The following is a 72,089-nucleotide window of genomic DNA, read 5'->3' as shown; positions in this document are numbered from 1 at the left end:
TACATTGTAAAATATCATCTGCGAGTCACAATATGAAGCTTTTTGTCGAGTGAGCGCAGTTTACAAACGACAAGAAAAATTGTAATTTACAACATTTTGGAAGCCCAGCGACGATAGGCTTTCATTGTTATAAGAAAATAAGCATCCCTTGTAAAGCGACAGATGAGCAACAAGGTTAAACTTACAATTTATATTTAAAAACAATATTGTTAGGTTCAATATTTTTCAGCTTTCGTATTCTTCTGCCGCCGAATCTGAAGGGAACCTGGTTGTTGTACAAGTTCTTCTGTCAAATACTTCAACAGAGCACTGATAATCTGCAAAAAAAACCATATTAAGTCCCGAACTGGATTGTTGTATCGTTGTCACAATCGGCAACTTGGTGTTCAATCGGATAGCCCTTTTTGAAACTAGTAATGTCGTCCTGTTGGTCTGCAAATATATTATGTAGACGAAACGCCCGTCTGGTGTACTAAATAAGAATCCTGATACCTTTGATAACTATATCAAGGCCTTCAAATGCAGAGTCTAGTTTGTAGTGAACCTGCTGTTTGTAGTTATCAGGGGTCTTTCCAGGTTTCGCTGTCTTCTTTTCGTTGCTAAACATGGTCCTCTACCATTATACTGTGTTGATGTTTTGTGGTGTTGTTGTGCCCAACAATTGTAAAACGCTCTGGCACAATCTAGAGAGTGGCTGACGGTAGGAGGTCGGAACCAGCAACGAGAAAGAAAACCAAACTAGAATATCAATATAATTTCAAAGTACACATTTTGAAGTCAAAGTAAGTTAAAAACAATGATAAAATAATACAACAATTCAGGTTTCATATTAAATTATAGCAATGATAATTACTGTTTAAATAAGCCTCTGAATTAAAATATTAGTTACTTAAAAACTTTATTTTTTTTTCAAAAATCAGTACAACAAGAAACATTACTATTGTTGGCAAGGAAAAACCAATAGTATTTACATTCTCAAAGGAATGTATATGATGTACGTCATAACAAACACATTTAATAATGATAGAATTGCTCCTATACAGATCGCGTCAACATTATTTTATGATTATGAGCACTTTGTAATGGGATGTGTGATGAAATCAACAGACAACAATGAATATATTGACACGAAAAATAACACGAACATGTGATATTGCAGGCATTATTAAATTAGTCGTATTATTCCAAATGAGAAAAAGTTGAATACGATGTTAATAAGAACGGAATCATTGATTTAGTTATGTTCGTCATCACATCTCCTTATATGGACATTCGCTAGCTAGTCATCTAGAAGGTTCTTGTCATCTCCAATTGTTGAGACCGAATTATTATAGTTGCTGTGTATTTCTCATGGGTATCAGTTGTTATGTTGGTACTTTGGATGTCTTTGATGATATTTTATATTGATAAACATTATGGTTATTTCCATCCTCTAGTTCGTTAAGTTCTCTTACGGTTCTTGTAGGCAGAAATATGTCTTGACATCTTGGAACTACATGTCGTTGTTATGGATTGGATTGGCAGCGAGAGTGGGACTTGCGCCCTGCAAAACCCTTATAATGACATAAATAAGAAACTAAATTTGCTGGTAGAATCAAGTATTGTGCTGCTGTTTTGTGGTGTTTTTGTGTCCCAACAACTGTAAAGCGCTATGGCACAATCTATGAGGAGGCTCACGGTAGGAGGCCGGAACCAGCAACGAGACAGAAAACCAAACTAGAATATCAATAAACTCGCTTTTAATTTAACAATGAAAACATTAAGATAAATACAATATAATTTCAAAGTACACATTTTGAAGTCAAAGTTAGTTAAAAACAATGATAAAATAGTACAACAATTCAGGTTTCATATTGAAAAATAACAATATTAAATACTGATTAAATAAACCTCTGAATTACAGTAAAAGTTGCTTAAAAACATATTTTTTTTCAAAATAAATAGTGCTAGGTTGGAATCTACCTAATGACCTTTGTAAAGGAATAAACAACGAGAACTCAGTTTTGCTGGGAGGAAAATGATGTTTTAATTTTTCTTTCTTTTCTTTTCTTTATCAAAATAATTTACAATACATTAATTATACACAACAACAACAAATAACATGATCTCTTGACATATTACAAGTATTCCTGTTTCGTAAACTGCAGTTGTTGTAACTGACGATGTGGTAGTTAAGGCTTTTGTTTCAGCAGTAGCGATAGCTGTTGTTGCAGTTGTTGTCAAACTAGGATATAACGCATCAAAATGCTGTGGTGACTGTATCCGTGAATTTCTTGCAACAGATGCGTTATTTTGGAAAGCATGGAAGGAATTATTGGCGGGTGTATGATAGATGGTCGTACCGGCGTGATACTTGATGGAAGAGTTGGCGGTCCTGTCCACGATGAAAAGAAAGGATTGTGAAAAAGTTGGGGTCTCCTGATATATGCAACATTTCACAATGGCTTTGTGCATACACTATCTAGCGGCGTTTGAACATTTACACGTATACTTATTTAAGGTTGAATCATAAGACACTATGGTTCGATACGTTATTGACCAGTATTTTGGTGATCCTGTACTGACGCAAACATATCGTTAACGCGACGAAGCGTTTTCCATAGGCGGTATCTCAACAGCTAAGGGGGATCCTGATCTTGCCAAAGTTTCTTTCAGTTGCAGAAGTTCCGCTGATCTCGCTTCAGTAATAAAACTTGGGGATTTCAGAGCCATTAATGTTGTGTCTTGCAAAATAATGTCTTTTTCCTCTTACAGCGTATGGCACAGATCTAATATGTGCACACTCATATGCAATATTGCCACCTCTTTTTGCAGTCTTTGCAATCGATACACTGTTGGTTTTCACAAAAACTGTCCTGATTTGCTCCACTGGTCATCTTAATTGCGTGTACAGGACACAAAGGTCCGTTCAGATTGGTCGCTGAACAATGAATCCCTGAGTTGCTGTCTATGAGAGCAGTGTAGTGATGGTAGTGCTGATTTATCTCATTTTTGTCATTATTCTCTTTCTTATGGATTTTCATGTGTCTTCTCATCCAACGCTTACTCACCAATTTGTCATAAATTTGACAATCCTTTTTACTTTTGGACTTATTAGGTGACTTTGGTACCGATTTCGAAACACGACTTGTGTACATGTAACTGTAGTCATGTTCATAATTAAATGACTTGTCTAAATGTGGTATGCTATTATCGGTAACCCAGTTTGTTGTTCCTTTCGCAGAATTATCCCCTGTGTGTTCATTGTTGATGATTTGGCATTTTCTAAGATGTGAACCATATTTTCTTTTTTCTTAATGATTTTTCCACAGCGTGTGCAGTGCAAATGTCTTGTAGATATATCCCCATGTTGAAGAGAGGGACGAAATATACCAAAGGGACAGTCAAACTCGTAAATCTAAAACAAACTGACAACGCCATGGTTGAAGATGACTAACAACAGAATAGGAATCTGAAAAAAAACAATAAATTAATATAAATAATTTTTGAATTGTGTATTTCAAATGTAAAACCTTTCAATTATCTACTTCTAATCAAGTGTATGGTGCCGGATGTATACAATATTAAAGTATTAGTCTGTATATACCTCGGGTATGGTGTAAATGTAGATTATAGACCAGTATTATTCTTTATATACTACGGCTATGGTGATGGATATAGATTATAGACCAGTATTAGTCTTTTATGTACTACGGATATGGTGGTGGATGTAGATTATAGGCTTGTTTTAGTCTTTATATACCACGAGTATGGTGGTGGATGTAGATTATAGACCAGTATTAGTCTTTATATACTGATGAAATAGAAACAGGGAAACCCACTGATAAAAAAACAAACACTGTATCAAAGTTAAAAAAAGGAAGAAAGGCTACCTGGAAAATGAAAAGAATAACGAATACCACTAAGATTGTCCCAAAAGTCAGAACATATATATACGTCATCGGATCGCCTAATGTGGACGTTAATAGTTATGTATCAATTCAGCTTCCCTCAGCAACTACGCCCTTGAAATCAACATTGTATTAATATTTCGTAGTTTTCTGATAAATGTGTTTTGGATGAACTTTCGATCCGTTAGAAAAAGGTATGTAATATACACTAAGTGACAAAATTATTAAAACGTTATGACATATACATTATTTGACAAACATATTAAAGAACTGATGGAATTGTTACTGTACTGATCACGTCAAATATATTATACGATATGCAGTTCTTTGATTGAAGCATCAGAATGAATGAATAAATCAATGCACCGGAAGTGATTCTGGAACCAGTTCATGTCTTAATACCATACATATCAAAATATTTTAATTTAATTTTAATCCTGTTAATTGTAACTTTACATGGAAATTGTAATGGGTGGCTTGTTTGCTGGATTATTTACTTTTTAAATGTTTGAATATCAATGTATTTTAAAACTTTTGAAGGCCATGTGAAATAAAAACTACTAGAACACAACCGCGAAATCGCGGGTATTCAGAGCTTAGTTTAAGTATGTAAAGGGTTGTTGGTAGAAGTTTGTAAATATTGAAAGACTGGTGAATTTCAGCAAAAGTACCTTAAATCATAGGTTATGGGGACAGGAAAATGCTTTTTTTTACCTTCCCCCTTTATATCCAATATTCCCATTTTTTGGTTTTCTATCAATTTAATATGAACATACATTTAGTATGTTATGAAAATTCAAGAAAGGAGCCTGTAATTCAGTGGTTGTTGTTTGTTTGGTGTGTTACATATTTGTTTTTCGTTATTTTTTTTTTGTACATAAATAAGGCCGCTTGTTTTCTGGTTTGAATTATTTTACATTGTCAGTTCTGGGCCTTTTAAAGCTGAGTATGCGGTATGGGTTTTGCTCGTTGTTGAAGGTCGTACGGTAACCTATAGTTGTTAATATCTGTGTCATATTATTGGTCTCTTGTGGAGAGTTGTCTCAACATGGCAATCATACCACATCTTCTTTTTTTGGTAATCAATGAATTTTGTAAAAGATTTAATGACTGGAGAATTTCGGAAAAAGTATCACATGAATAATTTTTAGCGCTTATCTGTATATTATGAACATTCATTACTATATAAATATCGTGTATTTACTTTCAATTCTAAGTTTACTAATCGATCCATAGTGGTCAATGATATAGTATGCAGACCCTCTTTATTTGATAAAGTCTGTGACTGCCGTGGATAGTAAACTTGAAAATGATAGCAGATAGAATTCTGAAAATTCACTTTATTCTTTGTATATGTATGTTCAAAGTATACAGAAAAACGCAAACCAGAAGTCTAATCTGACTTAAAATTTCGTCCAATGACGGGACAATATCCGGATGACTTTTTTCTCGTTTTTCTCCAAAAATAACTCAATCTGAATAATCATATGAATGGATGACAAATGGCACTATGCACTGTACCTATAGGACACAGAGGCGTGTTGATCAATTAATTGTGGAAAGAAGAGAAGCGACACCCAAAATGAGGTATTCTCGTTTAATAGTATAGATGGTCAATATCACGAATCTAATACACACTTAAAATCACAATAAAAGACATTAACAAACAGGTCATTCACAAACACAGTAAACAATTAAAACAATTAATAATGTCATTCAATTCATTTTGAGGGCTCTTGCTCTTTTTCACTCTCTTGGATTTGAAAGATTGTGTTCTTCCAATCTCTTACTTCCCTCTTTGTTAGAAACATGATCCCTTCATACCCCAGAAAAAAATCACCTTTATTAAAAGATTTTTCAGCTAGCACCCCTTTTCCTGTTGCCATATAATTGAAAGGTGTTAAGAAAAGGAAATCCAAAAGGTTCCTTCATGATTAAGCATAAGAGGTATACATGAACACATAGAAAATATACGGACTCTAATAATTGTCCAAGCTTGATAAATATCTGAATATGGTTACACAGCCTAGTTTTTGACACAGGATACACAAGATAAAGGTGGTAATAGGACTAAATGGTGACAAGTGCTTAACACACAATATATAATATCTCAGCCGTTACCAACCATACAGTAAAAAGAAAACAAGAGGCTCTCAAGAGCCTGACTTGCTCACATCTAATTTTCTTTACTTATACTCAATCATGTTTTTTTTTTAAGAAAACATGTCTTAAAGAGGCTCGCGGGTGCAAACATTGCAGCAATGTTTTTTTTTTTTATATAAGTCCAATAGAAGTTATGTTTTTGATTTAACAAATCTATTATTTTTATCCCCAGCTTGATAAAAACATGAAAAAAAACTTTTATTTTTCATTACAAATTTTATGTATTACACTATTATATATTACTTTATGAGATGGTACATATATCAACCAAAAGTCCTGATGATAGTTTGCTGCTACTCTTTGACTGTAGGGTATACTTTCCTTAAGGGGTAAATTCAGAAAATAATATACGTCATCATGGACCGCCCATTTAGGGGAGAGCTTTCAGTATAGAATTGAATATGTGCTGCAATGATTGGTAGATAACGTTTTCAATAATATTTTTTTTCATTAGATGGATAAAATCTGAGGTTAAAAAAAAATGATTAAATAATGCTGAATGCATTTTTCTTTAAACATGATTGACAAGTGATGGGGTCATTGTAGGAATTAAGTGCGAAACTACCGTGTTTATAAACAAAGCCATGTGGAAGGCCCGAAAATGCCGCATGACCCTATGTTTTGATGGTTGCAAAATATGGGGCTATATTTTATATACTTTAATGAATGAAATATGACAGCTTTTAATTTGTAAAGGTAAAAATGGTATGAATTTAATTGAACATTGGAGTTAATGGGAGATGTTTTACTGAATTTACCCCTATAGGGAGAATTTGTACCCTGTCACTGTATTTTTTCAAGGACACCTGAGATTCAAGGACACCTGCGAATCACCAAAGTTCTTTTCTTGTAAATAGTAATGCAATGGAAGCCTTTTGGAATCAAATAGCACTATCTTTAATGCAAAAGTCTATTTTTAATTGCGGTCGGCATGGGTACTGAGTGGACTGGTGGTAAAGAGCATGGGGTCTATGGGAAGAAGTCAGTTGTGTGGCCTAAAGGAAAGAAAAAAATAGAAAGGGTTCACAGGCTCTCCTACATGCATGCACATCATATATTGAGGGATGAAAAGCCAAATAAAAATTTATTGGGAGAGCGGTTAGATGTCTCGCACATATGACATAACCCCATCTGTCTTAAGCCGGAACATTTAATTCTTGAGCCACACTCTCTCAATATGGATAGAATGGGGTATAGAATGAGAAATTTATGTAGTAAGGATCACCATCCACATTGTTTATTATAGATTAAGGTGAATATTATTTATTTGAAAGCCTAGTAGACTTGCGGAGTCTGCCATATGAGTGGTCTTTTGGGTACATAGGACTGTTTTTAGTGACCGGTAAAAGTTTATTTTTCGTATAATCTTTTTCCTCCTGATGCCATGCATGTATATTATACAGAGCATGCTTTCTTGCACTTCTGTGACTTATACTGTTTTCTGAGTATTTAAAAGTTCTCATTTGATTACTATGGTCCTCTATTTTTTTTTAGAGATTTTGCCACTTTTGTACCTGATTGTATTGGACTACCAGCAGCCTCACACAAGTTGCGATATAATTGCCTGTACCATGATTGACTTTGTGACATGCCGTATGTACCCGGCCGGTAAAGGTTCTAGCATAGGTAACATTAACTGGTACAGTGCTATGCATGGATCGATTTAGGGCTTCAACTTTTTGTGTATTTGCACTTTTAGCTGTTTTAGCCTGCATGCCTGGACCCAGATGGTAATTGACACATTTGGGCAGAATATTTTCCCTTTTTTCATTTAGCTCAATTTCAAAATTATATCTCTTTAAATATGCTCTTTTGTTAATCCATGATTGAGATTTTCTAGATATAGAACAAACAAATAAATATAGGGAACAATCTGTGTTATCTCCACAGTAACAGCCCACTATGGCATCTGAAACATATGAAGGTTTGGATTTCATTACATCAGGGGATTATCTAATATTAGCCTGTACGAATTCTGCCTGACAGCGGGTTGCCATATCGGATTCTTTGCACCTTTTACCGAGCTGGCATGATGTCACAAACTGTGAATAAATTATTTACAAATTTTCTATGGTTAGATGCTACATGTCTAGTGTCAAGAAAATGGATGGACGTTGTTGATGTTAGTCCCTCCTGATATAAACACTCTGCCGCCCTGTACGCACTGCTGTCTGGGTCAGTTGTAACTTCATTTATTTCTAATCCATCCTCTTTTAGCTCCTCGAAACACCATCTTGTCCACCGCTCTTCATTTCCTATATTGTCTTGCATTTTTAGGTTTGCCGTGCACGGACCAGTAAGTTCGCCTACATTTGTACTAACTGTATGCTTTCTCTTGGAACTAAGTTTAGACTTTGGTAATGTATTTATGATGCTATGTTTATAAGTTCCAATTTCAGCAACTGTATACGCACACTGGGTTGCTGGTTTAAAAGGGGTCTTTCCAATTCCAGAATAAAAGCTGTTGCTGGTTGAAAAGGGGTCTTTCCAATTCCAGAATAAATAGCATTATTGTATACACAGTCAGATTCAATGTCAACAACATCAGGACCCCCCCCCCCCCCCGTATCTTTTTTATCCTTTTAATTGTTTAATAATGTTTTTAAATGTTTAACTAAATTAATTAAACAAGAATTTTCCCACTATAATATTTATTACACCAATAACATCAGTAAATTGCATATAAATTCAACAATAGTAAAATAACAATAAATACAACAGATAACTGTTCTGACCAATAGCCTTTCTTAAAAAGGAGCTATTATATATATGTTAAACTTTATTTATTCACAAATTCACTTTTTGAATATAATTCCACCCAACTTATCCTTAAATTAATAGTAACCACCTGTTTTATATGTTTTAGGTGTAATACCACCTAATCATGGTACGTCACATCCGGTTGCATACGAAAGTAGGTCTAAAATAATGTTCCCTTGAATTTGACCGTTGTAGGTAATTAGTCCTACATTTTATTGCAGTAGAACTATTTCTGTGTCATAAAAATATGTCTTGGGTATTTCAAAACACCATTATCTTTTATTTGTGATTTCTATAGAAAATTTTGTAATCTTGAGGTTACATGGTGACTAAACCTTGTACGCAGATAGAATAAGGGGAGAAATTTGATTGGTTAACTTCCAATGATGGTTATTTTCTTATATGAAATGAAATGTTATATGAAACTTTTTCTATAGAACTGGACAGGATAAATCTTTACTCATGCCAAGTATTTCTTTATTTGAAACAAAGATAAATTCTGCACAATTTTTTGAAAAGTGCAAATTTAACAAATACTAATAGGGGAAATCAATGGTGGTATTACACCTAAACGGACTTTATTTAAAGTTAGCGCCAGAAAAGCATACCTATGTCTGCGGATACGGTCCCTCACATTTAACTACAATAATTACATACCTTAAAGGTCAAGGACACTGGAGTGTTTGTACTCAAAAACGTGTTCGGCCAAAGTAGACTGATACAGTTTGGAGGGTTTGAGGGTGGCTTGATGCAAGCCGGCTCAATGCAGCAACTCCTAGATGTAGCAAACACTCCAGTATTTACACTTTTTAAAACAATGGAATCAAACACCGTGAAAAACAACAAGTTTATTACGTAAGTGATGAGATAAACACCGAGATCTTCGAATTAACTTTGAACCCAAGGACAGCATTGGCTTAAGTTGACCACTAGATTTAATGAATATAAAATGCCGTATGTCCATCTACTTCCGGTCAACGTGCTCCAGAAGTAGGGAAGAAATTTAATTAAATATACTTGAAGACAAGAAGCAATAGTCTAAAAGGTAAGTTTCCTAAATCAAATCATCCCTTTTATACATGTATATAAATTTGTAGCAAATTCCTATCTGGGGAAATACTAGTTTTATTCTATAAAAGTGCCTGGTCACTACAATATTTTACGATCATAAGTTCTTTGTTTTTAAGCAGCAGATTTAATAAATCATTGAATTGTGGAACAGGGCATCTCTTAATAAAGGTGTTCCTGATTGCATTTAAAAAGAACAAGAACAATTTAAATGTCATGCAATAGTCAAATGTTATATATCTAGAGAAGAATAAGTTTGAAACGACGTTAATATGATATGAATCGGTGATTTAGTTAGGTTCGTTATCAATTCGCCTTTTATAGACGTTTGCTATGCTAGTTATGTATCATTTGAGCCTTCCTTGACTTTCTTAATGTAGGGTGTAGTTAGCCTTTTAAGTCAAATTTACTTCAATTTACATATTATAAACATTTCTAGTGTCTGATAATTTGTTTTGTTTTAAAAATGGTCGTTCCCAGACAGGAAAGTATGCAATATACACTGAAGGACATATACATTTAAAGCTTTATAATTTTTTACTGTACTGATCACTGCAAAAACATTTAACATAGGTTCTTTATTTGAAGCAGCAGAATAAATGGATCTGAGAACAGTGGATCTATCAATATATGCGTTTCTGAATAGAAATAACATATACCTGCATGCATTAATCAGTTAATATATTTCTACAGCAGAATAAGTCGGTAAGGAATCATTGAATGATTTTTATGTTTGTCTTATATGGACATTTATAATGGTGTATCGATTTGAGTTTCCCTTGACTATCTCAATGTATGGTTGCGTTTACAATTTAAATCAATTGTTTACTTTAATTAACATTGTAATAGCATTTAGTAGTGTTCTGCTTTTTGGGTTTTGGGGGAAATGGTATATCCCGTGGAGGAATGTATGTGATAAACATAAAATGTCCAAAAATTGGAAACTGACGGACTACAGATTACGTCAAATACATTTTACGATCTGAAGTTCTCTGTTTGAAGCAGCAGAATAAATACATTATGGATCTTGGAACGGTATAACCATATATATATGTGTTCATGATTGCATTTATAAACGTTTTTTTTCCAAATGACCCCTCCATTGCAGTTGATAACATTTCCAGGTCTAGGGCGTGTTGATGGTGACCCAGTTTTCGTTTGTTGACCTCGCGTTTTCCTTGTTGGCTTAGTGTGGTCTTTTGCCCAACTTCCAATGCACGTAGGCAATTGGTGTATTCTTAAGACCGCCAGGTATGCGGTCGGACGATAAATGATGATTCATCATCGATGGCATCTTCTTCTGATGACATTTGTGTGAAGAACCTTTTTAGGATTTTTAGCTTTAAAGCATTCAATTTCATTCTTTAGAAATGGATACAACATGTAAGAGGCATGTACGTTTGCAACTTTGGTTATGAAATTTTATAAATATATATACTAATTCTTAAGTTATGCTGTGTTAGTTCTTCAGATGTAGAAGCACAAGAAATGTCCCCCTCTTGTTCCTTAATGGCTGTTGTGTTTAATTGAGAACTTCTCAATGATCTTCTATAGCCAATTCTATAGTTAATGTCTGTCTTATATCATTGCTTGCATCATGATGGTCTATTTATCTTTGTGTATCGAAAGCAAAGTTGACATCTTTGTCCTTGTGTGCTGTTGAAAACAAGGATTGACCCCTTATGTTTAGTATAATTTAGTTATTTGAACCAACATTTATATTGAAGTTCGTTGACGTTCCACACTTTATTTTATAAATTAATTGTACTAGAACAAAAAACTTATTTTCATTGTCTAAATTTCAAAACAAATATAAAGCCATGTTCTTCAATCGTGACATATCTTAAGACTTTATGGCGATCTTGATACCTTAACGAAGCATCTACATGTTAGTTTACTAACATGAACTATCTAGATGGAACAACAAGTGAGTTTTGAGGTTTATATCCCTTCCATGTGCTCGATTGCTCTACTGCGCGTCTGTGATACACGCCGCGAGACTTTCTTGAATGATTTTTATGTTTGTCTTATATGGACATTTATAATGGTGTATCGATTTGAGTTTCCCTTGACTATCTCAATGTATGGTTGCGTTTACAATTTAAATCAACTGTTTACTTTAATTAACATTGTAATAGCATTTAGTAGTGTTCTGCTTTTTGGGTTTTGGGGGAAATGGTATATCCCGTGGAGGAATGTATGTGATAAACATAAAATGTCCAAAAATTGGAAACTGACGGACTACAGATTACGTCAAATACATTTTACGATCTGAAGTTCTCTGTTTGAAGCAGCAGAATAAATACATTATGGATCTTGGAACGGTATAACCATATATATATGTGTTCATGATTGCATTTATAAACGTTTTTTTTCCAAATGACCCCTCCATTGCAGTTGATAACATTTCCAGGTCTAGGGCGTGTTGATGGTGACCCAGTTTTCGTTTGTTGACCTCGCGTTTTCCTTGTTGGCTAAGTGTGGTCTTTTGCCCAACTTCCAATGCACGTAGGCAATTGGTGTATTCTTAAGACCGCCAGGTATGCGGTCGGACGATAAATGATGATTCATCATCGATGGCATCTTCTTCTGATGACATTTGTGTGAAGAACCTTTTTAGGATTTTTAGCTTTAAAGCATTCAATTTCATTCTTTAGAAATGGATACAACATGTAAGAGGCATGTACGTTTGCAACTTTGGTAATGAAATTTTATAAATATATATACTAATTCTTAAGTTATGCTGTGTTAGTTCTTCAGATGTAGAAGCACAAGAAATGTCCCCCTCTTGTTCCTTAATGGCTGTTGTGTTTAATTGAGAACTTCTCAATGATCTTCTATAGCCAATTCTATAGTTAATGTCTGTCTTATATCATTGCTTGCATCATGATGGTCTATTTATCTTTGTGTATCGAAAGCAAAGTTGACATCTTTGTCCTTGTGTGCTGTTGAAAACAAGGATTGACCCCTTATGTTTAGTATAATTCAGTTATTTGAACCAACATTTATATTTAAGTTCGTTGACGTTCCACACTTTATTTTATAAATTAATTGTACTAGAACAAAAAACTTATTTTCATTGTCTAAATTTCAAAACAAATATAAAGCCATGTTCATCAATCGTGACATATCTTAAGACTTTATGGCGATCTTGATACCCTAACGAAGCATCTACATGTTAGTTTACTAACATGAACTATCTAGATGGAACAACAAGTGAGTTTTGAGGTTTATATCCCTTCCATGTGCTCGATTGCTCTATTGCGCGTCTGTGATACACGCCGCGAGACTTTCTTAGACTAGAACGGTAAACATTTGTTAAAATACTAGCGGAAATTATGTTATCTATGACACGATTATTTCTGCCTTTAAAATTAACCACAAAAGTGAAAATCTTAAATCTAAATTATTATTTAATCGTTATTTTGCTTGACCATACTTTTGTTTATTTTATCAATTTTGGGATCAAATATTATTTAAGATCCATACCACTTCCTTCAGAAGTCTCTCCCACGAGAATTGAATACGATGTACATGAACTAACAAAAATATTAAAAAGTGATGGAATATCTGTCAATCTACAGATCATATCAAAAATATTTTATGATTATAATTTCTTTGTTTGCGGGTTGAAGTGAAAGCCGTAGAAAAATATTGATAAATATATTCTAGAAATTCAAGAATACATATCAACTTAAAATGCAGACAAAAATCATTTATTCTGCTCGAAAATAAGAACAAATCGGTAATTACGTTATGGACCTGGCTGAATGTTTGCATCTTGTAGTGTCTCCATCTGCTCTCTGCAATATTTCGGGACACTCCTGGACCACACGACAATTTTGTAGGTGTTGAGTACTGGTTTCCCTTAAATTTTCTTCAGGCGGAAAATACGTTTCCGTCAACCCATCCCTCTGTTTTTTCTTTGTATGTCCCTTTTATCTACAATAGGTGTACCATTTAGCAAATTATCATTATAGGCTCCTTAACCATCTCTCTTTATAGTTTGGCGTTGTAGTGTCTAATCTAAGCACACGAACTCATACTCTTTGGCCGGAAACCTATTGTTTGTTGCTTTTTTAATGCCCCTACAAAGAATTAAACAAAAAGATGATATATATTATTTATTTCATCAGGTATAATAATAATGTTGAACAGACACCAGTTGAATATTCTTTTCAATATTTGAATTATTTGATAGTTATTCTTTATATTACATTGGCAATTACACAAATATTCAATTTATCTGTTTTTACTATTTAGTAACATAAGTATCATATAAATGATACTTAAAAGAAAGGCCGAAGATTAAGGCTAAAGGTATATGTTTCAATTTTTAAATTCAAAGTACCGATGAAATTAATTTGTAATTAAACTTACTCAATATGACCTTGCAGGTTCTGGTCCCTTTGAACGCAAATTTGCCTCTCTGCCCTGTTAAGCTAAGTTTAGACATTAACTTAGCCAAAAAGACCTCATTACAATTAGTGTAATCACTAGGAGGTCTCCTCCTTCTTTTAGCTTGGATAATACAACGATCTGAAAAAAATGTTTTCATTATTCTCATAGTTATTTAAGATATTCCTGTTGTTCGTTGTTATTTAATATCAGTCTAGTTCAGAGATGAAATTTCATAAAATGCTTTATAGAAAAGGTTTACTTTTGAATACAAATAAAATGTATTAATTTCAAAAATTTTGCAATAATATAGGTGTAGCAATCTGACATGAAATGTGCACTATTAGTATTGGCATCAATTAAGATCTTATTGATTAAGGTAAACTTCTAAACTTTCCAAACACTGATTTCCTGAAATTCTCGAGTACTGGAGGTTGTAATATGTACTCAAGTCCTTTGTTGGTTCCAAAAAAGTTTGGATCATCATGTTCTCTTGATGCAACCATCACGTACTTAAAACCTATACATCTTCAGATAGTAAACTGCTTTGAAAACAAAGTGTATGCAGATGGTCTCCTTACAGCTGCCTTCTTCTTACTGTAGGCTGGTGCCACTCCGCCCTTCCTACCCTTTGCTTTTCTATTTCCAATCTACACCTAAAGAAAAAAAAATCAATACAGTTAATCATCTGTAACCCATGCTGCTCATTTAAGGAATGAAGGAACATTTTACACGAGAACATATATTCATGCAGCAAAATGTGATGAGTTGATGCTGAGTATACAGACATCTATACTATTAAACGAGAAGACCTCAATTTGTGTGTCGCTTCTCTGCCTTCCATATCAAATAAATCATCCTGCCTCTGTGTCCTATATGAACAGTGCATAGTCGCATTTGTCATCCATTCTTATAATTATTCAGATAAGGCTATTTTGGGAGAAAAACGAGAAAAAAGGCTTCCGGATTTGTTTCCTTCATTGGACAAAATTTTAAGTTAGACTAGACTTCCGGTTGGTGTTTTACTGTAAACATTTTTAAACATATATATATAACACGAATAAAGTGTATATATGACACATTGTATCTGCTAATATTTCCAAGTTAACTATCCACGGGGTCCGCGGTTACAGAGTTTATTAAATAGAGAGGGTCTGTATGATATACCCAATGACCGCCGTGGATCGATCAGTAAACTGTCACTGAAAAAAAATAGTATAAAGCAAATATTTTTTTTTATTTATCATCGGACTGAACAAGGATTTGTATAGTAAGACAAGTCTTACTATAACTATCCTTGGACTGAATGAACAAAATATACAGATAGGCGCTAAAAAAAATTCTGTGTTATTAAAATTAAAAGAAAACCAAATAAAATGGGAACATTGGAAAAAAGGGACTAGAAAAACAATTGTCCTGTCCCAAAGTACTTATGACTTTTGAGACCTTTTCTGAAATTCTCTAGTCATAAATGATATTTTACAAAAGTTCATTGATTGCTGATAAAATGAAAATTGACAGCAACTTTGACAGAGCAAATATCCTTTATTTATAGTAATGAATGTTCATTATATACTAAATGTGTGTCATGTCATATCGAAATTAAAAGACAAAATTTTGGAGAAAAAAAAAGAGGAGGGAAAAAAATATTGTACTGTCCCCAAGTACCTTTTACTTTTAATACCTTTCCCGAAATTGTCCAGTCATTAAATCTTGTACATACATTTGTACTGTATTACGAGACTATATAGACTTTTGTAAAGTGAGTAAATTGGAGATTGTAGGTGGCTGTTTATTTCGACCATTGGTGCCATCTTTCTGATGTACCGTTCACATCTGCTGCTGCTAATGCTCGTTTAAAATCTCATCTTACAGATTTGAATATATGGGAAGGTGAAACGCCACAAAGTACAAGAAGTGGGTTTGCATTGACATTAACATGGCTAGGTTTAAATTCTGAGTGCATAAAATCGAATGTTGGCTGGGAATTGGATAAAATGCTAAAACACTATACAGTAACTAATGAAATCAATGGAAAATCAGTGTCTGCAAGGTCTTTGTCAAAACTGAGTGATTCTGAAATTTCTCACTTAACTGGGAAACCAAAGATACAATAACTTTCAAACATTTTAAAAAGGTAACTGATTAATTAGTTTATTTGATCACATAGTAGACAACCCAGTTAAAAGCAGAAATTGAACTTCTGAAAAAGGGATAAATGTAGATGTAATAGAACAAGCTCTGAGGGAGGTCAAAGAATATGCAGCTAGGTCAAGAGAAATTAATGTTGATACCTTACAATTAAAACTTATGCACCTGGACGAGGTAGCTAGAAGGGTTGGTCATCAAGATAGAGAACTTTATTCAATGGTGTTACAGAGATTTCTGTGCCATAAAAATCATGAAAGAGCGGGATTTTTAGTCACTTCACTTTTGTCATCACCTGCTGAGACTAAATTATTTGAAAAAGAACAGAAATTTTTAAAGATACATGGAAATGAACTTTTAAGTACAAAACAACCAAAAGAAGAGGTTGAAACATAAAACTTTGTAAAATGAGTATCAGTTTCAACAATTTGCAACAATGATGCAATGTATGCAGTCTGTATTAAACCGTATGGTCATTCTCCTGGCCAGATGGTTGACTGGGAAAGAGGATGTTACTGCTACTGATTTTGTATTATGGCTCCAGCGATATGCCTGTATCCCAGAAGGAGTGAATATCAAAGGAGTTGATATGCCCCCGCTCAGGGTTGTCTGTTCCGCCATGAAATGGCCACAGCATAGGGTGTATACAATCCACCCATTCAACAGTCCAGTGTTTGTTCTGTATTCGAGGGTGATGTTATCCCTTCTTAGACACCCCAGCCAGGCCAACCGAATTACCATTGCCTTGGATGAATATACAGGAAACAACAGTCCCACGTACGACCTAGTATGCCAGATGAACTGGAAGTTTATGGCAGCAACAGTTGTGGTTGACCCCGTCGTGGCGAAGAAAGAAGCATCTGTGCCAGTGGTAAAGGAAGTGGGTGCCATAGCCTCATCAGTTGTAGAAGAGCCTGTCGTGGCTAAGGCATCTGAGCCAGCTGTAGAGAAAGGGGTTAAGACACCAGAATCAGTGAAGGAGCCCAAGGCAACCGGGAGTTTGAAGAAGTGGCAGAGGCATCTACCCCTGTTGAGGAGTCTCTTGTGGTTCTTTTGTACCACAACACAAGAAAAATGGTAACTGTAACCTCAGTCCAGAGTGCCGTCCAGGAAGCTAAAAACCTTTTTGATCTGGAGGAAGAGGAAGTTGTACTAACTTATCTAGGGGCATATATTACCTTGGGTGTGCAGCTGGAACCGCTACCGGCTGTTGCAGAGCTTCGTGTTGTTGTCCAATGAGGAATTGGTAACTGACTCTTGACACCAGTAGATTTGAAGTATGACAAAGAGGACTTATGTGATATAGCCTCCGCTTCCTGGCTGGAAGCTGTTTGCTAATTTGGAAACCAAGCCGGTGTATAAATGTAGATAGTAGCGTAGAATTTGACATTCAGTATTGGCGCCATGTTGAGGAACAGTAATGGTGTTCCTGTGATTTTACGGTTGGTTTTCCTTTATGTGTTCCAGGCTGGAACTGGTCCTTCTATGCTGAAAGACAATTGTATAGAATATATATGTTGCCTTTTTTGTTCTTGTAGTTTAGATTACTTGGAAATTCGAGGGGAGATAAATGAACTGGCAGAAATAGAGATCTTTGTAAATTTTGATTATTTGAAGTAGATTTAGTTTTTTGTGTTTTTAAGAGATATGCGATCAAGAATTCGGACAATTCTGAGTTGTAGCTCTGAGTAACAGACATTGAGAAAAAAATGTTTTTCAGTGATTTATTTTGTATATGCCATATTTTTAGGAAAACGGTAAAATTTGAATAGAGACCCAATAGCCAGGGAACAGGGGGGGGGGGGGTAGAAATAACCCATTCGTTGGTTAGGTCAATTAACTAGTAGTTTGAATTAAATGGATAAGGGGCGTCTTCAGTTGTCTAGGCCTTTGTCGGAACTTATAGTTCCTCCTTTTCAGGAAGGAGGGGGGGGGGGGTTGTATCTTTACCCTAAGCCCCGGGTTTTCCCTGTTAGGAGTAGACAACTGATACCATTATCCCTAGCAGGAGTAGACGATGGACACCAATGGGCCTCTGGTTGGATACAGCGGATGTCGGTGCCTGCGCTCGCCCTCTTCTTCTTCTTTATGTAGCTAGCTGTGTACTCTTAACGGATTAGTTTTTAAAATATTAACATATTCACAGGTTATTCCAGATTGTAATGAAATCCTCCACCATAACGTTACACATGCACAAAATATATTTACAGAAATGTACATATTATATACACGGATTATCCATTCATTATCCAGGATGTAGATACGGCGATAAAAGCAATGTCTAGTTAAAAAAGATCAATTAACTATTTTGGCTGTTGAATTCACTGGATAGAGTTAATGAATTAAAAGGTCTTCATTCATATGGGAGCCAAGTAGAGCAAGCAAAAATATTATGCATATAAAAGCTGCTACAGATTGTTATTTTGTATCTTATGTTGATATCTCTGTTAATAAGCAACGATATATTTTTTGCGTTATATAAGAGTTAGTTCTACATTGTAATCAAATTTAAAGTCTTGCAGTACACACGTTCAGGCTAGTATATATAATGTATATTATAGTTATGCAAGCAGATATTAACGTTCTAAATAGTTATGCATAAACATCACACTAAGTATTTTAACGGCAACTATTTTACTGTTGATGATATAAATCAGATATAGACACATGGTGGTAAATATTGTCAATAGTGTCTTTATGGGGAGCTGTGATACCTAGGGAAGTGTTATATCTCGGCTGATAGTCTCTTTTAGTGACATCTAATGGTCAACGAAGGTAGACGTACACCACAGCATTACAACGCCCAAGTTATTGGTAATTACAGAACTTAAGCCTAAGTCCTTCTAATATATAAAGTCCAGTTCGGGTCCTTTCAAGGAAAATAGTCTTTCCCCAAGACGCCACATTAAAACTTCAAGAAAAAAAACAAAAAGAAATTGTAGAATTTAGCGTTTTTTATTCAAAGAAAATATTTAGAAAAAATGAATTGTGACTTTTTGTCCTGTGACTTTCTGTACCACATTCATAGAGAGACATGTAACTGTGATACATAAAACGACAAAAATATTGGTGGAATTGTTACTGTATCAATAATGGCAAAGATATTTAACAATGAACATTTCTTTGTTTGAATCAGCAGTATCAATGGATCGCTGAACATATCATCTTTCGATGTATGTGTTCCTGGTAACATCTTGATAGAACAGGAACAATTCAAACTGGATGCAATAGTCAATGGTTATATATCTAGAAAATAATAAGTTGGAAACGACGTAAATATAAAATGAATCAGTGATGTAGTTATGTTCGTTATCAGTTCGCCTTATATGGCCGTATGATGTGCAATTTGTGTATCAATTTGAGCCTTCCTTGAATTTCTTAATGTAGGGTTAAGTTAGACTTGAAATCAAATTTACTTCAATTAATATTTTATTAATATTTCGTAGTGCTCTGGAAACTTAGTTATTTTGAATTTGGTCGTTCCCGTAGATGAAAGAAAATGAGCTGATATAATTATTACTGTACTGATTACGTCAAATATATTTTTCAATCATAAGTTCTTTGTTTGCAGCAGCAGAATAAATGAATCTTGGATTGGAACAATGGATCCATCAATATATGTGTTCCTGATTGCAAGTACCATTTAACCTACATACAATAATCAGTTATTATATATCTACATCAGAATAATTCGGAAGTGACGTTAATATTAAAGGAATCATTGACTTTGTTATGATTGTCAACGAACCGCCTTAATTTGGGCTTCCCTTGACTATTTCAATGTAGGGTTAGGTTAACATTTTAAATCAACTTTACTAAAATTAACATTGAAATGACTAAACATTCGGTAAACGATGAACCTGTTACTCTACTGATCACGTCAAATATATTTTACGATCTGAAGTTGTCTGTTTGAAGCAGCAGATTAAATACACTATGGACATTTGAACGGTATAACCATCAGTATTTTCAAATGATGGTTCCCCAGTTTTACGTTTGTTGACCACGCGTGTATAATGAAACAAGCATTGCTTCCTTATTAGGTAGCACGTTCTAGCTGTGTATTGAAATTAAAGTTAATTAGTACGAAAAGAGGCATACATGTATGATGTGGCACCATTTAAGATCGAATGACAATAAAGATTTCACACAACAAAGAAGGCTGAAACCACTGGAGCCCCACCCATTCGCTCTTCAAGAACAAATGATAATGAAGATTATTTCACAAACCTCAAAAAGAAGGTTGTAACCACTGGATCACACCTTTGCTCTGCAATGCTTATTCCAAATGCTGTATTAAATCAAATGTGTAATTAATTTGACGCCCCTTAACCATAACTAGAGGCTCTCAAGAGCCTGTGTCGCTCACCTGTTACTGTATTTACTGATGTTGGTCATCTTGTTTGGTAGTTGGGGTCATTAGACACTTTTTTTTAAATAGATACCATAGTAATGATTGTGGCCATGTTTAGTTTAATATGGCCCATAGTTTTAGAAAAGAAGATTTTTGTACAAGTTACAAAAATGACGAAAAGTTGTTCAAAATTGACTATAAAGGGCAATAACTCCTTAAGGGGTACTCTTACAATTTTTATCATATTGACTTATTTGTAGATCCTACTTTGCTGAACAAAATTGCTGATTACATTTTATCTCTATCTATAATAATATTAAAGATAATAACCAAAAACTGCAAAATTTCCTTAAATTACCTTTTTTAGGGCAGCAACCGAACAACGAGTTGTCAGATTCATCTGAAATTTTGCGGAGGGATAGATCTTAGTCTGATGGACATTTAAATCTTAAAATAATTGCCCTTAATGTCTTTAAAAATATAAATCAAAAACTGCATTTTACCACTATGTTCTTATTTTAGCCATGTCGGCCATTTTGTTTGGTAGGCGGTGTCATCGGACACATTTTTTAAACTATATACCACAATGATAATTATGGCCAAGTTTGGTTTAATTTGGCTATGTAGTTTCAGAGAAGAAGATTTTTGTACAAGCTACAAAAACTGACAAAAAATTGCTAAAAATTGACTATAAAGGGCAATAACTCCTTAAGAGATTGACTGACAATTTTGGTCATGTAACTTATTTGTAGGTTTTACTTTGCTGAACATTATTGCTGTTTACAGTTTATCTCTATCTATAATAGTATTCAAGATAATAACCAAAAAACTGCAAAATTTCCTTAAAATAACCAATTCTGGGGCAGCAACCTAACAATGGGTTGTCTGATTCATCTGAAAATTTCAGGGCAGATAGATCTTGACCTGATCAACAATTTTATCCCATGTCAGATTTGATCTAAATGTTTTGGTTTCAAAGATATAAGCCAAAATATACATTTTACCCCTGTGTTCTATTTTTAGCCATGGCGGCCATCTTGGTTGGATGGCCAGGTCACCGGACACATTTTTTAAACTAGATACCCCAAGGATGATTGTGGTAATTTTGGTTAAATTTGGCCAAGTTGTTTCAGAGGAGAAGATTTTTGTAAAAGTTTACGGACGACGGACGCCAAGTGATGAGAAAAGCTCACTTGACCTTTCAGGTCAGGTGAGCTAAAAAAGCCGAGACGGTACTACCATTGCGTTCACAGTTCATTCATGTCAGTTGATATAATGTCTTGCATTAAGTTGTTGGCTTCTTGATTTGTTAACGTTGTCACAAATTTCAGGAAAATGTTAGATACAGAAATATATAGATATATATATTTACAATTTCAGTTTTTTAAAAGCATTTCTTCTCAATTTTATGCACAACTTTCTGTCATATAAAGGTGTTCAGTACTGTGTCAATGATATCTTGATACATATAGATATTTGCAAATAATATATCTACACAGTAGTAGTTTTGTTCTAGACCTCAAGGGTGACTGGGGTATAGAAATATGGTAACTTGGCCTTCTCTCGACCGGCAGTAAAACGCTTGCCAAAGTGGGGCGTCCGTTTGGCTGTGCGGGATGTATCACGTTCGCAGTCACGTCCGGTCAAAGGGGCACGTAAAGCACGTTTTTTCTATCTCTGAAATAGATGATACATTATTGAATTAGGAAGCAATCCTTGTTACATATACATGGTAATGATTAAGATAAAGATCAAATCAACACACATTTATTAGAAATTCTCTGGAGACAAGATAATGTTCGGTTAAAAATTAAATATGAGCGTGTGTCGGAAAACTTAAATGCTAGGAAAAATAATGAAGGATTTATTTCGTACCTTAAAGAGGAGAAAGCCCATTCATCTTCCTCCGACTCATTACATGATGAGATATCAGTAGTTTCCTCAGGTACTTCTGCCACCACATGTCCGACCTCTTTTGTTTTCGTGGCAGGTCTTCTCCGGCCAGCTCTGTCTTTCATTTGGACAATTTCTTCCTGCTGCACTCTCTTGTCTTCTGTCCTGTTGGTCGTTCTTCTTTTGTTCCCACGGCTCTTGATGGCGATCATACGGCATTTCTTTTGTAAAACATCTTCTTTTTTGAAAGTTACTAATTTTCGTAACACTTGCTTTCTTGTCGACAGCAAATAAACATGTGCCCGATACGGGAATTCCAAAATTCTTTTCAAGCTGATTCGGGAAGTCCAAAATTCTGATTCATGCTGCGAGCGCCGCTATGGCCATGCCAAATATGGCATTGAGCTACAGGCTGCAACTCCCACGCAACCACACCAGAATTTGATTGAATTAAACCAGATTATTGAAAATATAAAATTTTAAAGTCTCAATTAATGTATAAATCAAAACACCAACTGACACCAACATATTTATCCAATCGTATTGTGCCTACAAGTAGTAAAAAATCGTACAATACTCGACTTTCATCATCGGATAATTTTATTGTCTCTTGTTGATGATATCTGTCACCATTGAATAAATGGTGCTATCCTCCTGGTCAACATACCTTTTATACCTTTTGGCAATTAATGCTATGCCAATTAGGTATTCAATGCCTTAAAAATATAGTAAATGTAGCCCACTACTGATGTCTATGTGTAACAGCGTATGATAGTTGCTACTAATTATTTCGCAAAACTGCTATAGTCGCGTGAAACATTGTTTACTTGTGCCCTTTCAACACAGTATTTGCATGGCATTTGTCTTTAATCAGACATTGTTATGCTGGTCATTTTGCTGATTTGATAGTTGATTTTATTGATCAATCTCAATCAAATCAATCTCCGCAATCTTTTTTCTCAAAATCAGAAACGTTAGCACCCCGATTTGTGAGATACATTTTCTTTCAAATGTGTTGTTATAATGGCTTTAGTTTAGAACTTCCCAAACTAAGAACGTTATCAAATGATATGCTTGTTTGATTTCTGCGTAACTTTCTCAGTTTAGTTGTTGTTCAATGATTTGATATATGCCTCTTCTCGGCAGTCTTCATCAAAGATTGTTGGCATCATCAGACAATTCCAATATTTCCTTAGGATCGCTAACTTTGATATTTCTCCAAAATTATATGATACATTCCTTCTTTAACTAAACACCCTTTTGGTGATTAGCATTATGCATGGTGACCACATAACAAATTTAATTCCAGCAATCCAGTTCTTCCTCTGGTCCTTGGGCATCATTGTTTTTTATAAGCAGTGAAATCAATACGACACAACTGGTATGTGACTAATGCACGGACTTAATAATGCTATACATAAAATCAAACTAACAAAAAGCTATAACAAATCTTTCACAAGAGATTGCCATCAACATCAATTGCTTGTTTCCATCAAATTTTAACGTTTTCAAATACAAAATGTTTCAAGAGTTACTTAAATGTGTGACCTCGAAATAAAGAAAATGTAAGCACTAGAAGCATTTTTTCACATTGATAAAACGAACGTTTAATGGTATTGAAGAACTATGAGCTCTCAGTTTCTATTCTGTAAAGCAAATAAAACATTATTACTGCATGCATATAAATATATATATATCAAAAATGCTTATTAATAACTGATAGTTTGGAAAGGCAAAACCGTGTCAAGAGCAGGGTGTTCCAGGTCACTTTCCCATAGTTCGTCACCTTCTCCGTTTACCTGTTAAAAGAAATGTATTTTGTTTCGCAGATATATGTATATCTATTTACATTTTGTACATGTATATATATATTGTACCAGTTAACGTTTTTATATAAAATAAGTACACAATATTTTGACTGTTTTTTTTAATTGGACCACTCTGTCACTGCAAAAAGCCTCCATGTGAGGTGGTCCTGAAAATATTCTCTTATTGCTATTCTAAAAATTTAAGATCTAAAAGTAATAAGTTTAATTATAAAAGTAGTATTTACAATGCAATTTGACATATGACGAAAATTTTCTATTCTTAGAAAGTCAAATTGTAAACAAAGATTTTTCAATCAATTTTAAGTGTGTTTGTTTTTATGTACTTGCCTTTTATGTTAAATTATAAGAAAATTACATAATATTGTTAATAGTACACAAGTTAAAAACTAACCTGCGAATCTTATTTGGTTGTCCTGTAAGAACATACAAATAAAACTTGGCTGTTCTTTTTCTGAGAAAAGACTCATCCAAGTTCTAAGCTACAGATATTCACTTAAATGTAAAATGTCTTTCCTTAAACGTTTATTAGGGATAACTTCTTCAAAGCATTGTCAGCGTTCGAATCTTTCACAAGTCATCTCGGCTATATCTGGTGTTATTTTGTCATGTGTACGTGATGTGACTGCCTTGCCCTCGAATGTGTGCTGGTTTATCACATAATTGACGATAGAAACCCAACTTTCCTCTAAACTATTCCCTTTCACAGATGCAATTGCTAGCAAACCACCATATGTTATTGCATATAGCCTTTATGCATTGTGTTTGTAATGAATTATTAAATAAGGCCAAAGAGTAACTAAAATAAATCCTCAATTTTCTCATCTTTGATTTTATATGATATAATATACGTTGATGTTGTAAAGTAATATCTTGTAACACTCCGATGGGAGCACTGGATTTGACATCTTTTAACTGTCTTACACATCGTGTCATGTACGTTGTTGCTACAATTAACTTTCTATCCGTAATTTTTATCAATTTTTAGTGCGAATTTTTGTGTGGCATTCCATCCGGACTCAATTTACTAACAATTATGTGTCTGCTGTATTTAGCATCTACAGTTTTGTTTATTTCATTTCCCGGTACTCCTCGCTTTCTAGTGACTTTTTTCAAGATTCTGTGGCATGTATTTTTTGTTAAGGTTTGACCATTACAGGTGCTGCTCTGTTCTGTGGTTTGTATCTTAGCTTAGTGTTTAATGCACTATGTTATACATAAGAAGGCCACACAGAATACGCAACCGTGTAAATAGACTAAATATTTAAACTAACATGTGCGTCAGTATACCATCTGCTATGACCATGATCCTTAATCCATGTTGTTCACTTTCTTCATTGAGTTGTTCACCTAACAAATTGCACGAAAAAAAAACAGTTCTTGTGTCCTTAAAGTGCAACATCAACCTACTGGTAAACAAACACATCAATGTATAACAGTGTGTGCTACAGGGCCTAGAATTACAGTGTGTGGTACAGGGCCGCCAATAAGTATTGAAGAAACTCCACTCATTGAGTGCCACTACCTCTCGTTTACTTACTGAGTCATACTCGCACAGGGAACATAGAGCATATCTAGCGATTATATGTGCAGGTACCAGGCTTATATATCTTTTCCATAATTAAAAGGTTAAAAGGTCAACTTTTTCTCAACTAAATTTAAATGGTTTATTTTGCATTGGGGTGTGGTGAATGCAAATGAAGCAAGGCCAGAAGCAAGGCCATATGAAAAAAAAATGTTTACTAGTTTTAATCAACTTTCATATTATTTGACTAGCAATGTTTAAAATCCTATGTCCTCTTCAATAGTATATACATCTACGTTAAATGGTTGCTGACTGTTGTGTCTCTACTTTAATTTACAAATTGTTTGATGCTATGTGTATCTTTATAATGACACATGTGTTTTCTTGTTTATGATCTTATTAATTATGTGTATATCTGTGATTTTAAGTAGTAAGTTATATTTTTACATTTGTTTTTAACGAAATTCAACTTTTAGCTTACATTGTTAGTGTTGAAATTTTACATGATAATTGCAGTATTTTCTTTTTTGTGAGACTGAGATCGTCTAGAATAGGCGATACTATGCAGATCAGGTAAAAATATATCAGTCTAACAATTTGCACAACGGTACTGATATAAGATGTTAGTATACGAAAATGTTGTTATTTAATCGTGTAGACAAATATATATATATATTAAAAATGTATCATACATTTAAATAATAAGGTCTGTATTCCCATACTTTCTAATGTTTCATCATTGTAGTGTCTTATCTGGGGCGTGTTGATGGTGGCCTAGTTTTACGTTTGTTAATTATTGGTTTTCCTTGTTTGCTAAGTGTGGTCTGATGCTAGGCGTCCGAAGTACATACGCCATTTCAGAATTATTCAAACTACCCATTTTTATTACTACTGTTAATGTTTGTGTCATTTTGGTCTTTTGTGGATAGTTTTCTCATTGGCAATCATACCATATCTTCTTTTTTATACCCGGTTAGCGGTCGAATGATGAATAATCATCGGTGTGATCTTCATTTAATGACATGTATTTAATGAGATTTAATAATGAAAATTTATTATATTTATAACGCCACCGGAAAAGAGTAAAATATATAATATAAAATATAATAGTATTGAAGGAAAGGATGAATTGTTGTTGCTATCTGAATTAAGTTTTGTTTTATGATGAAAGATTTCATCTATTTTAGTTAAATGCAAATTGTTTGCAACTTTTATATAATATTGTAAATTAGTTTCTTGGTTATTTTTGGCCTGCAAATACACCACTTTTAAGTTTGAACGATATGACTAAATATCTTTATCATCATGTATAAATGCTTCTTCCAAATGGGCAAATACTCCAGTGTATGTCTGTTCTAAATTTGTGACGGCAAAACTGGTTTCCTTCAACTCTTTTAACTTCCCTTTTCGATTTGTTAATGTCTGTATTCTCATGATATTAACAATTTTTGTTTGCACCATATGGAACTTGTTTCATTTGCAGAGGTCGTGGGAGGTGCATGAGTGAATACTGTAGAAAAAAACAAGACAGTTGTATAGGCCAAGCAAAGGTGTGTGTCAGACATTCTTTATTGCATCTGTCATATAAAAATTTGGAAAGTTAAATTCAATCATTCAGCCATTCCTAGTGCACATGGTTGTACCACATCAGCCAATACCAAGTTGATGTCTGTCACCAACCTTCCTGGATATTTCACTATACGTATGTCTAAAAAAATAATAATTTTATTAAGCTTCAAAATAATTCACTTTTATATTTATCTGGTGGGAAAACCTCAGCAACACCGAGTACGAAAGTTTCAATGGCAGCCTGATTGTTATGTAGGAAAATGCCAATACCTACTTGTGAAATGTGGCAGCCGTCATGTCTAAATAATTTCTGGATACCTCGAAATATATTGGCCATCGGTCTTTATAAACGATCTTACGGCACACTTGACTCTTTTTCTGGATATTTCTACTCGCTTTGACCTTAATGTTCCATACCAATGGGGCCTTGGCAAAATGTCTGACCATATAATTCTGATGTCAGGTGCAAAAACCTTGAACATTTGATGTTCTCTATAAGCTCTTTTGATTTCATAAATACCAAATCATTCGCACCTAGGTGATAAATAAATAATTAGGGGCTGGCCACTTTTTAATTTCGCTTTTAAAAGATGAATCCAGATCTTTTCATTTCATTCCTGATTTAGCTATCCATTTAACTTGTACTCCTTGCCTATCTAAATTAAGGTTTTTCCCACCAGATCGGTTAGCAGCTGTTATGCCAGTCCAATGGGTAATAGAAGATCCCATTATCGAAACAGATGACTGCAGCTCATGACCTACAAACCGAAAACTATTTAAGGAGTTTGTTAAAATGTTGATTACTAATGTTCTATATGTACATATGAAGAAATTGAAAATTGAAATTATTTTCACCAAGGAATCCTTATGTAACGCTCAAATGCACTTGACGACCACCTACCCCATTTTTAATAGCTTCAGAACTATTTTGTTTCCCCAGCGCCCAACATTTAGGAGAAACAGCGAAAACTTGCTGTAGGTTAAACAGATGTATACAAAGTTCATACTGTTTATATTTTCTTCTGCACTTCAGACATTTAAATAAAATTCCCTCATATTTTATTTGATTTGTTTTGCTCTACGACTTCTTCAACTGTGGTCTCTTTACCGAATTGCACGAACAGACGCCTAACGGCCTTACGTTGACAAAACTGTTATCCGTTGGGAGTCCGTTCATGGTATAACGTTTGGATTTGACTTCCCGTTCTGTTGTTGTATATCTTTAATTCTATCACGTCTCATTTTCATATCATTCTTATTTATTTCTTTTATTTCAGAGAGTATTTTATTACACGCATCCTGGATACCTCGAGCTGATGGTGGTGGCAGATTTGTACTTAAGCAGAGTCGGATGTGACCTGCTCCAGCCATTGATGTTTTACTCAGTCCAACAGCAAGTTCAACGTTATCCTCGGCTGATCTCCTGCATGGTTTGTTAGCTTCATATCCCAGTAGAGAGATCCATTACACACTGGGGATATACTGGCTTGTTCCTTCAAAGCTGTTTCCACATTACTGCATTGGTGAATATGGACATACTGATCTGTTTTCTCTTTCCCAGGTGGCACTTGTTCTGTTTTCTCTTGTGTCCCTGAAAGTGAGAATAGGTCGCCGCTGTACTTAACAGCATTGCCAAAATGTATTGTGAGAATATTTAATTTAAATGTGAATTACCTCCCTTCTATCATATTATTAATTGTGCTCTTGTTTATACAAGTTTTACTGTCTTGATAAATGAATTATGCGTACTTTTGTGTAAATCATATGATGATTTTATTTGTCACCAGATGTTGATTTAATTTTGATTGGATTGTTGTATTCAAACAAAGTTAATGTTTTAAATAGTCAGTCAGAAATTGATGTCTTTTTTACTTACATAAAGAAAGGATATGTTATTGACAATCATTCATAACTTGTTGATTTATAATTTCAAGAGACATTTAAAGATATTATATAAGCTTACTTTAAAAAATACAATTCAACATATGAAAAAAAAATAAAACATAATATTTGCTGCCAAGGCGGAAAAGTCTATTTTCTCTGGATCAATCCCGTTGGAGTATTGGATACGGTTTTCACGTACTGTTTCTTTTACTCCATTGAAATAAGAAAAGTATATTTGTAATGATTATAATTGTTTCATCTATAATAACATGAGAGGAACTATTCATATCACCTAATGTCAAAGTATCTGATAAAGAAATAATATGATCCCCAGTGTCGTCTTCTTTGTCGCCAGATTTATTGGCACTGTCCTCAGCAAGCTGGAAGTCATTTGAGATATCACAAAACGTTTTGTCCAAATTATCTAAATGTTCCTCTTCATCTATTAAAATTTCATTGTCCGAGACATCACTATATGAGATAGGGGAGGACATGTTGTATAAGGGTCTTCTCGTAAAGTGGTTCCTCATCAGAAACTTCATCAATTTCTTAAAATGTACCAATGTTCGTATCCTTGAATAGTTTAATAACTAGTTTTGTAGTTAGATTCAACACTTAAAACATAACATCTTTGTCACAAACCAAACTTTTGCTAAACTCAGGCTATGGTTAAATCCCTCAACAAACTTAGTGTTCATATTAAGTCTAGTTTTCTCTAGCATGTTTGGACTAAGACGCAGGTTGACTGTTTTTCTTATAAAGTCTATAGTTTGCTGTGAGTGTGCAATTTTGAATGTGTTTGGTAGTAGTGAACTTCCTCTAAGCCATACTTTCTGTAATCCAATACATAACAGTGAATGATTTTTACACAACAAATGTTTTCCTATGTAACAATTCCACAAAGTGGAAAGGGATTAATATAAGTTGCAAAACTTGTTTCCCAATCCACTATAAATAAATATGTTTAAACTAAACTAACAATTAACGATTGCGTCAACGACGTGTGAAATTTTACATTTGATTTTTAAAAAGTTTCCGCTGTAAGTTTTTCTTGCCTGAGCCAGCTGTACATTACATTTTTCTGTCAAAACAATTCAGTACTTTTTGTCTCTTAACTTGAGTTCTTGTTGGCATGATCTGTAATAGGTTCTTATCATTCTTGGTACGTTTTATGTATGTTCTCAGTCACTTGCCTTGTATCCAGGCAATGTTTAGGCTGAGTACTCGTTGTACCTTCTTAGTACAAGTCTTGTGCAGCCCTGTATACAGATCTGTCACCAGGTGCTCAACCTCAATGTTGTCTGCCTTTAGATCAAGAATACATTCTTTGGCCCAAGTTTTTATATGAAGTTCCCATTCTGTTCCATATACTAAAATCTTGTTCAAAGTAGGTTTTGTCCTTATCATAATTAGTGACAAAACATAGAAACTGTCAAATGATCGCTGATGGTGACTAAATACTGGTCCTGTCATTACTGGTTCTTGTTTCTTTGTTCAAGCATCAAGTTTCAACAAGACGTTAGTGTCACATTAATATTGTCAATGTGCAATGGTTCATCGACACATAACATGCTGGAATTCGCAATATTTGTACAACCTCGTCTTTGATTATTAAAACAATATAATGTAGTGTTTATTTTTCCAATTTCACATATGATATGTTATTACATCAAATCTGGAGGTTATAAAACTTATACCGCTGTACTTGACACTTATGACCATGCAATCCACCAATGTAATTTAAGAATTGAAGTATAAAATAAATTGTATTGTTACTTACTTTTCATTTAGGTCGTTTGGTCTTCTTCCTATCGGTAATAAAACGCTTGTTGAAATGGGGCGTCGTTTTGATACGCGGGATGTATCAAGTTTGGACCACGTCCGGTCTGAATGGTGCTTTAACTCCGATCTCTCGTGTTTAGAGTTTTCCACGCTCTTAGCAGGTTAAGAACCATCTCAACAACTCTTTTAGGGGTCCATGGTACCCTCATTTTTCAGTGGCAGTCAAATTTCTCCCGACAATCCTCTATTATTACTATACCTACTTATTGTAAACGTGTTCTTGACCTAAGCTAGCATGAAATGTTTGATACTGGACGTTGTCATTATTATGAAATGACAATCAATCAATCAACCAATCTACATTTCCTGTGCAACGCCTAATGTATAATATGTTTATTTGTTTCCCCTTTCATTAATCTCCAGTCATTTTTCTTAACTACCGTCTTTAATGTGTTGAACTCCTAAAATATCCAAAATCATTATCAGATTACTGGAAAAATAAATATTTTTAACATTTTGCTTTTAACATTATATCTACATAAAAAAAAATCTTCTGCAAAAGTATCATTAAGTTCTCTGAAGATGAGTTAGCATAAATTTTGGGGGATTTAAGAAGCAGTTTACTTAATGGAGGTCTGAAGAAGAAACTAATGTCTAAAAAACTTGACAATTAAAAGAATATAGATGTTAATTTATAAAAATAATATTAAGGTTGGACAAAGTTTTTGATTTGAATATAAAAACAATAACCAAGACTAAACATAAAATGTCAAGACTAAACTTAATGATTGGACTAGTAGTTATACTTTGAAAAAGTCAAAGAAGAAGGTATGACGAGGCCACAGTTTTTGCCCCTTCAATTTGAGAATCCTAAATCTAAAAATAGCATTTTTTTTATGTTTATTAGACATAAATCTAACAATCATTAACTTTTATGTTTTTGATTTTCTTGCCTCGTGACATAAGACTTTCAGATTGAAGTTCTTTACTATTTTCACAATTTCAGGGGCCAAATAACAGCTTTTATCATTCTCCTGTGTAAACTACACTTAATTTGTGTTACTGGTATGTCTTTTCATTTAAAATACTTAATGGCTTTTCTTGTGGAAAAATTTGTGGCATATCTGGCATTGGAACTGTAAAATATAAAGTTATATTGTCAGTTTTTTTAATATTTTTTAGAGCCTTGTATGCACTACTGCCTACTGGAATATCACAATCTAGAGCACTACAGAGTTCTAATATAGACTCCCCTGGACAATTTTTAACGCTGTGAGTGGCTGCTTGTGCACGACCAGACATGTTTTTTCTTGAACGTAACATTTGAAGGTAATGATCTTTTTAAACACCTATTAAATTCCTCAACAAAATTGGTGATCATGTTTAACCGTGTCTTGTCGAGAACTTTAGAACCTAGATGCTTATTTATTTGTTTCCGAAGCGAGTCTTAATTCTCATTGCAGCTACTAATTTTAAAAGTATTTGGTAAGAAAAGACGGCCTTTTAACCACGATCCCTAAAATCCTTTACAGGCAAAGGAGTTTTTTTCTACACCTGGCATGATCTCCCATGTAGCAGTAAGCTATGGCATCCACAGTGGGAGAAATTTTTTTTTCACTTTGTAAAAGTCTCTAGCATAAAATTTATAGGCTAGTAATAGTTCTTTGTTACATCTCTCAGTCAGCACAACAGAGAAATATTCAAAAGCTTTTGTCTTTTTAGTTTTGTTGTAGCTGGCATCACTTTTAAATGCTCAATTTCAAGTTGATCTTCCTCTAAATCCTCTGGCCCAGGTATAGTCATCTCCTATACTTTTTACCTTGGGTATATTTGCATTGCAATCATCTGTTCAAGTTGGCCTGTGTCATTGTCTACGTCAAGACTAAAATGTGTATAAATTGTTTCTGTTGGCGGTTGAAATGAAGTGCGGCCTACACCTGAATACAGTGGATTATTGTACATTCCATCCATTTGCATTCCACATTTCCTCCATGTTGTATATACATATTGCTATGTTTGAATTGTAATTCGGTCTACAAAATATCAAAAAAAAAAATAATTAGACTTAGCAAAGTACATATTCCTATTTAATGATTTTGAAAATAGATTTACCTGCCCCTTAGTTGACAGATATTTTTCTCTGAATTTAGATGGTACACAGACTTTTAAATCTTGCAATATGAATGAAGATGCTTCTTTTCATTAATATATTTGTTGTTAAATTCATAAAAATAACAGTTTATATAAAACAACTGAACACTATAATCATACAATATGATTATACTGTTCTTTTTTAATTAAAAAGGGTGCATAGTGGCACACAATGCGCAATTTTTGTACGTCTTACTCCATTATTTCCAAATTATTGTCTTTTTTGGTAAAAATATTTCACTTAAACTGTTAATGAGAAAATATTTTTCAATTGTTAACTTACCTTTTGTCCTTTTTAGCATTTTTCCAGATTGGTTTGGTACGAAGCACCTCATCACTCATTGGAAGGAGTAATCTTGCAGCACGACAAACCCTTTTGGATTTCTCCTGTGGATTAGTATACGGATCATTCATTACTAAATTGTGTTTTGCTTTGGTAAGTCTAATGTACTTACATGTGTAAGAGTCACTGTTTCACAGTCTTTCTGTTCTTGTTATAAGGAACATTTCCACCTTTAAATGTATGTGTATTTCCCTTTTGGCATTCCATAAATAGTAAAACAACAGAATTTTCACCTATATTCTACACTGTCATTTTTTTTTATCATATATGCATTTCCATTAGTTATTTCTTTTACATTTTATGAATTATATGTATCTTATGATATGTGCTGTCCAATAAAGGGACAAAAGTAACAGTCATTGGGTCATATTATATTATATATTCTTAGTATTACAAATTGCTTACTGCATTTGCTTTTAATATTTGTTATACATCAATTCAATCTTAATCAACCTTAATATGTACTTTATCAAACCTATTTTTAATTCACTTTATACTTTGTGTGAAAATCCTAATATTGTAATATTTGCCGGAAAGTAAATATCAGTATGTTGATTGGTTCTGTACATAACAAAAGAATTATTCTGCTCTTTTTGGGCGCCGCTAACATATTATTGTCTGGTGTTGCCCCTTTAAAATAAATTACAAATGTAAGTTATATCTTTAAATTCCATAAAATTGTATATATAAATTGAAAATTTGATTATATTTAAGAAAGTTCCTGTGTGGATCTCAATTGATTGAACCTATGTAATATGTTAAACTTACCCACACTCATTGACTGCTTGTACAAAAGCTTCTCTCGTATCCTGTTCTATCACATGATGACTGTGTCTTCTATTTGGTACTTTTGTCATTTGTATTCAATTTACTTGTGTTGTGTTCAATTTTAAGAGATTTATAAAGCAAATAAATAAAATATTAAGAAAATAATGAAATGAAAGCAGGTGATATCTGCTGGATTTTTCGTGACAAACTCTGCAGTCATCAAAGTGATTGAAAGTGTATACAATTGCTGAAGAAAGAATAATAGTGTTAACATGAGTTTTGATTTATTTGAGTAACATATTATATAACTATGGATTGTTAAGCACCTATGATGTCTTCCACCTCATAAAAACAAAGCATTTCTGACATGCTTTATAATGCACAAGTGAAACTAATGAACACACTTATTCCAATGAAGGTGTTACTTACAATTAATAAAGCAACACACTGCAGTCGACGGGGATTATTATGCCCCCGTTAATCGAATTGAAATTTCATTAAATAGAATTGTAGTCTTGCATGTATTTGTAGGATTCTCAGAATCAGTGGAGACTGGTACAATCGGCCAGGCGTTTATAATGGCTGTTACCTCTGCCATAAATGTTGTTAGTACTTCGTGAGTCAAATCCTTGTATCTCACGTCAAATAGCATGTTATTTAGAATTTCACGTTCTAATACTTCGCTCCCATGAGCCACCCATGTGAGAAGAGTGAGGTGTATTAAATTTCCATATTGTCCTATTCTTGTTGAGAAGTGTATTTACTTAGCCATCTTAAACGTTCAATGCATCGATTTGCAGGGCATTGGTACATCCAACGAAGTTCTAACGTCTGTCAGAACGGAGTTCTTGCACTTTGCCTCGAAGTGCATAGAATCGGCGTATAGCGTTGATGACAGAAGAGTAACTCATTTCTTCTATTTCCTCTATGTGGACTGCTCTAGATACTAAGCATGTAAATAAGACTGCCTTTCTTTTAGAATTTGCTGCATCTCCTCTAGTGCGACTGGTTACTAAGGTCCATGTTCCAAAAACATCTACAGCAACAAAACTAAATGGTACGCATGGCGTTAGTTGTCGATTGAAGCGTAGGTCTGACTTATTACCCACGTTAATTTCCATACCGTCTGCCAAAATGGTATGTGACTTGGGACTCTCAAACCTAGGAATAAGGAGAGAAGCTAAGTTAATGTCCTTACCCTGTTTTATTTTTTTTCGGTAATCCTGTATAAACTATGTCTACGTTGGTAAAATCATCCGAACGAACTCCTGTTTTATTTAATCCATGATGTAACGCACCCGGTGTGTTTTGTATCGACGGTGTCGTATTGCTGGATTTGTGCCACTGGTGTAGATTATATGGTTTGCTATTATCATACAGCCTCTCTGTCATCAGGGTATCGACGGATTGTTGAAGGCCGTTCACGCATTGTAATATAGCAGCCACCACTAGTTCAAAAACCGTGGGCATCATTGATTTTTTAAAGCTTTTAAATAAATAAGACACAACTTTGATGTGATTATTGTCCGGACATAATAATGCTTTACATAAAATCTAACTAACATAAAGCTATAACAAATTTTTCACCAGAGATTGCTATCAACATCAGTTGCTTGTTTTCACGTTTCAAATACAAAATGTATCAATGTTTACTTAAATGTGTGATCACGAAAGATAGAATATGTTAACACTAGAAGCATTTTTCACATTGATCAAACGAACTTCGAATGGTATTGAAGAACTATGAGCTATCGGTTTCTATTCTGTGAAGCAAATAAAACCTTATTACTGTATTTCTATATTGATAAAATTGCTAATTAATAAATGATAGTTTTGAAATGCAAAACCGTGTTCAGTGCAGCATCTTCCAAGTCACTTTTCCATAGTTCGTCAACTTCTCCGTTTAGCTGTTTAAAAAATAATTAGTTAGGGTTTTCTATATAGAATAAGTACACACTATTTTCACTATTGTTTTTTTTTAAATTGCAAGTGTTGAACTGTTTGACCGGTCATTAGTTTCAAACTTTCGGACTTGTCATTATTTCCACTTTCAAGTTCTCACAGAATGTGTACGTTTTGATTATCAATCATATTGTCTTTGTCGTTGACCTCTCAGTCGTTCCCATCTTCTGTTTCAATTTACAACCTACAGATATATTTTATTCTTAGTTTGTTGAAGCGGTATGTAGTTTTTAATTGAATAAACACAATGCATATACTTTGAACAATGCAGGAAAAGGGATGGTATCCTTTAAAAAAACAAGTTGTGTTTTAGAACTTTCCAGATTTCCTTTTAAAACAAAAGATAAAAAAGTTTTATTTGCATTATAACTTAACATATAAGGGTAAGACGGAAGTCTTTTCATACTTCATTAGAAAAGGCTGTTGTGGTATTAATAATTCGAAGACCAATTACCACAATTGCAATACCCCTCATACTTTGTTGATGCCACTTTTTTTTCTTTTTTTTTTTTATCTGTTTAGCTTTTCTTTAGCTGTTTAAATGAATAGGTTTGATCAATTTTATCTAAATTGCCTTTGCTGGTTGATATATATGGATGGAGAACGAGTGATGGCCGGAAGCAGGCACGCACAGATCTCATCCAATCTCTGCAGGTACTATTCATTTGAACTTCAAACTTGACGTAACCACGATATATACCCAGAGCATCCTTAAAAGCCCAAAAGTAGTTACTTGTCTCTAAAATGTTTTGATTAAGCAGGAATGTTCCTAAACGGCAATTGATATACAGTGATTCCCTTAAAGAATTTATTAAATAATCATCCAATATATCTTCAAAATCTCAAATATCTTCAGTGATAATGGTGAAATTTCTGGATTTTTCGGGAATTAAGAATTCCTGGCCAGTGGCCAAGGGATGTCCCTTTTGAATCTGGTGACAATCCAAAGTATCTAAAAAGTCCTGTGACTTTCTGTCTGTTTACCAAACAAAACAACAACAAAAAAACACAATGAAACCCCCATTGAAGTAAAATGGATGCTTCTTGGAAGAAATTTGGATATACCTGAACGAACTAAAATATTAAACAGTTATGGAATTGCTACTATACAGATTACACCAAAAACATTTTATGATAATAAGTTCTTTGTTAGCAAGTAGCACACACCAGAGAAGAATGAGTAATGCATCTGTTCAAACATGAACACGATTTAATTAAACGGCTGGCAACGGCTAATTGTTAAGATTATAAACAAGCAATAGTCAGAATAGTTGTTAACATGGACCATGAGAGCAACCGAACCGTGATGTGTGTCTTCGAATCGCCATATTCGCTAGTTTACTCACTATATCTGAATACAAATTTAATGCAGTTAAACATAGCTTTGCTTTCATCAATATTCCTATAATATTCAGACAAGTGTATGAGACATTTCGTATAACATTCAGACAAATGTATGAAACATACAATATTTAATAACAAACATATTGAATAGGGATGGAAGTAATAATATTGTCACTGTACATATAACAGCAAAACTATATTATGATCATAAGCTTTTTGTTAGCAGTAATTAAAGCAGCAAACGTTTACAAATCATTGCGATTCTGGAAGTTCTCCAATATATCTAACTGCATGCTATAGTTAAATGTTCTGACTGGTCACAAAATATTGTTGCTCAAATTTGAGTCCGCTTTGACGTGACATAATTGACTTACAATAGAAGAAGCCAGTGCAAAGTGTTCATATACAGCTACAAATTTCAATATACATTTTAAAGTTCCACTATATTATTCATTACTTGGGAATGACTGTACTTAATTTTTCCGATGATAACCCGTTTGATAGCACCAATAGACATTGTATAATTTCCTTAAGGGCGCTAACTTTGAAATTTTCCCCCAAAATTATATGCAACATTTCCAAGTCTTTAACTAAACAACCCTTTTCTATAAAATTAGTAGGATTGGCATCATGCATGTTGACCACACAACACATTTTTGTCCAACAATCCAAGATAAGAGAAAGATATCCTCCTACTCCATTCCTTTCTCCTTCAAAACTACCAATGCTTAAGTTATGTCTTAAAACTCATATCAGAAATATTTGCACTGATAGTGTGTGTGCATGCTTTAAAATGCAAAAATCACAAGTAAATTAAAATCAATCACAATGTATAAAATGCGTTATGCTTATTGCTCGCTTAACATAAATTAAAACATTATATTGTCTTCTGTATTTGTTCTGTTATAAACCTAAAATATTGAATATAACGAAGATGTATTAAATTAAAAAAACTTAGAAGAAAATACGGGGTTTGTTTTTTTAAACTTTATTATTTTTACATATTATGCGTATACGTCTATAACATTTACAAAGATTGTAAATATACATGTTAGCACGCGTTTGTTCTTATAATCGTATATATATACATATTTTGTATATATACGTCTCTGCTCATTGAAAATAGTTTCTTATAATAATTTATGGTAATCCTACTTTGAATAATTCCATATCTTACATTTGTGGCTAGTTCTTGGTAATCTCTTGAATTAAAATGTACAAAAGATTTATGTGATTTCTTGCATTTTCATAACTTGTGTGAAATTTGTTAATTTTTCACATCACATCATGTGCATTAATATTTAAAAACGAAGATAGATGAATGGTATCAATTATCTCCTTGACGAAAAACACTTTGATTTGACCTGACTGAAATGTTTTATTAATATAAATAGAAGGCTGAAGTGAAAACTCAGATAAATTAATTTCGTTTTCCCGAAACCGCAGTAGTCGCTGAAATACCAGTGCTTTGGTGATTAGTGCTGAGGTTGCTTTAATATGGTAATTTTTGAATAAACACGTTATTTCAATCTTTGAAAATAAACATCATATTTATTACTTTTTGTTGTGAAATCCAAATTTATTTGATGAACTGTTTATAAAAGAAATAATAAAAATATTTATTTTACATTTTAAAGAATTAATTTGTTATTTGATTTAAATAATTAAAACGGATTTGTCTCAGACATTTGCATATAATGCATCGACACATTAATTTTCTAGTTCTGTGATTAAATTGATATGTAGATAAAGTATGTACTGTTCTACTCAATGTAAAGATAATTTTTGAATCGAAGAGTAAAAAAAATAAGACTTATCCTGGCATTTCTGATTTCGAATAAAATAAAATCACTCATGTCTGCAGCAAACCTTTTTGATGTTCTGGGGAAAGCTCGGTAGTGCAAGGTTGGAATCTGCCTAACGACTTTTGTAAAAGAATAAATAACGAGAACTCAGTTTTGGTGTGAGGAAAATGATGTTTTTAATTACACTTTCTTTTTTTCTTTCTTTTTGATCAAAATAGTTTACAATATACTTAGCAGACACAATAACAATAAATAAGATGATCTCTGGACAAAGTAAAAGTTTTCCTGTTTTCATAATGTAAATTGCTGAAATTATTTCGTGAATTCTATGTCAATTAACTATGCTATTTATATGCATCTATGCACTCGTATGACTCATCTGTTTTTTTTTAACTTACTTACGATCATCCTATTTATTGTATGTGGAGTGAATAACCCCATGGTATTATTTATTATAATATTACATCCGAAAACAAATAAATTGTTAATATTTTATATAATCTATGCTATTTAAAAAAGAATCAAATTGATATATTATTTTTTGAATTGTATAATAAAATATTTTCTTTTGTTATTACTTGTGTATTATTTCCTATTTCATGTTTATCTTAAATGCATATATCTAAATTTTAAATTAATAAAACTAGCTTACCTTTGTAAAAGAAAAAAGAAGGATAACTCAGTTTTGCTAGTAGTAAAAAGATGTTAGCGCAAACCTTTTTATGTTTTCTTTTATAGGTCCCGAATAACACCTGACATCATTTTCCCCCGTTCAAATTTGAGCCTCTCTGCAAATAATGCAATTTGGTGCCAAATCAAAGTCTTTTTGGGGAGTAACATCACTAGAGGCTGAACGTTTCACTACACTCTATTCCCCTCAGCAGTATGATGCAACGGCTTTCTGGTTGCGAACAAATCACATGCATACATTCATAAATAATTCACAAAAACAGAAAGTACACGAGGCGAGACATGGTATGTTCTTCTTCTTTCCAAAAATCAATTTAAATGTTGGTATTATAATAAACGTTCAGAATATAAATTTTTAAAAACAATCAAAAGTGTTCAGCATCATGGCGGCATGGCAGGATTCATCAGAAACTCATCAGCTTCCATTTCTACATTTTACTCACACAAAGATGACGTTACAAACATAAATACAAAATACTGACAAAAGGGTAAAAAGTAAAATCACAAAAATACTGAACTCAGAGGAAAATCAATTTGGAAAGTCCATAATCACATGGCAAAATCAAAAAATAACATCTCTCTCAAATACAGAAACATAATTTGACCATCAATACTGATATATAACAGATGATACATTCTTTATTTACTGTATGGAAATAAAAATGTATTTGATGAACCCTTCAAATAAAGAAATACTTAGAATATATACTTTAGATTATCTAAGAATTCCATTTTATATTTGTTTTAGATAATGTAAGCGTACTTGTCATTTGTAAACAATACATCTGCACGTTACTCTTTTCGTTCTGTAATTATATTTATAGGTGTGTAAAGTATGCATCTTGCTATGCATTGTAAAATAACTTTACAATCTGGTATATAACCTTAAAATTATGAAAAGACAAGAAACTAATTTTTTTTATCTAGAAAATAAACTACTTGAACAAATTAAAATTGTCATATATTTAACGCACACAGTTTTTCAAATAGGCTGGTTCTTTGGTAGTACGTGTTGGTTTAGTTATCGGTTCAACGTGCTTTTGTTCCTTCTCGATTGTTTCGCGCTCGCTAACTAAATTGTATGTGTTCATTGAGAGTTCTACAGTATTTGGTGTTTCTGTCGGTACGGAAGTTTTTGTTTCTCAAATGTATGTATTACAGGTCATCGATTTAAGATGGCACTTTGCAAACGGTGTAAAGAGAGACATGGATGTTGTAAATGCAGTACCCCATCTGTTCCATATACTAAAATCTTGTTCAAAGTTGTTTTATTTTCTTATTATAAATAATGACAAAAATAAACTAAAACTGTCGTATGTTCTCTTCTGGTGAATAAATACTGGTCATTTCATTGCTGGTTCGTGTTTCTATGTTCAAGCATAGTTTCTTCAAGAAGTTAATGTTACATTAATATTGACAATGTTGAATGGTGTATCGACACCTAATTTGCTGTAATTCGCAATATGTGTACAACCCCTTTCAATTTCATACAGCTTGGTGTCTGTGGTTAGGAAAACAATTGAACTATTTCTGTATGTCTTATGATTTTAATATCTTATTTTGTTTGCATTTCAATGCTTTAATTTCTAATTTTTTTTCAATTGATTCCTTGCGTTTTAATTTATATTCTTGCTGCATATCTTTTGTCTTCTGTGACCCGGATTTAAGATTTTGATTACCTCCAGTACTTTCTAGTATTGTGTGAAAAACATACTTTGGTCTCTTGTTAATGTTAAATTCGGGAAGGGTTTCTTTGTTCTTTTGAACGGTTTTGCTTTTAGTTGCCATGTGACTGAACTAAGACTGCATGCTCTTCTTCTTGATATAGTATTGGACAAACACTGTAATTGTCATAGCGTCTGGTGATGTACGGTACCAATACCATTACCCTATGTAAGTCTGGTGATGATATATATATAAATTGATGTATGTGTGCACGATTTGGAATTAAGTAAATATTTGAGATTATTGTTTTTATTTAACCAAACATTAGATATGAGTTAAGATTCAATACCCACATGCAGTGGACGAGGTTAGCGCTAGCATACTTAATCGGTTGAAAATGTTCCCTAAATTGGTTTTGTGAAATCCACATATACTAGTATATGATGGAAACACCGTATCTTCTCAAATTTGTAAAAAACACATTTGTTTATATATACATTTGTACTTTCATGTTAATTTATGACATATAAGTTGAATAAAATGTGTTTCTTTGTATTTAAGATAGTCACACGAAGCACATGTTATCAAGATATTTGAAATTTGTACAATATTATTATGCAGTTCTCTTTTATTTAACGCAGACTGCCTTCTTGTCTCGACCAAAATGTCTTTTCATTCCAATATGGTCTTATTGTTGATGTAATTCTGGTTAAAATCATAAATGGCTGAAAACTGATCTCCATTTCCCTGTGCACCACCCAAACGTACGATAGGCATTCTCTCAGCAACTGATGCCTTTGTCAATTTATCCCGGCGTCACCTCCTTCTTTCCATCTATTTTTGGGTTCCGGCGGTTTTTAACTCAAATTTCCCTTTTGATATCCTTTTCCTATCTAAATAAAAAGAAATAATGACAATTGATATGTACAATATTCGCTTATCCAGCAGAATATACAGCTTAACCGGGACAGTGTGATTGATCAGGGTGATTAATTGATGTTTATCCTGACGGTCCAGGATTATAAGTAGGAGATTGACCTATCGTTAATTAAGTTTGCGACACGGTCCGTTAATTACTTGATTGGTTGGCGGAGGGACCAGCAATATTTGGGAGATAGGTTGGCTTGGCGATTTACTGTTTGTCATTGTCTGTTTTTACCTGATTGATTTAGTAGAGTTTCTTTCAAAAAGTTTTCCTTTTGATCTTGGGCTACCAACTCCCTCTGCAGTTTGGTAATTTGCTATTAGACATACAGATTTTCAATCTGAATAGATGCATCATCCAGTTTGCTTCATCAACATTTGGAAAAAACAGTTGGGTAGAGATGCGTCATGATGTCATATTGTTTTAAAGTAATCAAGTTGACATTGTACGAGATTCCCCAAATTGCTGTACGGCTGTCTTTGGTGTCATCCAGTTTGGGGGATGTCGAAAGTCTTTATCGGGAGGTTTTGTTGTAAGTTACCGTATTTCCTCTAGTAATAGTAACTATTGGTTTTTTAATTTGAGGGACAGTACATGAGAGATGTATAAGTTTGCGTAAAAACGATTCGTTTGATAATATGTTATTCTCTAGACACAGTCACTAAGTTGCTGCGCAAGTCTTCATCTTTTAAGACCTCTTATGATAAATGATCATGAGAAATCCCATGACAGTTTGGCAAAAAGTCGTTACCACCCATAGACAGGACCCGCAGTACCGTCAGTAAACTGTTGATTTATTTGGACTGTGGCTTCGTCCTCTACAGTAATTGAAACGTCTGCGTTCTTGGTCATTATTCCTCTGGCATTTCTTAAATTATACTTATAATTCATTCAGAACACTGCGTTACGTTGATCGACGTCGGGTTCCCCCACCAGATTTTGGGTGGCACATTTTGGTCATAACTTGGGAACAACTGAGATTCCTAACTCTGTGGTTCAATTAGGAACCTTAATAATCCAGACTTTGTTATTTATTGATGTCCACTATTCAAGTCAAATATTATAACTGAGCTGCATTATACATGACAACACGTGCAATATTTCACCTATTGGACAATACTGACATATTCATAGTGCACATGGTTAAAATAAACATGGTAACGGATACTTAAATACTTGCGGTCAAGCCGCAGACAATCTTTAATTATAGTTCCAAATTTATGAATAAGTAAAAGTATTCTTTATCTTTAATATATCAGCATGTGATATTTATTTTACATGAACTAGATGATCGTAACACCAATAAAACATGATGTCAAATATCATTGGACAAAGTTACTAACCACAATTCATGTAAAAATTTATGAGAGATTTTCTGACAAAAATAAAACTCGCAGACAACGTTTCAAATTTCCCTGCTGAATTAGTGTAATCAATGCAATTAGAAAACGTTATATGTTATCTCTGACTTATTCATTTCTTGAAGGTTACATTTGATCAACTTACGCTCTCATATAATCATTCGACACAATGTGTGTCCATTAATACTTTAAAGTATAGAACAGAACAGCTGCATTGCAATGAATAAAATTAAATGACTATTTTTGATAATGATCAGACTTAAAAGTTCATTTACGAAATGGTATTCGTAAACAACACTTGTAACATATTTTAAAAGTATACTAACCAATTGATCAAGTGTCATTGGACAGTTGGTGTTTGAATTAAAAATCACTTATATCCTCATGTGTTGGAAACACCATGTCGACCCCGTTGTTGAGAGCTGGTTCAGCTCGTTTAACCTTATCTCTCCTTACCCAATATATTTTGGTCTAGTCTTCTTATTTTTGTTTTAACATATTTGATTAGAAATACTTTTGTAACCAGATCATCCTTTTTCACCTTCTTGATTGGCATTTAGTCTGTGTAATAAGGTCACATTTTATACGACGATCACTAGGCCAATTTGTCTAGTATTCTTTTTCAAATAATGTTGTTAACATCACACAGTATTTGGTATTTCCCTTCCATTGTCTGAAGGATCCAGCAACAAAAACGCTAGCTATTTCTGTCAGTCTTCTCTCCGGCGGACATTTAAAAAGAACGTTTGTAACATAGTCCATGTTCAGTGACACAGCACGTCTTTCTTTGTCAGAGAGATTTTTCCAGATGTTTGTGAGCTCTCTTATTTTCTCCTCAAAAGTTGACAGCAGTAAAGAGGAAAGGTTGAATAATTCTCCCTGGCTGAGGAGTTTAGTGCGCGTTGTATTTTTGATAGCTTCTTAAAATGTAAAGGTACTACGCCAGGTGATTAATCAGAATCACAAGCAGCATAGGGGAAGTATTCTGTGTGATGATATCTGATTGCTGGTCAACAGTTCCTGAACCATGATCTGGTATTTCCATACTTCTATACAGTTGATTTCTGTATACCATTGATCTCGTCTCTAAAGTGCGTGATCTGTAACTTGTCATGGTGTAAACTATACAGCAAATATTAGGTAATGTCTTCAAGCATGACCAAAAAAGTGAGAAGACTGATTTTTTTAATGAATTCTCAAAGTCTTAGGACAATAATTCTGCACAAAATCATCAAACAGGAACATGATTTCAACTCGATCAGTATTTTTCCGCAATAAAACAATACACCAATCATCAAATCAATATCTTCAAGCATAAAGAAAAAAGTTTGGACAAGTGATTTGCCAGACTGACTGATGAACAGACAGACAGAGTGTTAATATACGGCCTCTTTAAATTTCGTCGGCATGTGACTAAAGATAAACTTTAAAGAAAAAAAAATAATTCTTGAGCTATTTTGTTTTATCAAACTTAATAATTATAAACAAAATGTGAGGTTATTGTTTACACAAAGGAGTAGGTTCAGAATGACCCCTTTTTGGCCCCAAAATATAGCAGTCTTACAAAATTGTGATAATGTAATCATGAAGCTATTTATTGGAAAGTAGAATGTTTCTGCTACATAAATGTGGGCTGTTTTTGACAATACATTGCACATATATCGGGTACCAGCATCATAAAGTCATGCTAAATTACTGGAATCTTCACAAAATTAGCATTTTAGTTAAATTTTAGACGATTTCTGTGTAAAATGAAAGTGGCCGCATTCGTGTTTATTCATTATATTGAAATGCAAGTTGTATTTGACGATGATACATAATATATATATATACATGCGGCCACTTTCATTTTTGACCAAAACCATCTGAAAAGTGACATTTTGCATTGCAAACAAACTAATAACAGTTGAGACAGTGACATAGCAGATTATAAACATCTGTCCAGTCTACTACTGATTAAGCTAAGATTTCTATTTAAACCTTATCACTTTTTGTTTGTTCCTGTAAAAGTGTTTGATCCAGAAATATTTAAAGGCATTCCAAGTCTCGCGCACATTTGTTACTACGTTAATACCATACTTAAAACTACAACTATTTTAAACATGAAATGGTCATTTTATAACGGGAATAGATATGGTATCATAAGCAGTCTTTTAAGATAGCCCCGAGTGTGTATGACACAGACTCGTATACCGGTAGTATTTTCCGTTTGTATCATTGTTTATGCCTCTTTTTTCAATGGAATATAAATTATCAGAGTTGGAAACAGTGGATGTTTATGATTTGGAGCTACTCACTCTTTGCCATTACATATGGCAATGATGGACACTTCAATTTCAGTATTAAATTCAATGACTGCGGTACCTGTCTGACAGACTCGGAGAGTATCATAATGTAGGAAGTGGACGAAAACAAATCCACAGAGACAACAGCCAATGCCAGGATATAGACAGAACCATGCACTTTACATTTTACGTCAATGAAAAAAATTAAATGAATGTAATGTTAATTTTATGGTTTTGTGAGAAAAAAAAATGAGTTTCTGTTCCACATTTTAGAGAGAAAATATTTTGCTTTCCTTCTCATAACAAAAAAAAAATTATCAGAGGAAGGTTCTGAATAAAATATGAACACATTAATTATCGCAGCCCCCCCCCCCCTCCCCAGATAAGAAAATGGTTCTTGCCTAACAACTTATAGGTGCACCATACTTAAAATGTAACAGTCAATGGGTCAGTCAGCTAAATTACACGAAAAACAATTACTCAGTTATCTCAAAACTCCATAGTAAAGTTAATGTCAGCAATTAAATACTGATCAGAGATAAGATATTGTTTACACACTTTAGCTCAAGAACAGTATTTTAAACGTTAAATAAAAGACAAACATTGATACAATTGCAGACTGTGTGATGTGTGTCATAGACATAAGGGTGAAAATACAATGACTGATAAAAAAATGTTCACAAAAGTATTTGTAATTAAAAATTCTTCCATTTTTACAAAAACTGATAAATAAATGACCCAAGATCATACAACACGCAACATGCATACTAGTCAATGTCGATGTTGACAGTTTAGTAACTATTTCAACTTCCCTTTACTATCTTAATGAATGATTCAGTTGACATGTCTACTATACTTTAATTAGCGTTGTATAATAGTGTTCTGATTATTGTTTTTTTTTTTTGGAAATTGTCGATCTCTTAAAGGAATATATGTAATATACAATAAATGACAAAAATATTAAACATTGTTACTATACAGATCATATCAAAAATATTTTATGATAATAAGCTCTTTGTTGCCAGGTTGAAATGAAAGCAGTAGAACAATTTGAATTGGATTCAAGATGTTCACTATCACATCAATTGCAGACAACAGTCAATTGTAATGTTTATTGTTATGCTAAAATTATAATAGGCCGTAAACGATTTTAAAATGAAAGCAATCAATGAAATAGATATATTCGTCATCTAATCTCCTTATATGGATATTCGCTATGTTAGTTCTGTTAACATTTTGAGTCAATTGATCTCTTTTTCATTGTTAATGCATGTCGAAATGTTTTGCCAAGAATGATAAATAAAATGCAGATGAACTAGTGATGTGAACATTAACGTTATTTTCTGCCCGCATTCTCTTCAAGCAGTACACTATTGATTCAAGTAAACTTCTAATCATATCAAACACTGATTTTTTTTTATTCTCCAGTACTTGGGGTTTCCCAATTTACTCGAGTCCTTTGTTGGTACCAAACAAGTAGGGATCCTCATGTTCTCTTGGTGCAACCATCACGAACGTTAAACCAATAGATCTTCAGATGGTAAACTGCTTTGAAAACAAAGTGTATGCACATGGTCTCCTTACTACTGCCTTCTTCTTACTGAAGATGGTGCCATTCTACCCTTCCTAGTCTTTGCTTTCTATTCCCACTCCACACCTAAATAAAACGAATAATCAATATAGTTAATCATCTGCAACACATGCTGCTCATTTAAGAATGATGTGACGCGAAAACATATCTTCATGTAGAAAATTGTGAGAAGTTGATGCTGTGTATACAGACATGAATTATAAATCTAACATGCTAAATGTCTGAAAAAGTACCTCTGTGGCGCTGATCTACAGTCCAAAATTGTCTAAAAGCTTTGCTCAACGAAGTGATAGAATATCTTCTATTTAGTCCTCGTCCAGAGCAACTTTTACCTTATAAAACATGCTTAGTTCAATTCTTTCCTGAAGTAGTCCTGTTATTTTATATGAGGATATTAGATAAGTTATTTTGGATTGACCAGTATTTAGAATAGAAAACTTTGGAATGAACACTGTGAACTTGTCTGTGCTGGCTATACGTTTAAGTAATTTTTTTGCACCTTTATAATCTGGAGCAGACATAGGGTTATCATCCCTAGCATTGACATCTTTTAAATAAGAATGTCATCAAGTAACTTATCTAATACAACATTGTACTCATCCTAAAGATCAAAGCTGATAAAGGAAACATCAACGTATAATTTAGAAGTTGTAGGTATGTTGTTCTTATTTCACTGAGAACAAATTTTTTTTTCGACGCTATCTATCGAATTTTTAATTACCAATTTAATGTAATGAGAAAATTGTAATTCAGAATAAAGGTTTTTGCATCTGTTGACTGTTTTTTTTTTCAAGCTTGGGATAAGAATAATAGTTTTGTTTAAAAAAAACATATCCCCTATCGGACTTAAATGAATGATTCATTGATGGTATTTATGATTTGCATAAAGTAACTTAAATATTAAATAGTGATGAAATTGCATCTGTACAGATCTCACCAAAAACATTCAATGATGATTAGCTCTTTGTTTTCGAGCTGCAATGAAAACAAAAGAAATGAACGAGTAAATCATTGGATTTAACATGAACATGATCAGTTTAAACTGCAGGTAACGGTCAATTGTTTAAAACTAAATAAGAAAAGAGTCAGCATAATAGTTAACATGCAAGCCATCGATAAATTATTTGTCATCGAATAACATTATATTGACATTCGCCTAGCTCTTTGTGCATCACAGTCATCGACTCTCTAAATGCAACATTTATTTTCATCAATATTCGTAATATTTTCAGAGGAATGTATGTGAATAGTAACGGAATTGTTACTGTACATACAGCAGCAAACTATATTATGATCATACGCTCTTTGTAAGCAGACATAAATCATTGAGATTCAAGAAGTTTACTAATTAATCTAATTGCAGGCAAAAGTCAAATGTTTAAATAAAAATAAAAAATAGTCAACTTTATTGTGCTCATCATTGTCATTAATTTCGTATTGTTATGGCAATACTGTGATATGTCTGTTATCTTTATTCTATGTCAACATTTTTTTCAAGCAGGATACGATTCTATCGACGTATTTATAAAGTTTATCACACCCGACAAAATTTGACCTTAAATAGATGTAAAATGTAGAAATTTCAGCAGAGTGTTTGGTATTTACAGGTCTTACCATACGATCATCCTTGGATCTTTGGTCTTAAGTAAAATGTAATGTTATGACATTAAGATTATCAAATGAATAAAAATTACGTATGGTATCCTTTAAAATAGGTAAAAACCACAATGAAAAGTAAAAACACAAAATTACTGAACTCCGAGGAAAATTTAAAAGGAAAGTCCAAAATCAAAAGGCAAAATCAAAAGTCCAAACATTAAATATATATCTTCAATTTAAAACAATTCTGTTTTAGTAATCAACTTTATCTGTATCCGCCAAAAATGGACGAATCGTCATATATCGTTTTCAGATTCGGGCTCACTGAATCGAGGTTCTGTAGTAGCTATCTTTCAAGTGGCGATTGACCGGTATGATATTATTCATAACATCACATAGGTAAATTCTTATGAATTGGTGTAGGGTACTGTTTGTTTCTTCGTGGTTGATAAATATCTGTCTCCAACTCTGGAGGTCGTTTGAATCGTCTCTTCCTTTGTTGTTATAAAAAAGGTTTGGGTCTGGCGAACATTTCTGAAAATTAATAGTGGAAGAAATGTCATAAAATTGTTCTGGCAATAAATGATCTGTATCACTAATTCTATATTGATGCGATTACATTGGTTGTTTAAATTCAGGTTCGATTACATCATCTGTGGAAATATTTAGTTTTAATAGAAAAAAGAAGAAGAAGTAACTAGAACTCAGTTCTGTAGGTAGGAAAATGTTGTTATTACAAAGTTTTCTTTTCATTTCTTTGTTATCAAAATAATATACAATACATTAATTAAACATAATAACATTAAATAATATGATCTTTGATATAATACAAGTATTTCTGTTTCGGAATTGGCTGAAATTAATTCTTGTCAATTAATTATGATACTTATATACATCGATGCAGTTCACATGAAACATTTTTTTTTTTAATTAATTATGTTCATTCTATTTATTGTTCGTGGAGATAATAACCCCAGGGTATTATTTATTAAAATGTTCTGAATACGGCAGAGTTGTTAGTATTTTATATAATTCTGCTATTAAATTGATAAATATTTGTTTAGCTATATAATACAATATTTTCTTTCCAATTATTTATATATCATTTCGTCTTTCGTTTTAATCTTCAATGCGTTATCTAATTTTTAAATAAATAGAACTAGTCTAACTTAAAAAAAAATGAACAACGAAAACTCAGTTCTGTTGGTAGGGAAATAATGTTAGTGCAAACCTTATTATTTTTCTTTTATAGGTTTCAATTTCCTTGCGCTGCAACAATCTTTAATTTACTTTTTGAAGTTTTGACATTCCATTTCATTTCTTTGGTTTCCATATATTGTAAAATATGAAAAAGACTAATTTCTTTAAAGACTGATATGAGATTGGTAATTTTTTACTTCCTCAGATGAAGAACAGGAATTTCTTGAAGACGACTGCGAAAGACTATTTAGAATAGATGTGTTGTAGTAGCTAAGATCAGGGTCGGCTTTCTTTTTCAATTGTCGTTCTGCTTCTTTTGAACTTAGGGTAGTACCTGTGTCAGATGTTTTATCAAACACTGTCTGTAAGATTTCTATAATTCAGCAGAAGTTCCTATGTGTTTTGGATTTAAGATCTTTGGTCTTTTTATGGAATTGCTATTGATAAAAGTGTCAAATAATATCTGCATGTGCAGTGGAACATCAAGTTGCCATTCTTTAAAGTTGTTAAAACATGTACGTTTGTGGTTCAATATCTGTTTTTGTTTCACAGGAAGGACAATTTTCTACAAATCTCTCAATCTTATTGTATTCTTGTGTTGTTGGGTATGACTAAACACTATATGGCGACTAATTCAAGAATTAATGTAATCATTCCTTCGTATAAAAAAAACGATTAAAACTGCCTTGAGAAGTTTATATTGACTTTTTAAATTAGATGTAACTGATTTATTTCCAACCTGATTACTTTTATTTATTTCAACATTATCCTTAGTTTTAATTTTAAATGTTTGACTATGAAATGGCCTTACTTTTTCTTCACTTTTTCGCCTTTTTGCCACTCGTCTTTTCTCTCACTTATAAGGTTGGGTCTTGCGAATATTTCTGAAAATTAATAGTGGAAGAAATGTCATTAAATTGTTCTGACCAGATTTGATCGATAACACTTATTCTGTGTTGATGCGATTGTATCGGTTGTTAAAAATCTGATAAATTAAAATGTGTCCCCCCAAAACGAATCAATCCCTGAAAAGTTGGAGAAATCTGTGTACAAGCCACCGTTGCACACACTGTTCTGTCTCCAAAATTACATATAATTTTTTTTTGGTGGTGAAATCAAAATTTATTTGATGAAGTCTATATTATATAAATAAAGAAATAATCAAAAGTATTTTTTTAGATTTTTAAAGAATTAGTTTATTTGATTTAAATAATTAAAACGGATTTGTGTCAGACATTTGCATATAATGCATCGACACATTAATTTTCTAGTTCTGTGATTAAATTGATAATAGATAAAGTATGTACCTTTCTACTCAATGTAAAAATAATGTTTGAAGCGAAGACTAAAACATTGACATTTATCCTGGCATTTGTGATATCGAATAAAATAAAATCACTCCTATCTAAATAACCACTTGATTTTAAATGTACAATTGTACGTTTATAATAAAAAGCATTTTCATAATTAATGTTATTTTTTTTGAAAAATGTACTTCAAATTCAAAAAATCTATATTTAAAAAGGCAGCTGATTTTATGTCATCGATTATTTCCTTAATACTTGGCAAATTAGTGTCCAAGGCGTTAACCCGTCTGTTGATGAAACGTAAGGCCTCTAAGGAAAAATATGATAAAGTAAAATGTGTCCCGCCAAAACGAAACAATCCCGGAAAAGTGGCAGAAATCTGTCTGCAAGCCCCGTTGCACACACTGTTCCAAAATTACATGTAATCTTTTTTGTGTTGAAATCGAAATTTATTTGATGAACTCTATATTATATAAATAAAGAAATAATAAAAAGATTTATTTTACATTTTAAAAGAATTAGTTTGTTATTTGATTTATATAGTTAATAAGGATTTTTCTCAGACATTTGCATCGACACATTAATTTTCTAGTTCTGTGATTAAATTGATACGTAGATAAAGTATGTACTTTTCTACTCAATGTAAACATAATGTTTGTTTGAATCGAAGAGTAAAAAAATAACACTTATCCTGGCATTTGTGATATCGAAAAAAATAAAATCACTCATGTCTAAATAACCACTTGATTTTAAATTTACAATTGTACGTATATAATAAAAAGCATTTTCATAAGTAATGTTAAATTTTTGAAAAATTTACATCGAATTCAAAGAACCTTTATCTAAAAAGGCAGATTATTTTATTTTAAAGTAATATCAAAATATCCAGATTAATTTCATCATATCATGTTTAAAACGATGCCAATTAACTGTTGTGTCAAGATAATAGAAAACTCTATTTTAAAATAATTGTTTTTCAGTTTTTCGAAGTTTTAAATATTTGAGCGTGTTCGAACATTTATTTATGTTGAACCAAAGTTTTTCATTAAGAAATAAATTATACAAAGATTTAACGTTTTTGAAGTATAAATTTTAAGAATGCATAAACATTTATTAATGAATCAATAAATAAAACTGCAAAAACCTTTCAACTTGTCACTTTATATATTTTCAGTTCGTTATTGTGATTTCAATAACGTAAATGGCTTCTTCTGTGAGTGTAGAGAAACAACATAGATAAAAATGATGCATGATCTTCAGGTTACTTTTCCTCTTAAAATGTTATCTTAATGTTACGAGTTTTGGCCGGAAACAGGCACGCACATATCTCATCCAATCTCTGCAGGTACTACTCATTTGAACATCAAACATGACGTAACCACGATATATACCCAGACCATCCTTAAAAGCCCAAACGTTGTTACTTGTCTCTAGAAAGTTTTGATTTAGATGGGATGTTCCTAAACGGCAATTGCCATACAGTGATTCCTTAAAGAATTTATTAAATAATCATCCAATATATCTTCAAAATCTCAAATATCTTCAGTGATAATTGTGAAATTTCTGGATTTTTCGGGAATTTTGAATTCCTGGCCAGTGGCCAAGGGCTGTCCTTTTTTAATCTGGTGACAATCCAAAGTTTCTAAAAATTCCTGTGACTTTCTGTCTGTTTACCAAAAAAAAAACACAATGAAACCCCCATTGAAGTTAAATGGACGTTTCTTGGAAGAAATTTGCATATACCTGAACGAACAGTTATGGAATTGCTTCTATACAGATTACACCAAACACATTTTATGATAATAAGCTGTTTGTTAGCAATTAGCAATGAACACACCAGCAAAGAATGAGTAATTCATCTGTTAAAACATGAACACAATTTAATTAAACGGCTGGCAACGGTTAATTGTTAAATTTATAAACAAGCAATAGTCAAAATAGTTGTGAACATGGACCATGTGAGCAACCGAACCGTGATGTGTCTTCGAATCGCCATATATGGACATTCGCTTTGCTAGTTTACTCACTATATCTGAATACAATTTTAATTTTAATTCAGTTAAAGTTAGCTCTGCTTTCATCAATATTCCTTTAATATTCAACGAAATGTATGAGACATTTCGTATTACATTCAGACAAATGTATGAGACATACATTATTTAAAAATAAACATATTGAATAGTGATGGGAGTAATAATAGTGTCCCTGTACATATAACAGCAAAACTATATTATGATCATAAGCTCTATGTTAGCAGTAATTGAAGGAGCAGATATTTATCATTGCGATTCTGGAAGTTTACGAATATATCTAACTGCATGCTATAGTTAAATGTTCTAATTAAAAAAAAAAACATTTTATAACCACTGACTGGTCACTAAATATTGTTGCTCAAATTGTGTTCACTTCGACATGAATAATTGACTTATGATAGTCTTATAAATAGAAGCCAGTTCAAAGTGCTCATTAATAACTACTATTTTGAATATACATTTTACAGTTTCACTATATTATTCATTACTTGGGAATGACTGTATTTAATTTTTCCGATGATAACCCGTTTGATGGTATCATCAGATTTTCTATTATTTCGTTAGGGGCGCTTACTTTGATATTTTCTCTAAAATGATATGCTACATTTCCAGCAGAGAATTTAACTAAACACTCTTTTATTCTAGAAAATTAGGAAGATTGGCATCATGCATGGTGACCACATTACACATTTATGTCCATCAATCCAAGCTAAGAGAAAAATATCCTCCTATTTCATTCCTTTCTCCTTCAAAACTACCAATGCCTAAGTTATTTCTTAAAAATGTCATTTCACAAAATATGTGCACTGACAGTGTGTGTGTGTGTGTGCTTTAAAATGTGAAACTGAATTAACATTTTCTTTGATAATTGTGTTTTGTTTAATATTGTATTTTATTTTTCCTTTTATAATTATTGATGATTTTAAACTTAAATTTTTATACTTTTTTTTCCTAATAACGTTTGAATATTATTTATTTGAATTAATTTTTTTAAAGCAAAAGGGAAATATAGGACAGTAAATTTATGTTGAAGATATAAAATTGTGCATGTGTATATTTTAGTTGTAAACAACAGGTGTTTGTTTTAGTATCAGTAGTTAGAGAGTAATAAATTGTAGCTAATTGTTTATTGAGCAATACTAAAAGACATCAAGAATTATAATATAAATACATTCTGTGTAATTCAGCATTTCTATTTGGTAATTAAAAAAAGAGGGACCAAAGATACCAAAGGGACAGTCAAACTCGTAAATCTAAAACAAACTGACAACGCCATGGCTAAAAATGAAAAAGACAAACAGAAAAACAATAGTACACATGACACAACATAGAAAACTAAAAAATAAGCAACACGAACCCCACCAAAAACTAGGGGTGATCTCAGGTGCTCCGGAAGGGTAAGCAGATCCTGCTCCACATGCGGCACCCGTTGTGTTGCTTATGTGACCCCTGGTCATGGCATCTACTTTCATAAGCATATATCTATCATTATTCCAGGCACGACGTTGGAAAAGCATAGTTTTAAATCTGTTGTAGTGTTCTTTTCTCAAACTTGAATTATTTTGATGGGCTAATTCTGACTGACCATGCCACCACATTGGTCTGTTTTGTTGATCAGTAATACATGGCTAATAAAAGCAGTATCTGCATTCTTCTTGGAACGGGTTTTGATGTATGAAAAATTCAAGCTGATCATCGTCTTCATCTCTTCATTACTGTCTCTTTGAATATTCTGTTCTCTTCTCAAAGGTGTAGCAGTTATAATTCTGATAAGAACCACATTAAACAATAAACAGATGATGTGGCACTGGTGTTGTCCCAGATTATAGTATTATAGGTCATTGATTTAATATGTAAAAAAAGTATAAAAGTTTTAGTCACTACGGTTGAAATTAAAAAGGGATATGATTACTAAGTACCATATATGTCCCATGTAGGGTTTAGATTAAGGGTTCGGGTACAATTCCATTACCAGATTTGACACACAATCAGGACTAACCTCTCTCCTGACGATAACGACGGTTTAATCAACCCTATCGCTATTTAAAGGCCTGCATTTCTTCGCGAAATAGTGAGAACTGATACGTGCTCCTCTTTCCTGCATCATTCTCCAAAATAACTTATATTTCAGTTTTCTTGTCCCGCTATTTCTTGCATGTGCTCTCTGTCCAACATCAAACCAACGTTTTAAATTTTATGTTACACAAGGACTACTAAAACAATCCTGATACATATCTCCATCATTGGTATCATTTCCAGCACTTTGTTGATATGACCCACTTTGACCAGGGTGCTCAATTTCATCCGTTGCAATAGTATTGTTGTCTGTATTATTTTCTAAATGATATTCCACTTTACTGCAGATTTCAAAAATGTCATGTATAACAGTATAGGTGTGCAAGTATCACTTTGCACAATTTTGATGCGTGTTTGCAACATAATTGAATTGTTCCAGGAACTAGCTATGTTTAAGACATGCAATTAGTATGTTGCATGCATGTCAACATGTTAACAGATACAAGGCTTCAATTATCAAATACCAATCAGGTTAATTCTGAGGAAAATAACTTGGACTCACTGATATTTTCTTTATCAGTCTGACATGACTAGTCTTTGACTGATTTTGCAGAATATATAACACAAATTAATGAACATGTTCACGGAAAAGTTATCCACACTATATTTTCCTTTTGTTCCTGCTATTTGTCTATTTTTCTCGTTTTCAATAACGTCTATATTTCCCCTTTTTCTTAAGAAAAGACTACATGTTCCCAATATCTTAAATAAAAGTGAATGGTTAACATTTGTCTTTTACAACTCTACAGTAGAGAGAATAAAACTGACATCTTTAGTAACAATGATATATCGACACCTAACATACTGGAATTCGCGATATTTGTACAACCCATTTCAAATTCATATAGATGGTTATTTGTGGTTAGGAAAACTATTTCTGTATGTCTTTTTAATGTTGTGTCTTCTTTTGTTTGCATTTCAATGGTTTCTAATATTTGTCATTTGATTCTGTGCGGTTTAATGTATATACTTGCTGCATATCTCTTGGCTTCTGTGACCCGGATTTAAAATTTTCAATACCACATGAACTTCCTAATATTGTGAAAAAAAAATCTTTTGATCTCTTGTTCATGTTTAATTCGCGAATTGTATTTTTAACAGTTTTCTCTGACAACTGTAATAGTAAGTAAGTCTCTCAGCGTATGGTACGATTGATTAGTTTCAATAATACAAACTCTTATGTTATGTAATAATAAGTCTATGTTGACGCTTAGTAAATGTATGACCAAAAATTAAAGTGTAAACATCTAATGATGCTATAAAATTGACCACACATTGTAAATCTCTGTTGTATTCTTGTCAAACAGGCAGTCTGGTTGTGACATTTCTGCTTCCCCCTTTCGTTGCTTAATACTATTCATTAGTTTTTTTTCTGTCATATCTTATTATTATTATAAAGATAAAATGTGATTGGTGATGCGTACGAGTCACACTGGCAATGGTCATCTTTCTGACATTCACATTCAGACAAGTATGCTTCACTGTCGATGTCTACTATAAGGTTGTTCATCAGATCTACATATTTGAATTGTTAAGTTAGAAACTTGCTAATGATTTTTTGTTTACCTGGCATAGAAGCTGCTTTGTGCTGAAGTTTTCTTGGATAACTCTTCAATTTTCTTCTTTCAAATGGGCAATGGTTATTTTTCAAGGGTAAAACAGTTAGATTACCTTAATTTTATGATTCGTTAATTTCGCCGGCGTATAAACCATTTTAAAGTTGGAATGATATTGCTGATTATATTTATCGTCAAGTATGAATGCTTCCTCCAAATTGTTAGGTATCCGAGTGCATGGCTGTTCCATATGTGCGACAGCGAATTATTTATTATAATATTTCTGTTCTAGAGATGCAGCGCCTAATTGTGTTCAACGGCATTCCGTACACCTTCCTGTATCTCCGCGTATCTCTTGTTCTGCGGAGGACCGTCGTTATGGTGAACCAGATTGCTAGGGCGAGCAAAACACCACTAAGCAGTGAGCCTGTTTGGCGGCTGATACTGGTACGGGTGTTATACCGTGGCATCCGTTGTTTTGCTAAGGAGATAACAAATCCAGTAAATAATCTAATTCGGTAAGTCACATTTTTGAAAGGGAAGAGGACAGTAGTTACGACGTAAAAAACATATCCGATATCATTTGTGAAACGGTTATTCCATATCGGTCAACCAACTTGTTTCGGCGTCCGTAAAAGAAAGGTATAACTTCTTTTCTACTGGTAATATGGACCATTGGTAGGAGCAAGTTTGAAGTTAAGTTGTTATATTTGTGTTTTTTGTTTGTTCATAAAGTTGATTAACACACATTGTGTGTAAATTTCTCAGAATAAATGAAGTATTCAATTGTTAAATTCATGCTATCTTTATACATCAAAGGTTATAAACTGTCAAAAGCCTTGACTCCATATCTTCACATTAGTGTTACCTTTACCACTTGAATGCCACAGCACAGTACACAGGATGGTGTGAAAGTCCATGAGATTGACACCAAAATCCAAACGGATGTGCATACATCTTACATTTTTGGGGGAACCGCAAGTTTACTCTAATACTATAGAACACATGTCCATATAAAAAGACTCAGTTATACTTTTGCAACAGCAGCTAATGGAAAATTACATTACTAGCAATGTGCGACCAAGTGCAATTTGCTCTAAAATTTATATAAATATGCATCTCTTAGTAATTAGTGTTTAGTACACAATGATGTAATAAAATTATTTAGATCATGTTTTTGTGTAACTAGAACTTAAATTTAAAGAATATTTTAAAATTAAACAATAACAAACATTTCTATGTTATCAGTTTTGGCAACAGTGAGGTCACGTGTTTTTTCACGACAAAGGCCGATCAATTTACAATTGAACCGATCCAAGTAGAAGATTGTGTACTATGTAATATATTTGAAAACCAAACAATTGTTGTGAATAATGATTATTCTCTACGGTTTGGATATATGCATTATATATTATTCATTTGAATTTCCTAAATTTTGGATGAAATATTAGGTGGAAAGGTGCCTATTTAATCTAGGATCGTCTGTGTTGGCCATGTTAAACGGTAACGAATCGGTTAGTATAATATAGATCAGAGGAGCTTCAAAATTTGGAAAGAAGAAAGCGCCTAAATTAGCGTCATTACCCTCAATTATATTCCTCTGTCACGATGGTGCCACAACATCTACGTTGGCTCCAATTAGCTGTGACAGCTGCCTCTTCAATATTTATATCAGGGTGTTATCTTTGTATAAACAAGCTATTGATCTGTTTATGTATAAAAGTTAGGTTGGTGTGATTCAACCTGAGTGAGGACTTTAATTAGTCACATGTACTATATAAAATCGGTACTAACGATCTGTTTACATACATCTTATTAATACTTACATGTTGCTACTTCTCAATCTTGCGTTTTTCTTTTCGATGGTTATCCTTGTCAATGCCCTGGTGATATTCGAACAGCTTCATTCCTACCACTACAAAATGGTGCTGCTTGTGCCTGCAGTGTCCGACTCGGGCTGACATGTACAGCTGTATTTAGTTTTGCTAATTTGTCGCCTGATCTTTTTCTTCTGATACTCCTCTTACAGCTTCTGCATAGCTTTTTCGTAAAAAGAATTTCGACATGTTGTTTTGGATTAGAATCTAGCAATGGCTAATGGTCTAGCAAGCCTTTCCATAAAGGTTCACATTCTCAGTTGATCACTTTTTAGATTTATTGTGACACTCTGTCGCTACCTAAACGTTTGAAAGACTTTCAGTTAGCATTTTAGATTTGTATGTACATTTTGCCCACTCTGTCCTCCATTGAAAAAACCCATTCAAGAATGCCATCTTAATGTAGGGATACATTATAATGCTCCCTAAATACCTCATTCCACAGTTCTGTGTTTTTGTTGATTGTTACTGTTCTGTTGGTGTATTTTCAGATTTGTAGGTAAAATAAAAATGAAAGTCTTTAAAAAAATATCTTACATCAATCTGTAACAAATATTGCATAGTTTTTGTTTTAATTTTATAGTATCATGTGCATATTTGGAATAATCTTCGTTTGAGACTGTATTTTTCTGCGTCCACCATATTGTTTTGACGGGGATTTTATGGTTTTTGTTGTTTACAGGGAGGGTGTGTATTTCCCTTCTCTCATTTGCTCAGTTCTCCTACGGTTCTTGTAGGTAGATTTATGTCTTTACATCTGGGGACTACATATCGTTGTTATGAACTGGATTGACAGCAAGAGTGGGACTCGCGCCTTCTTACCCTTTTTAATGAAATAAATAAGACAACTCAATTTGCTGGAAGGAACAAGGATTGAAATGTTATTCTTTTCCTTTCGTATCATAAAATATCGCAGTGCATAAATCATACAGATTAATAATATATAACATCATCAATTGACTTTAACACATGCATTTATATTTCAAATATTGCTAATGTTAACTTATGAATTACTTTCATCCTATTTGTTATACACGCCTGGGTCCTCCACAATATTGTTGTGACGGAAATTTTGTGTCCTTCGTCGCAACATATGACCGTCTTTCGATAATTTGGATGATGACTTCTCCACTATAAAATCCCTCTCTGTCACGAAGTGTCGGAATAAGGAAAGTTAGCGGAACTAAAAGATATCCAGCCATAATCAACCACAGTTCATCTGCTATATGATCCATATCAGCTATCCATCCACAGTAATTAGTATTTCCCTACCATTGTATGAAGGATCCAGCTACAAAAACGCTACCTTCTTCTGACAGTCTTCTCTCCGATGGACATTTAAAAAGAACGTGTGTAACATAGTCCATGTTCAGTGACAGCACGCCTTTCTTTATCAGAGATATTGTCCCAGATGTTTGTGAGCTCTTTTATTTTCTCCTCAAAAGTTGACAGCATTACAGAGGAAAAGGTTGAATAATTCTCCCTGGCTGAAGAGTTTAGTGCGCTTTGTATTTTTGATAGTTCCTTAAAATGTACCTAAGTGTACTTTGTTTCTGGTCTTAAAGATCTTTTTCTTGGAAATACACTTGGGAAAACAGTTGTTTGGAACAAAACCGTTGTTGTGCAATTCTGGATTAGATCCCCGTTCTGTTCGTAGAGAGACAGTGAATAAACGATTCACTCGGACTTCCATACAGTTGACAGATTTTAGTTTGAGGTTTCTGCTCACAGAAAAAGTAAGTTGATTATCCACTTATTAGTCCGGTTCAATCATGGATCAGAACATATTGCCCCCCCCCCCCTAAAAAAAACGTTTTATGCAGATGTCACCTTACGAATCTATGTTCTTGGTAAAAAAAAATCACAACCAGATAAATGGACTCTTTCATTTGATGATAAATATAGTAAACCATCTGCTATGACCATGATCCTTAATCCATGTTGTTCATTTACTACATTCAGTTGATTACCTAGCAAATAGACCGACAAAACAGTTCTTGCGTCCTTAAAATGCAACAGTGTGTGGTATACGGCCGCCAATTTTCTAACAACAAGGGAAGTATTGAAGAAACTCCACTCATTGAGTGCCACTACCTCTTTTACTGACTGAGTCCTGCTCGCACTTTTCAATTATAAAGGAACTGACACTTAATTCTGATCAGAACTTGACTATGTTACATTTATATTGTGTGCTGTTGAAATTATCAAATAAATGTTGCTTAACTTGAAACTGGCAGTTGTTTTAAATATGTGCCTAGTGGTGGTGCTTTAAAAGCAACATAACAAACCACTTAATACAATAAAAGTTAACAGTAGAGTATATATTGTTTTATATAAACAAATTTGTATATGAAATTATGAACATTACCACATTCATTATAAAAACTCCACATTTACGTCATGCGTTTTCACACGCTTTTTGACATGTCATGTCATGACATGATTTTCCATTGTCAGAGGTTGGCAAGTATGTGTATGATACTGTTTCATTAACAAATATTGTTTCATTCTTAAAAGAACATGTAAATGTCAAATTAATATATGTTTACTGTTGGGAAAACTAGCCTGAAATGCACTTGATAAGTTTTTATCTCCGTCAGTTCGACACTCTTTGTGGTCAATAAGTTCTACCACAGAACAATGGATTGACAATGGTTATTGTTGCACATTAAATATTTGTTTTATTGGGACCTTTTTTTTCACTTTTAGTTGAAATTACCGTATTTTTTTCTTCTATAAATGGTCTCTTTCTCCATGGCAGGTTTTGACTTTCATCACCATAGTCATACCGGATTTCATCTCCTAAATATATATATTTCTTCTGGCAAATAAAACTAAATGTGGGCTTCCATCCACAATCATTCTTTTCATTAAAGTATTCCCATCTGCTCCAACTCCATCATTGACAAACCTTCCCATTTGTTTAGAAAATAATGATTGAGATACAATAATGACAATGTTTGTTTCAAGGTCAAATTCAAAATTTTCAGATGATTACTTGTATGTCAGTATGTGTGACATTGACCTTTGGCCTATATATAACTACTGACACAAAAAATCAAGTCATCTTCCTTACCCAAAATGTCTTCACCTATCATGCATATGCAAGTTTTCTTATTAGTCATGAGCATGATGAAGGCTGTTAGAACTGAAAATTGAACTATTCTACTTTTGTATCTAATATCATTTCTTTTTAGATAAGCAAAAATGTATGACTGCAAAACATTTTAATGAAGAGAATGAACTTGAATGACTAGTAAAACAATTTCAAGAATTCAGAACAAAGCATATTATTTTACTATAACTTTCCCAAAGTAATTTATAGTTTATTCAGTGATATAATAAGAGAACTATATAGAAAAAGAATGATAGTAAGTGGAATATTTTCTTTATGCCATAATAGTCAAGAACTAATTTTCTGTGTAACAAAGGCTTAAAAAACTTATGCATCGGAAACCAATTTTCAAATTTGCATCTATGCTAAAATAATAATTGAGATACAACAATGACCATGTTTCAAGGTAAAGTTCAAAATTTTCAGATGACTACTTGTATGTCAGTATGTGTGACAATGACCTTTGGTCTTTATATAACTGCTGACACCAAAAATCAATAGTCCTCTTCCTTACCCAAAAAGTCTTCACCTCTCATGCCTATGTGCGTTTCCTTATTAGCATAATTTCCCGCTGGTGCATAACAACCCATTCGCCACCACCAAGTCTTTTCTTTTTATCCAAATACTGTGGAAGTAACCATCCATATATATTGTTTATACATTTCCAAAATCTTCTGTATATCCCTTTTCGTATCTGAGGGTTTGCATTTGAGGGTGGTTGGCCATTTCCTCCCATGGAGCAGTCATATTTGCCGTAGCAACACATAGGCGGGTGATACAATAAGGATATTGTCCCTCTCGTAATTCAAAGTCCTCATCACCTGGATCTGGATGTCCTTCGTCACCATTGTCATCTCGATCACCACTTTCATCCTGAATATTTCTTTGGCTTGAAGAAGTACTTTCTCTTTCATCCTTTTTAGACACTTTTATCTTTATACATTTCTTTTCTTAATAAAATTTCAGTCATACATAATAATTTATATATATACATATAAATATTATGATACGCATTCTTTACATTTATATTTGACTCATTAGTATAATGTTATTACATAATTAGATATAACAGATAAATTTACAGAATAATGTTTTATTGAAATATCTTATAAAGTAAATGGAAAAAAAAATATACTTACTAACAATAAATGCTGTCATATTTTGCTCGTTCGAAATTATCATCAATTTATCCCATTCCTCAGCAATTACTTTTAGAACATTTCACATCTTTTTTTTTCCATCTTTGCTTTTGTACTTTCTTCTTTTACATTTGACCTGATCTAAGTCATGTGATTATATGTTTGAATTTGATTGGCCTTATTATCTTTTCGCCTAGTTTTCAATTTGATCGGACCAGATCATTTATCAAAGTCATGTTATTTATGTATGTATGCTCAGCAATCATCTGTATGATCTTCATAAAGTCGGCCTGAGTCATTGTCTACAAATTATCTAAAACACGAACTATCTATAAATCGTATAACTATGATGGGAAAAATCAATTGACACTACTTTGACTTGTGTATCAATTAAAAATGAATATGCATAGCATGGTACATTTTTTGTATATCTTAAAATAATGAAAACAAAATAATGTTGACACATATACTAATATATTAGTTAATACAGTAATTTTTCGTTGTCCGATTCTTCATTTTAACTTTCGTCGGATTCTTGAATAATATCATCTACTAGACCACCAACCTGACCACGATCATAGATAATGTCTCTACCTATCTCACCTGATACAAAGTTACAATAAATATCACAGTTTAAAACCAACGAGTATGTTTTGGGTTTTAGAACTATTTCGAGTACTCGATTGCGTGTCTGTATAACACACCGGAAGGCTTTCTTATAACATGTGCAGTTTTGAAGTCCTTGTAAGTATGGCACAAACGAAAGCAAGGATCAACACAAAGTCCAACATCATAGTCTTTACAATCATAGAATCTCACAACCTTTCTCCCATCGGCAGCCTTCTTTCTTTTCCCTGTAGGAAAATTGCAAACTGGACATGTTCTAAGTGGTTTTGACTTCAGACCTTCCTTCTGGACAATTTTGCTTATAAAATGCCTTCCAGTTAGGCGCTCCATATCACGAGCATTTGCTGCTCCGCGTACAACCGGTAGAGATGGGACAGTTGCACTGTTTAACTCTTAAAAACTTCTCTTTTAAAACCCTAAACAAGACTGGCTTTCTGTTTTTCTTGCGACAAAATTTAACATATAAAAGGTATGCATTGAGAGTTGCCAACATCGAAAGATTGAAGAAAACTTTCTTCCACCACTTCAGGGTTCGTCTCTTACAGGCAGGGTATGTCACATCTGTCAACAGCTCCCATGTAGTTGTATAATCCGTAATAGATTCTGGCTTCTGAATAGCTTGACCAGTGATTCGGTCATTCCTTCCCGTATTGACAAACTCAGCAGTATGAATTGAAGAACATACATGGACATTCAGTTTTTCTTTCCACTTCAAAATCTGAAGGATTCCATTTGTCATTTGTTTCAATTAACTTTTCTGTTGCTGCATTTATATCCATAATTCCTGTAAAACAAAATATTCATATTAACTATACTATTCATAATACTAAAAATATAACACTAAAATTTCATAAAATTGAAAAGGGAAAGAGAGAATATGTTACAAAATTAATAAACATGACCATAGAGAAGACAACAGCTAAAGGTTATCAATAAATATTCAATGTAACAAAAAACTTTCCATATACTTAGAAACTAAACAAATATGTATACTAGTTCAGCACTAACAGATGAAGTATTAAACTTCAAATTAAACCAATAAAACGAAAATTAAAATTCTTGAAAAATAAAAAAAAGTCCAGAAACATGTCACTTGCAACAAGTGAACATTGCAAAACAGTTTAACGGGTTCCTCAGAACTATAACCCCCCCCCCCTAATACCTCTAATCAATGTTTTAAAAACTTGTATATTTATAAAAAAAAACAACACTTAAACACATACCAGTTCCAATACTAACTTCTTAAACTACAAACTATAACATTCGTATTCCAATTCAACAGAATTTACTAATATTTGAAACTGTTTAAACATTAACAACCCTTCAATAAAACATATGCATTTAAAAATGTAACCTCTTAAAACCATTTCATAACAAATATACTTATATAAAAAATTACAATAATGACAAAATTAAATCAAATAAAATTAAAATAATAAAAACAACGAATTTACCTTCAATTTTTTCAGAAAACTATTGATAAGACAATTGAGAATGGAACAAACAACTTATCTGCAAAACCTATTTATACAATTTTTTTTTATACAGAAGGGTGCGGTCCTAACCTTGACAAAAATTAACTTAGAGTTAACTTGTTGACTGCTTTCTAAGTTAACTTGAGAATTTTTAAGCAGTCAGGCAAGTTAACTTCGTCGTTGGTGGACCAGACCTACGGTCTGCTTTTTTAGGACTGCTGCAGACCTATCGACAAGTCTGCTCCAGACCAGACCTGTGGACAAGTCTGCTTTTGACCAGTCCTGAGGACAGGTCTGCCCCAGACCAGACCTGTTGACAAGTCTGCTTTTGACCAGTCCTGAGGACAGGTCTGCTCCTGACCAGACCTGAGGACAGGTCTGCTTTTGACCAGACCTGTGGACAAGTCTGCTATTGACCAGACCTGAGGATAGGTCTGCTTATGACAGATTATCGTTATAAGAGTTTTCATATCAGACTTGAGCTTTAATTAAAATATGTAAACAACATTCGCAATTTTTTTTTCACAGATATCATTTATTTTTTGATATTTAGATATTATACAAATGCTCTCTTTTATTTGATATACATGTATTCTTATATTAATAAAAAAAAATGGCTATACGATCACACAGAGTTTCTTTTATTAAAAGGCGGATAGAAAGGTTATCCAACGCATCGGAACAATATTCTTATATCACGGGATATCGGCAACGTTACTTCGTTCCCCGTTGTTTACCTGTTCCTTCCTAAATTTTACTTTATGCATAAATTTATACTTGCATGGATATTTCATTGATACTCAACTTGTTTGCATGGATATTTCATTGATACTCAACTTGTTTGCATTGGATTTACTATTCTATTTCCCGCAGAATATTCTAACAGAAATTAGACAGTATCCCTAAGCATACGGTGTGGTAACACTATTAACAATCTCGTCAAATTCGTCAGATTTATCGAGAGATTTGTCATTGCCGATATTTATATGGGACGTCCTAAAATTATACTCAATGCGCACTTTAATGAAATAGTTGCCACTTGACGTTTAAATAAAAACAAAATCAATCAACCGACATAATAGATTCCAAGAAGAGAGCCACGTATACTTTTTTTAGCTCACCTGGCCTAAAAGGCCATGTGAGCTTTTCTCATCACTTGGCGTCCGTCGTCGTCGTCGTCTGTCGTCGTTAACAATTTTTCAAACATCTTCTCCTCTGAAACTACTGAATGGATTTGAATGAAACTTAGCATGATTGTTCCTTAGTATATCCTGCACAAAGTGTGCGCTTCGATTTTTGATCCGTCAAAAAACATGGCCGCCGTTACTTAAAATAGAACATAGGGGTCAAATGCAGTTTTTGGCTTATATCTCAAAAACGAAAGCATTTAGAGCAAATCTGACATGGGGTAAAAATGTTAATTAGATCAAGATCTATCAGCCCTGAAATTTTCAGATGAATCAAACAAACCATTGTTGGGTTGCTGCCACTTAATTGGTAATTTTAAGGAAATTTTGCAGTTTTTGGTCATTATCTTGAATATTATTATAGATAAAGATAAACTGTAAACAGCAAAAATGATCAGCAAAGTAAGATCTACAAATAAGTTAATATGACCAAAATTGTCAATTGACCCCGTAAGGGGTTATTATCCTTTAATGACAATTTTTCACAATTTGTTCATCATATTTGCTAACTTTAAAAAATCTTCTCCTCTGAAACTACTGAATGGATTTGGATGAAACTTAGCATGATTGTTCCTTAGTATATCCTGCACAAAGTGTGCGCTTCGATTTTTGATCCGTCAAAAAACATGGCCGCCGTTACTTAAAATAGAACATAGGGGTCAAATGCAGTTTTTGGCTTATATCTCAAAAACGAAAGCATTTAGAGCAAATCTGACATGGGGTAAAAATGTTCATTAGATCAAGATCTATCAGCCCTTAAATTTTCAGATGAATCAAACAAACCATTGTTGGGTTGCTGCCACTTAATTGGTAATTTTAAGGAAATTTTGCAGTTTTTGGTCATTATCTTGAATATTATTATAGATAAAGATAAACTGTAAACAGCAAAAATGATCAGCAAAGTAAGATTTACAAAAATAAGTCAACATGACCAAAATTGTCAATTGACCCCTTAAGGGGTTATTGTCCTTTAGTGACAATTTTTCACAATTTGTTCATCATATTTGCTTACTTTAAAAAATCTTCTTCTCTGAAACTACTGAATGGATTTGGATGAAACTTAGCATGATTGTTCCTTAGTATATCCTGCACAAAGTGTGCGCTTCGATTTTTGATCCGTCAAAAAACATGGCCGCCGTTACTTAAAATAGAACATAGGGGTCAAATGCAGTTTTTGGCTTATATCTCAAAAACGAAAGCATTTAGAGCAAATCTGACATGGGGTAAAAATGTTCATTTGATCAAGATCTATCAGCCCTTAAATTTTCAGATGAATCAAACAAACCATTGTTGGGTTGCTGCCACTTAATTGGTAATTTTAAGGAAATTTTGCAGTTTTTGGTCATTATCTTGAATATTATTATAGATAAAGATAAACTGTAAACAGCAAAGATGATCAGCAAAGTAAGATTTACAAAAATAAGTCAACATGACCAAAATTGTCAATTGACCCCTTAAGGGGTTATTGTCCTTTAGTGACAATTTTTCACAATTTGTTCATCATATTTGCTTACTTTAAAAAATCTTCTTCTCTGAAACTACTGAATGGATTTGGATGAAACTTAGCATGATTGTTCCTTAGTATATCCTGCACAAAGTGTTCGCTTCGATTTTTAATCCGTCAAAAAACATGGCCGCCGTTACTTAAAATAGAACATAGGGGTCAAATGCAGTTTTTAGCTTATATCTCAAAAACGAAAGCATTTGTTGCGAATCTGACATGGGGTAAAAATGTTTATTAGGTCAATATCTATCAGCCCTGAAATTTTCAGATGAATCAAACAACCCATTGTTGGGTTGCTGCCACTTAATTGGTAATTTAATGGAAATTTTGCAGTTTTTGGTCATTATCTTGAATATTATTATAGATACAATAAAACTGTTAATAGCAAAAATGTTAAGCAAAGTAAGATCTACAAATAAGTCAATTTTACCAAAATTGTCAATTAACCTCTTAAGGAGTTATTGCCCTTTAAAGACTTTTTTCACAATTTGTTCATCATGTTGACTTACTTTAAAAAATCTTCTCCTTTGAAACTGCTGTATTAATTTCAGCCAAACTTAGGCTAAATGAGTTTCAGAGTATCTAGTATAAATTTTATATTTCATTTCCTTGTATGTCAAGAAACATAGCTCCTATGGCTAAAATAGAACATAGGAGAAAATGAATTTTTTTTTGCTTTTGAAGAAAATAGGACGATTCAAAGAACATTTAAATAAATTGAAAAGCCAAAATAATCATTGATGAGAGATTAAACCAAAACAATTCAGGTGAGCGATTCAGGCTCTTGAGAGCCTCTTGTTTATTAAATCATTGTAAATATAACAAAGGAATTCAGACATGTCAGTGTTGGTACTTTGATGGTGTGGCATAATAGTTCTGTTTTACCCGTACACCATCATGAACTCCTATATATGATGTGACTTATTATGAATAAAGAGATGAAATTCTGACATTCTCAATTTATTCAGAATATTTTTTGCATTAATAGTTTTCCAATATTATTGATTAAGTGTACATTTACGGTCCTACTAAAATGCGAACAGGAGCACCAGGAGCAGACATTAAGGAGCTCGGTACAATGGTATGCGGGTATATAGATTTGCAAATAAAAGTGCACATATGATCAGTTTTGTTCAAATAGTTTTGTTTTCCAAGTCAGCATGAGGTATTAAAACTACTGAAATTTTGTTACGAATCAATATTTTGAATAAAAGGAGGACATGCTGGTATCCTAAATTCATGCGAACAAAAATTTGTTGTTATTAAATTGCAATATTGCTGTCCATTGTCATGATTATGTTATATATTTATTCCTGACATAAAAAATATGGCTGATTAATACTATGCGGGTACGTCATGGTGTATATAGATTTACAAATGAAAGTGCACATATGGTCAGTTTTGGTAATGCGGTCAAATAATTTTGTTGTACAAGTCAGCTGGAGGTATTAAAACTACTGAAATTTTGTTACATATCAATATTTTGAATAAAATGTGGACATGCTGGTATCATAAATTTATGCAAACAAAAATTTGTTGTTATTATATTGCAATATTGCTGTCCAATGTCATGATTGTATTATACATTAAATCCTGACATAAAAAATGACTGATTTACTGTCCGGGTATATAGATTTTCAAATTAAAGTGCACATATGGTCAGTTTTGGTGGATGCGGTCAAATAATTTTGTTGTACAAGTCCGCTGAAGGTATCAAAACTACAGAAATTTTGTTACATATCAATATTTTGAATAAAATGAGGACAGGCTGGTATCCTAAATTTATGCGAACCCAATTTTTTTTGTTATTATTCAATATCGCTGTCCATTGTCATGATTGTATTATACATTAAATCCTGACATAAAAAATATGGCTGATTTACTATACGGGTATATATATTATCAAATTAAAGTGAACATATGGTCAGTTTTGGTGGATGCGGTAAAAAAAATTTGTTGTACAAGTCAGCTGAAGGTATCAAAACTACTGAAATTTTCTTACATATCAATATTTTGAATAAAATGAGGACATGCTGGAATTCTAAATTTATGTGAACACAAAATTGTTGTTATTATATTGCAATATTGCTGTCCATTGTCATGATTGTATTATACATTGCATCCTGACATTAAAAATAATGCTGATTTACTATGCGGATAGATAGATTTACAATTTAAAGGTCACATATGGTCAGTTTTGGTAATGCGGTCAAATAATTTTGTTGTACAAGTCAGCTGAAAGTATCAAAACTACTGAAATTTTGTAACGTATCAATATTTTGAATAAACTGAGGACATGCTGGTATCCTAATTTTATGGGAATCAACATTTTTTGTTATTATATTGCAATTTTGCTGTCCATTGTCATGATTGTATTATACATTGAATCCTGACATAAAAAATATGGCTGATTTACTATGCTGGTATATAGATTTACAATTTAAAGTGCATATATGGTCAGTTTTGGTGGATGCGGTCAAATAATTTTGTTGTACAAGTCAGCTGGAGGTATCAAAACTACTGAAATTTTGTTACGTATCAGTATTTTAAGTAAAAAGAGGACATGCTGGCACCCTAAATTTAGGCGAACAAAAATTTGTTGTTATTGTATTGCAATATTGCTGTCCATTGTCATGATTGTATTATACATTGAATCCTGACATTAAAAATATGGCTGATTTACTATGCTGGTATATAGATTTACAATTTAAAGTGCATATATGGTCAGTTTTGGTGGATGCGGTCAAATAATTTTGTTGTACAAGTCAGCTGGAGGTATCAAAACTACTGAAATTTTGTTACGTATCAGTATTTTAAGTAAAAAGAGGACATGCTGGCACCCTTAATTTAGGCGATCAAAAATTTGTTGTTATTGTATTGCAATATTGCTGTCCATTGTCATGATTGTATTATACATTGAATCCTGACATTAAAAATATGGCTGATTTACTATGCTGGTATATAGATTTACAATTTAAAGTTCACATATGGTCAGTTTTGGTGGATGCGGTCAAATAATTTTGTTGTACAAGTCAACCGGAGTCATCAAAACTACTGAAATTTTGTTACGTATCAGTATTTTAAATAAAAAGATGACATGCTGGCACCCTTAATTTAGGCGAACAAATTTTTTTTGTTATTGTATTGCAATATTGCTGTCCATTGTCATGATTGTATTATACATTGAATCCTGACATTGAAAATATGGCTGATTTACTATGCTGATATATAGATTTACAATTTA

This window comes from Mytilus trossulus, chromosome 5 (genome assembly GCF_036588685.1).
Source record: "Mytilus trossulus isolate FHL-02 chromosome 5, PNRI_Mtr1.1.1.hap1, whole genome shotgun sequence".
NCBI lineage: Eukaryota > Metazoa > Mollusca > Bivalvia > Mytilida > Mytilidae > Mytilus > Mytilus trossulus.
This window is presented reverse-complemented; position numbering follows the sequence as displayed.